General features: G+C 38.1%; 1 protein-coding gene across 1 annotated transcript; it reads right to left on the reverse strand.

Moving 5' to 3' along the window:
* Positions 1 to 1,400: 1,400 nt before the first annotated feature.
* On the reverse strand, positions 1,401 to 58,020 carry GABRA1 (gamma-aminobutyric acid type A receptor subunit alpha1). Its single transcript, XM_010972226.3, has 10 exons — positions 57,678 to 58,020; positions 55,211 to 55,299; positions 51,723 to 51,835; positions 40,388 to 40,455; positions 33,156 to 33,376; positions 30,777 to 30,859; positions 24,280 to 24,423; positions 14,523 to 14,675; positions 9,441 to 9,643; positions 1,401 to 4,243 (listed from the first exon to the last, which is right to left on the reverse strand). Exons 2-10 carry the CDS (start codon positions 55,282 to 55,284, stop codon positions 3,932 to 3,934), a joined length of 1,371 nt encoding a protein of 456 aa, XP_010970528.2. The 5' UTR covers positions 55,285 to 55,299; positions 57,678 to 58,020; the 3' UTR covers positions 1,401 to 3,931.
* Between the last annotated feature and the right edge of the window lie 14,069 nt (positions 58,021 to 72,089).

The following is a 72,089-nucleotide window of genomic DNA, read 5'->3' on the forward strand; positions in this document are numbered from 1 at the left end:
GGTTCGCTTGGGTTCTCTTTGTAATTGTGAGCTTTCCAAGCGCATACTGTGATCTTCATCTCTGTAATCTCAGTGCCTACCATGGTAGCTGAAGGGTTCCAAGACATCTCAACTGTTGTCAGTGGTTAAATGGTTAACAACTCATCAGCTGGCATTAAATCCCAACACCACTTCAGTTCCCCTTGTATTTCCAGCTTCATTTTAGACAGTATTAGTTCTTACAGGTTCAATTATCTCATCATATGAAGAGGGGCTGGGTACCCCTGTTACGTGTCTCATAGTGTCCTCTACTTTTGTCATAATATTTTTATTATTATTTGTGCCTGATTCTGTCTCCCTCCCCCACTAGAACTTTGATTTCTTAAAGAAAAAGGCCATGAAATATTTATCTCTACGTCCTTATTATCTACCACAGTTTTTAACACAGGTAGAGGGAGACTCAGCAAATGTTAGGAAAATTAAATTAAATTAAATTCACATGCAGAGTTAATCTATCTGCCTAAATTGTGGCTATCATGTAATCAAGTCCGATGACTGTTCTTGTTGGTCACAAGAGCTGGATAATGTTAGAAAACTCTTAACAGAAGGTCTTAATGAACAGGTATAATTAAATTCAAACAGATGGTCAGTCATAATGCCAAGTCCATTCTTATTCTGATTTCTTAGATAATTGTTACGGTGAGCCTTGGCATGGATGTAGTTTGATAGCCAAAATAATCACCATCCACTACATTCATTGTCATGAGAGCCAAGAAATCAATGAATGTGATGGTTCAGCTAGTTTACATGGACAGACTAAGTCATTTGGTTGGAGGATTTTAAAAGTATTAATTTTGCTAAGTCCCGAATCTTTTTTTTTTAAGAAGATGCAGGTTTTATTTGTACAAATACAATTTACTTTGTTTTCACCTGGCCACCAGCTGACGTAGAAAGATTTTGCCTCACATGGTCTTGCCTGTAGGAATCAAGTACAGTTTTAGGTCCATCATTGAAATGAGTTTTCCATTGTCTTTCAAATGATGACAAGTATTTTGTACGTTAACTCTGTGATTATAGAAACATGAAGGAATGTGATAGCTCCAGGGGAGCTTTTAAAATCACAATGCTGAGACTCCTTCTGCAAAACCATTAAACCAATCTCCGAGGAGTAGATCAGAAAACAGATTTATTACATTAACAATAGATATGAACAAACTACCATCATATCAGCACTTTGACTCTGCTCTATTTATGTATTCCAAATTTTGAGTTGAAGTGCTCTTGGTAACGCCAGATACCAGGTGTTTAGCAATTCCTTCCTTTGAAAGTGATTAATTAAAAAAATCATAGTTTAAGATCATACTATTGATAGAAAAGAGAGTCAAGCATTCCATTTTGTTATTGAATAATGTTAGCTTTATTATTATAATAGAATACAGTATGACATAAAATTAAGAGCTTCTGCTAAACTCTGTAAAGCAGTACATGCATCTGCCATGAACAACCTCAATTCATGTTGGGTTTTATTGCCACTTCACTGCACTAAGGTGCAATAAACATTCAGTGTCATCTTTTAAAAATTTTTCCTGGGAGTTAACAGGAACTGTCCCCTATAGGAGTGGATCTTTATTTTCAAGGAAGACTTAACTAGGGTTACATGGTTTAGCAAAGCACTGTAGAAAAGCTACATAGAGTAATTTGTCTTTGATAAGTTGTGCAATCAATTTATACAATAGAATTCTGTCCACATGTACTAACAAACTAAGGAATGATAGAAATGCAGTCATTGCATAGCAGAAAGCAGACTAAGAAGAAATATTCACATCTAATAAGCAAAATACAGACCAAATGTGGGCCACGAGGAGTTTGGAAGATAAAATGCTCTTAATAAGCACATTAGGTTAACGCCGAAAAATAACGGGATAAACAGCAACACAGAAGTTAGAGCCATATTTTACTTTATTTTCTATACATGATTATCTACACATGAGACCATAGGATGAGATATCCTTGGTTCAGCCTTTGCTGGCTTAGCTCAGTGAACTTAGGCAGGACCGAATCAAACAATAAAGCACATTTAAAAAGAAAACCAGAGTTTGTTTAGGAAAACACAAACTGTATTTTCCTATGTCATTGGGTAGCAGCTCTTTGAGAAAAACATTGCTCAAAACATGGGTATGGATCCCAAATGTCTTATTTGGTAATTGTGATAACAGGCTTATGTCATGGTATTCTAAATGTGGTTAGACCATAACTCATGGATTCTGGATGCTAACTTTAAAGATCTCTGAAACTCTTACCAGACAAAAGGAGACTTCAAAAATACCTTCCGCATAAATATTTATCTCTAAAACATCTGGGAAGTAATGAAACAGACTAGAATCTTCATAGGGAGTGTTAATTGACCTCTTGTCATTAAAGCCCTTACATAGTATGCCTACAAATATATTGCTACAGTATAAACGAAAAGTAATAATATTACTCAGTAAAAGCTATTTCCTGTACATTCTTTCACGTATTTTTATATTTAATGCTACATATGGTACAACACTTATTGAAATAGTTGGTATCAGCAAAGATAGCAGTAAATATACAGGTGATTTTCTAGCTCCCACTAATGTTTTTCCATTTTCTTTCTATATTACAAGAGCCTAAAATAGGGAGACATGGCATGACTTGAGCAGGTTGCAACCGATTTACTACTGTACACTGGACAACAGTTTGAAATTGCAAGCTGTTCCTACATAAGTGTACTTTATCCCCATATGTTTTAAGTCCCATCAGGCTCCTTCAGGCTGTTCTGGTCTTAAAGGCAGGCTCTAAATGTATTTCCGTAGCATTTAACAACATTCTAACAGCTAAGAGCGGTGAGTCCCACACAATATTTTAAGAACACAGCCTTAAAAAAAGTAAAAAATGTACAATCTCATGCTGGATATTTACATATATAATTTATATATTCTATATTTATTTACTAGTCATAAATTTCAATCTAAAGCTTTTAATGTACTGTTATATAAAATGATACATTCAACAATTCTAGAGCTTGCAAAATATTTTTGCCCCTCTAAAAACATCTTCATAATGAAAATCAGTGATTATTGGACCCATGTGCTATCTGGATATAGACAGGGTGGAAAATAAATCTTTAAATTTTTTTTTTTTTGGTTTTATTGAGTGTATATTTCTGTTAAAATGATTCCCCATCGAGTCTAGTGGTAAAAGTGTGGATGGTAGCAACGTAGCCTGTTTAAAGGCATTTATCTCCACTGGATTAAATGTGCTCTACGGCGAGGAATTGCACCTTAGCCTATGCAATTTCCATCAATTTTAAAATAGCATTTAACAACAAAATAATGCATTAGGCATTTCTTTTTTAAGGAGAAAGAATGGGGATTTTTAGCTTTGGAAACAAAATGTTAAAGCTATACATCAGTTTAAAATAAACAAATACGTAAGAAGCACATTGTCATTTGTGCAATAAAGACATAGACTTTTTAAAAATTTTTCTTCCTTAAACATTATAATTTATTCTTTTAAACACCTTCACATAAAAATATTTTTGACATATACAGTATCTTTTTTTTTCTAGAATATTTGGAAATATATATCTACAAATGACCTGGAGTTACAGAGTTAAGTTTGATTTTTCTTTTACTTTTTCTCCTATCTTTGGATCTCCTTCCCCCTCCTTTTCATCTCTCTTTCCTTCTGTCTCCTTCTGCCACGATTTTGCTCTCTTGCTCCCTCTCTCAGAATCCTGTCTCTCAGCTGTATGGTCTGCTCTTGGGCTGCCAGACAGGGGTCTGTTGTTCTTATATGAATTATGGAAATAAGGAAACCTTCAAATTCTTCAAGACAGAGGCAATAAAGCAGATGGGAATTACCGTGTTGAGAACAGAAGGCAATTCCCAGTGCAGAGGACCCAACAACGGGATGTGAGTGACAGAACCTACTGATGTGGGCTGGGGGCTTTTAGCTGAGGCTCTCTGTTTAAATATGTAGCCCAGTAGACCAAGTTAAAGATTCCGAATAGGAGCGGGAAGGCTATCCTTGACAGTCGATCAATTTTGCTGACACTGTTAAAGGTTTTCTTCGGTTCTGGTGGTTTTGTTTCCGGCTTGACTTCTTTCGGTTCTATGGTTGCACTTTTAGCAATGGTGGCTAAGCCGGGGTCACCCCTGGCCAAGTTAGGAGTGTAGCTGGTTGCTGTCGGAGCGTAAGTGTTGTTTTTCTTAATGAGGGGATCCTTCACTTTCTTTGGCTGTAGAAGGAAAGAGTAAAAATATTTCGTTTAGTAAATTGTGGGAAGCAAATTCATAAGTTGCTGAGCAGAGTGGCCTTTACTTTGGAACTCAAACATGTGCTTTATGTAAAATCTGAGGGATGTATTTATGACTGCATTTTGGGGATAAATGAAAAACGCAGACACAAACATCTAGTTGTAAGATTGACAAGTTTGCTCTAATGTAACAGCACGATGATCTTGCAGGACATTTGGTCCTTTCAAAAACATCCATAAGATATTTGGTCCATGTCAAAGGTCCTTGAAATTTAGTCCTGTCCCATTTGTCCATAAGCAGGTATTTGGTCCATGCCAAGTGGTTTTGGACAGGACCAGATATCAAGGACCTCCAGCATGGACCAAATGTCTAAATGGACGTTTTAGACAGGACCTAATGTCTGCTAATCCATGGTGATTATAGATAATAATACTGAATCATACACCTGAATGTTGCTGAGATGAGATCTTAAATGTTCTCATCAGAAAAAAGAAATGGTAACTATGTGATGGGATAGAGATGATAGTTAATACTCTGGTGGTAATGAATTCACAATCTATAAATGTATCATATCAATCACATTGTACACCTCAAGCTTGCACAATGTTACATGCCAATTATTATCTCAGTAAAGCTAGGGAAAATGCAGACAGGTATCTTCCAGGATTTCCCATCAAGAGGTGGAGTGTATTTCCCCACTTGTTAAATCTAGACTTGTAGCCTTGGCAGAGTGATGCTGGCCAGCTTAGGGACCCTATCATCAAGAGGCTTTGCAGCCTCGGCCTTTACCCTCTGGAAACATGCCCCTGCCACATGGGGGGAGCCTGGACGAGACCACAGAGGGACAGGGGCCATATGCAGCGAGCAGTCCAGCCGGCATCAGGACCCAAACCTGTGAGAGAGACCCTTGTGATCTTCCCACCCTGTTGGAGCCTCCAGTTTACTGCAGCGATGTGAGTGAGCCCAGGTCAGACTAATAGAAATGCCACCAGGTTTTTTTCCCAGCCCCAAATGCTTGGTTGTTATTTCAGGTCACTAAGTTTTTGGGTGGTTTGTTTTGCAGTGATACATTACTGAGCCAATTATTATTCGCTGCCTCTCCCCATGTTTCCAGTAGACAAATGACAAGGCAGGGTTAGTCAGGATATCCTGAACTCCTGCTCCATGTTAGCCGCTCACCAATGTGACCTGTGTAGTAGTTGACAACGCCAGCCTTTCGTAAAGGTACAGACATTTCTGAAAAATGAAGTGGGTCGTTTTTTAGAGGTACATGGTCTGACATAGTTACCACTAGTAACTTATGACTACTGAGCACTCACAATGGGGCTAGCCTAATTTGAGATGTGCTGGAAGTATAAAGTACACCTAGGATTTTGAAGACATAGTATGAAAAAAAAGTATAACGTATCTCCTAAATAATGTTTAGCATTGTTTATATGTAAAGATAATGTTTTTAATGTATTGACTAAAGTGCATTATTAAACTTAATTTCACTGGCTTGCACTTTCTAAATAAGGCTACTAGAAAAATTTTAATTATATATACGGCTCACATTTGTGGCTCACTGACATTCCTGCTGGACAGCACTGGTCTAACAGTGTGAGTCTCACTCTTTCATGCACACTAACTCACCAGTTAAAAACTGTTAAAGTGCGAATGTCTTGGGCACAATCTCACACTTTGAATCAGAATTCCTAGGGATGGGAGCCTGATCATGGACGCTGTGAAAAAGCTACACAGAGAATACTGATGAGCAGCTAAACCTGGCCAGCCAGACTCGGCATACTCTGAATAATTTGTATTTTTATTGTATTTTTATTATCAAATCAGAATAAAATATTACTTCCAGAAGAGCTGATGTTTTTCACAAGGTGCTATAGACAGGGATTTTAAGAGGTTAATTTCCTTATTAACCAACTTCATGACCTCTCCACTACCTTTTTTCCTCTCCAAATCCTTAAGCATACATTGATTGCGACCAAAAAATAAAGGAAAAAAGGAAAAAAACCCAGATTTTTTTTTCTAGGATTAGGTCATTAAAAGGAAGGCCACTAACTCCACATTGATGCCCATTTTTAATGAAGGTAGATTTGTTTAAGCCTTATGGGGAGTGACAAATGCTATAATTATCTGTATAAAGTTAAAGTGGGTAAAGTGATTCCCTCTGAATATAGTCCAAATGACTACAAGTCAAAACTTGATATGACTCATTTCAATATAAACAGCCAGATTAAAGTGGTATTATGTCTATTGCCTAGAAAATAAGAGTTTTAATATATTAAAGGATACATTGAAAAGCGTGTATGTCCTTTAGATAAAATATATATGCACTCTGATGTTGAAGAGGATTCTGATCTAACCAAAATTTGTTGAGTGACAGATACCTTGTTTAATGAACTGAAATGAATAATCTGCAAAAGGAAAAAATCTTGGAGAAGAGTTTATATTATTGGTAGATTTCATCTTTCCCACTGCCAACTATCATAATACCCCAATCCTAAAATTTCTCAAGTTGTTATTTTTTGATTTGTTTTTTTGTTTGTTTTGGGGTTTTTTTTTTTCAACATCATGTTGAAAAGCTATTTAGAAATATCTGGCTGGTTTCTCGGGAAATAATAATAGCTTTTTTCACTTGTGAAAATGTTGAACTACCTGTATTCTTTAAGAAGCTGGTATTTCAGGATTTAACCATGTGGGGGTGAATCTTGAGAAGGCTACTGTACACTCACTTGATAATGTGACGACGTATGAGAATCTTCTTTTTATTTTCAAGCTATACGATGTTAGAGACTGAAATCTTAACTCTCCTGAAAACACTCACCTGGTCACAGAAAAAGGACAATTTTTTTATCCTCTCTGAATGATGAAGTGAGACCTGGATCACACTGTGATCACATCCCCTGTAATAAGCAAATCAAACTGGCAGAGCCCTGGGGAAGGTTTTTACAGAGACATAGATAAAATGCAGAAAATATTCTCTTTCTCATTAGGCTGGCAGGTATAGGTATAAATGTATTATATAAATAAATGTATATATAGCTAGACCTTTACCTTTATTTATACATGTGCACTGAATAACATGAGCTGTAGATCGAGATTAAAATATTTTATCTGAGACAGAACACTTGAAAGACGAATAGCAGGTCAGAAAGAGAGAACTAAACTATGAGCTCACCCATGCCTCAGCCCAAATTCTGCGCTTTCCAGACCAAATTCAGTTCCCCTGACAAGTCACTAACAACTGATACTGCTGAGCCACAATCAGAAAGACACTGGCCTCTTGCAGCATGCAAAGGAGGAAGCTAGAAAAGCAACTTTCATCAATATTTGCATTTCATTTTGCATTTGCATATCCCCGATATTTGTGTGTCATTCGTCCTGAAGACCTTTAGTTGAGTATTTCAGGGATTCTAAGATGTGCACTTTTGTCTCAAATCTTTTTTGTTGTTGTTGTTGGGAGGTAATTAGGTCTATTTATTTATTTTAATGGAGGTACTGAGGATTGAACCCCAGACCTCATGCATGCTAAGCACGCGCTCTACCACTGAGCTATACCCTCCCCCTAAGATGTGCACTTTTAAAGCGTCCACATCTATGACTTTGGGCTCTGTCTTACAATTGGTCATGCCTTATGCTCACTCATCTTCAGGTCTGGTGAGCTCTCTCCTTTGAGGCTGCCTTTTCTGTTCTAGAACAAATGGAGGGCCATCAATGGCAAAGGTAAATATTGGACAAAAACTCTATCTTCGCTCCCTTATCCCTCTCTCCAGCTGGTAAATGCAGTCCCTTTGTCTCTTCTCTTCTCTCTACTGAGCCTGAGCCAATATCCTTGGTTTGAAAATTCAGAGATTTTCTATGGTGTGCAAGGATATTTCAAGGCAAGGTGAATTTTTAGGACCTGGTTCTCATCCATGTTAGCTGTAATAGGGCCTCCTGTACAGAACCATCTTTGTTTTCACTTGTGCTGGAGATCACTGGGGTGGTCCACTGATTCCTCTGTGTCTGAAAGGTCAATCTCAGGGCTTTTACTTGGCAGCATATTTTCTTTCTTACTTATGCATGTATTAGTGGTACATCTTTTTTGGTGGTGGGGGTAACTAGGTTTATTTATTTACTTACTTATTTTTTTTAATGGAGGCACTGGGGATTGAACTCAGGACCTCGTGCATGCTAAGCGTGCACTCTACCACTGAGCCGTACCCTCCCCGCTAGTGGTACATCTTATAACCAGAAACATTTTAGGTTCTACTAAATGTGGTAGATGTTTTCACCACCAAGGATCCTCTTTTCTAGTATATTTGTGAAGCTGTGAGAGGAAAATAATCACTAAATGGGGTTCTTTACTATAGACCTTCTCAGACTTTTTAATATAACGTGACTCTGTGATAAAGTATGCAGAATTATTCAGGTGTATTTAACCACAGAACTGTGTTTTCAGGGACCATCTCAAGAGACTAGTATTCTGTGTTTGCTGTAGAGTGATTCTTCTTAGATTACGTCTAGCTGTCTTCTAGATCTCTCTGACTTTGCCCTTCTTCCCATCGTCCAAGGCTCACTTGTATTTTGACATATTTTCCCTTCAAACTTCAGACGTAGAAATATCCTCCCCAACTGTGCTTTAAAATCCACTCTAAACTAAGATGAGGAATTTTCCTATGATTTCTGTGCATTTTAATCCTTAAAGCAAACTGGAAAAAGACAGTATGTGTCCCAGTCTTTAGTGAAAACTAGAGGTCATGCATTTTGAAAATTCAGTTCAGTTGAGGCACTAACGTAATAACATGTATGACCAAATTTATTAGGCTCAGAAAACAACCCAAAGACTATGATTTTCAAGCTATAAAAATTATAATGGTGTAATTGCTCCTACTGTAAGGTTTGGTAAAACTGTTCACACATCAACGGAGACCACAGGAAAGCATATTTGAGTAGTAGAGTTTACCTCTGTGTTTCTCCTTCATCTCCTTCCCTCTGCTCTGCACATCTGTCCACTGAAACAATCTCTCTCATTAGCAGTAATGAAATTCTCATAGCACTTAATCATGCATGACGCAAGAAAAAAGTAAACTCTTTAACCTCTCTGCATTCTTCATCCATCCCCCCCAAGTCCAAACATTCCATCCTATAGGTTTAAAAAGACATACTAGTGATGTATCACAGGGATGGTAAAGCATTTACCTTTTCTGGAACCACACTTTTGCCATCCCACGCATAACCTCTCTTGGTGAAATAGTTTACTGTGGCAAACTCGATCAGAGCTGAGAATACAAAGGCATAGCACACTGCGATAAACCAGTCCATAGCCGTGGCGTAAGCCACCTTCGGGAGGGAGTTCCTGGCGCTGATACTCAGAGTTGTCATGGTGAGCACAGTTGTTACTCCTGTAAAGAAAGAAAGTGAATTTGTAGCGTTATCAGGGAGGCCAGCCTACTTGTACAAAGGGAAACCAGCAGTACCATGGACAGAGTGTATTTTCCAGTTCATTCCATTTTGGTCTGGGATGGATGAGTTTTAATTTAACCCCACTATAGTTTGCAGTTCATGGCAGGATTGAGGGGGAGCTTTTGGAGGGGAAAAACTGCCCTGCTATTGAGAAGCTGTTAATCAGATAGTAAACTCTTTTAAATAGGCATCTTGAGCATAGTGTCCTGGATAAGAAAGGAAATAATATTCCTTCACTGTCCCCAACTCTCTGAAATATAAAGCAGAGATCTTCACTGTCCTTGATCCACACATAATCTCTGGATCCTCGGCTCTGTTTAATATTATACCTGTGTACTTGGAATGTATAAACCACAAAACCAATAACTTCTTGATAACTGATCACGATAGATAATTAAATTATCTTTGAGTAATATTTTGTTACATTATTAGCTCTTTGGCTTTTGTACAATTTGTTCCTGATTCTTGAAATAGCTACTCTTTCATAAGAAATTCCTGAAATAAGTTGCATGTGACTTGCTTGAGGTCAGTTAGCTAAGAAGTGGCAAAACCAAATCTGAACATATTTATCTGATTCAAATGTTTGCAATCTTTCTCTTTCTGTTAATGCTGCATCATCTTCTCTATTCTGCGAATCTATCCCTACTGATTAAAATCACCTGATTATATTCAAAGCAATTTTCAAGTCAGTTGCTTTTCCTTTATTTAAATAATTGGTTGGTGTAATAGTTGAGTTGGTTTGTGAATGATATATCCACTGATGTTTATTTAACAAATTAATATTATCAACCTAATATACCATTTAGAATATTTTAAGTTCCTTTGAAGCCATTTGAAAATACATGGAAAACAATTCACAGAAACCCAGTGAGAGGGGCTCAGGTTGCCTAGTGTAGAAAAAATCGTAACTACTTCCAATGACTAGTCCCTCCTTACTTATTAGCTCTCGAGTAAGCAAGTTAACTTCCAGGGACTTCAGTCTCCGTATCCGTAAAAGTGGTGATTTAACATTCATTCTCTTGACTGTCTATGTCATGGCTGAAATTCTAAGGGAGGAAAATTTCTGCACCGTCATTCACGAGATTATTTGAGGATTAAATATAGTAAGTGAAATGCATTTTAAAGATGATAAGCAAATTATAGCTGGAGAAGATTTTGTCATCCCATGTGTCTAGAACTAGATCTATGATGCCCCCTTTTTGATTAATTTTTAGAGAATCAGCAGACCACACAGCTGGTAGGTGGCTAACTTTGCTAAGCTGCTTTAAACCATCCAATATTCCCTAGTTTTCCATGAAGCTCAAGGTAGATGATCTTTGTAACTACATTAGGAAGTGATAGAATTAGGAAGAAACACTGAGACTTGTATTAAATCATATTTTTGATACATGGTCACTGTGGTAGGGAACAGACTGACTCTGAACTTTGGAGGTGTTACAGAAAGTCCTGGGGCATTATCCGTGTTACCTATGGTTTAGGAAATATTGGCTGGAAAATAGCCCCCAAATTTACATTTCAGTGATAACTTGAGCAAAGAGCAAGATAATTAACTGTCAGCATTTGGAGACCAGAGCAACCCAGTTTCAAATCCCAGCTTTCTAAACTGCTGAGTGACTTTGGGAAAATTGCCTCACAATTCTGAGCTTCTGAATTTTTTGTAATTATTTCCTTGTAAGTTAATTTTAATAAGCCTAACTCAGAGGGCTATTGTGAATATTAAATAAAACAATGTAATAAAGCATTCAGCACTTAGCCCGATACTAAAGGCATAGTTAATAACTTATTATGGACAGCTTTAATCCTTTTTGATAAATCCTTGCTAAAGTGAGTTTCATTTTTTTTTACCCAAATTTTGGTTTATGTAGGCAGCTGCTAGCTGTTAAAAGTAATTTGGGAATGGGTATTCTTAAACAAAGGGCATTCATAAATTAAAAACAGTGAAGAATAGCATAAAGAGAGAGGTGTGTCGTGTTTGTGTGTGTGTGTGTGTGTGTGAGATCTTACAATTCCTGCCATAAGGAAAGGGAAAAAACCCCAAAATGTGTTAAGAATCTATTGAATTCCAAGTACTGACTCTGGCAATTACATATTTTATTGTATTTTCTCACCTCATCTTTTAAATGGCACTATTTTATTTTAATTGGACTCTCAGTTTATGGGCAGCTGAAACTTAGAAAAATGAAGAATGAACCCAAAACTTGGGTCTTTCCAGGAGCAAAATTGCATGACCACACTGCCTCTAAACGAGAGAGAGCCCAGAAGGTCAAGAAGATGACGTTTAAGACCTAAGATGGCTTCAGCTCTGTTGCATTTCAGATGCCATTTAATAAACTGTTATAAGGTACAACTTTGGGTTTTTTTTTTTTTTCCCCTTTTGGTATTTTTTTCTTTAAATCCCCATGACCTTCTCAGGCATCCCTAACAGCTCAGAGAAGTGTGCTGAATGCAGACTGAAAAGAATAGAAATGTGTACTAAATAAATGTTAAGAGGCTAAAGGTCTTGGAACGTTGTATTTGTGATTTTATTGAACTTAAAACATTAGAAATATATAACTTGATACAGGAAACTACTTCCTGCAGTTGAGTTTACAGATAGGTAGTTATGTTCTCCAAAAGGGCATGAGTCGGCTGAGACAGAAGATTGTCGGAAATGCTAAGAGCAAGGTTTTTGACTTCTAAAACATTCCAAAGTGACCTGGAGAATATCCAAAAAGGAAAGATAGGATTTGTTGGGGACAGAGAAGGGAAAGTCAGCACATATTTATTTATTTTTACTGAAGTATAGTCGATTTACAATGTTGTATTAATTTCTGGTGTATAGCATAGTGAAAAGTAAGCGTTTAAAAAAATCATTTTCACTGTAGGTCTGGGCTCATTCTACAAAAATAAAATATAAAGCATAAAGTAAACATCTTCTGTTTTCTTTTTAAATTTTTTTTCAACTTTGTATTTTGGAGGGAGGCAATTAGGTTTATTTGTTTATTTATTTTATTATTATTTTTTTTAATGGAGGCACTGGGGATTGAACCCAGGACCTTGTGCATGCTAAGCACGCGCTCTACCACTGAGCTATACCCTGCTCCCTTCTTCTATGTTCTTAATTCTTAAAAATTTCTAGTGAATAAAGGGCTCAAACTACACATACGTGAAGAAGTGAACATCTGACAAGAATTGAATCTTCAGTTCTAATAGGTGCCATAAGCACTGGTTAATATTTACAAACTGTGAGGAAGGAAAACAAAAAGTCTGGAAGGAAGTGCTCTCTTGCTCTGCAGCTGGAACCCTTCTTGATTGAGCCGTGTTCTTCGGCTAATGTCACGGCAAAGATTTGGTGGTTTGCAACCCAGAAGCGCCTTGCTAATGAAGTTCAGAAGAAAAGACTTGTTTCTGAGCACTGGCAGCAGAATTGCTTTCCTCTGAGATAACTGATCTTTCATACTTTGCATATTGTTGAAAGGTGATGCCAGAGGGGTCTCTGCCCATGAATAATAACCCTCAGTTTAGATTGCAAGGGTCTTAAGGCTTTTGTTTTGTAGTAAAGAGTTTTAAGGACAGCACGAGCCTAGTAAGATGTTTTCGGAATGACCCTTGATAATTGTACGTTTCACCAATTAAATATGTGGTCGTTATTAACAAATGGATGACGCTGCTGGCAGTCACCCCCTTCCATGCTTTGCCGTGGCCGCAGGGTGGACAGGGGTACATGGTCGTCATTGAACCCACAGATCCAGAGCTGAGAGGCTGAGTCTTACTCCAGACTCCTTCACCTAATAGCTTCTGCCCTCGGGAAGGTTACCCAGTCTCTTGTTCCTTAGCTTTCTTGTCTAAACACAGGGATACTAACAGTACAGAGGCCTTTTTAATATTATATAAGATGATACAGGGTTACTTCCTTCAACAGAGCCTGATACAAACGCCCTTAATAAATGTTCCGCATGATTTTATTGTGATTCAAATCTGAAGCTCCAGAGTATAATCTTCATGAGGGGAGAGGTTTATGCCACATCCCATGCCTGGCACATAGTAGGACCTCACAGTAGATTTCAAAGAAAAAGTCAGCGACTGACTGACTGAATGAATGAATGAATGATGCAGTAAGTGTTTGGTTTTCATCAGTCTGAAGAGTACAGTTAAGTCAGTGTACTACAATACAGGCAGGAAAGACCTCTTTATATGAAATATAAACTTGTAAAATAATAAATTAGGGGGTGAGGTTTCCTAGTAGCAAAAGGTTAGTCCCCTTTAAACAAATTTCCATTAGATTGACTTAAAGTATCTAGGGCATTTAGAGCATTTTAATAGAAAAAAAAATTTGTAACTCTTCAGAAGTGCACACATTCGGTAAAATGAGATACCCTGGTACCAGTATGATGGTCATGGATGAGTTTTTCTACATAAGGAAAAGCCCTGCTTTCATATATGTCAGGAAGTAATTCTGCTGGTATCTTCTCAGATTGTCAAAAAAAAAAAAAAACATACACTGACACATGATTATGCATTCTAAATGTATAATTTAAATATTGATATTTCTGTGTGTGCTTTAATCTATCATGATGCATTTTATGCTTGCTTCATTCCATTTCTCTCCTAAAATATCAAGGCAAATGTTCTTTAATCCTATCTATTAACATGCACTAAAACAGCTTACTATTTGAAGAAAGATTTTTGTTTTTATAATTATGTCGTAATGAGAATAGTAACTCCTTGAACCTATCCATTGGACTAAGTCCAGATGTTAAGGTATAATTATTTTTTTCATTCTACTTGCAATGTCACAGCCCTCCAGACCCTTGCATGCATGTCCTGACTGGCACTTACCAAAGACGGTCCTTGCTGGTACAGACTCTCTGTTGAGCCAGAAGGAAACTTGGGAGAGAATTACCGTCATTATGCAGGGCAGGTATGTTTGAATAACAAAGTAGCCAATCTTTCTCTTCAGGTGGAAATGAGTGGTCATAACAACATACTCTCCTACAGGGGAAAACAGACAGGAAGGTCAGCAATTTGACCTTGAAAAGAAATTGTCTCTGAGTTTTTCCATCAGCAGCAAGAACATGGAGTTTAGACATATCCTTTCTCCATGTGACATCTGGTTCCCGGAGAGAAAAGCTTTTATCCAAGAAAGAAAAGAGATTTAAAGGACACACCAGAATGGCTCTGATGATGACACTGAGGTGCCAGAGATCTCACTGATATTCGTACATCCGAATCCTGGTACCTGATACACTTAAGATACAAAGCTGAGCATCTATTTAGAGATGGGGTTTAATAAGCAATAAGGCATTGCACTAGATCCTGGTGACGTACCCCCAACAGATTGGGAGAGACCGGATCCCCCGTTTGTCCACTGCAGGAAAGATTCAGGCTGTGCAAGTCACAGGAGCTGAGTTCCAGCCCCAGCACTTCCTCTTGGCAGCTGACCTTAGGTAAGTCATTCGGCTTAGCCTGATCTTCCAAATGAAGAGAGTGAGATGGAAGTCTCAAAATTTATTTTGAGGACCACCTTCATCAGAATCACCTGGGAGGTTTCAAAACATGCAATTCTTTGACACACACAAAGTCTTCTTTAAGGTAGGGGCAGGAAAACCCATCTTTGTTGCTAGCTTTTGAACTTGTCTCCATTCCTAGGCCAGTCTGGGACCCAGCGGACTAGCTGGGCACTCTCCATGGTCTTTACATATGCCAAAGTCTGATCTGATTAGGAGGCGCAAAGCAATAAATACACCCAGACTGCAGGAGGTGGCTTTTTTTAAATTGATGTGTATTTTCTCAGTTACAACTCTTAGAAGTTTTTAGCTTTCCTTACTCTGAATATCTACTTAGCTATCTGTGTGTGGGTAGGAAATAGGTGTTTTCTTACTAAGAAGAACCTTGCTTCCTTTGATAACCACATTTCCCTATCTTCCTCCTTCCCTTCCACTCCGAACTTCAACCCTCCTCATCCTGTGGTTTACGTCTCAGCCCATGGCCGTCCAGCTTCAGCCCCTGTAACGTGGTTAAAACTGACCATGGTCTCTTATTTTGCAAAAACTGGAACATCTCAGTCTTAAAGACGATCTCAGTCTTCAAGCTGACTACTCATCTTCTTTGCAGCATTAAAAATTAAGCAATGCTGAGGGCCCCGGCCATCTTGATAGCAGTCTCTTGACTCACATTCTCCTTTTCTCTCTCCTTTTCAGTTCCTTTTGCTAACTCACCGGTTGTTTCCATCAGAGAGTACTGAGTTCTTTCAATCTATAGGGCACTCATCTCCATCCTTCTGCAAAGCCAATGTAGAGGTTCCCGGTACAGCTTTCTTCTCCATTTTTTTTCTTGACCCTAATAAGGACTTTTCCTTCTCATCCCTGCTCCTAGGGTCATTTTTATCCAGATAACTGCAGAATCTACATCTTTAAGTGACACTGCTCTGCAAAATCACTGTATTTCCGAATATTCCATAGATACTGATTTTTCATTGATGTCATCAACTCAGTATGTTCAAAAATGATATCACTTAAACTTTTCCCTAAGAAAATAATGACAAGCATAGAGCAGTCCTTCTTTTCTGCTTAGCATCCATCTCTAAATGAACGGCACTCCCATCTGTCTATTCACCCAGGCTAAAAAATCCAGAATTAATCCTTGAGTGTTAGTGGACTTCCAAAAGAGAGAGAAAGGAATCAGTTGGATCAACACAATTGTAATTTCACCTGTGTGGTATCTCTTAGTCTATCTTATCTTGTGGTCACTGCTCTTAACTTCTCTGTAGTCGTACAAAGTAAATCTACAATCATCTACTGTCTTGTTTGTCTCCAGTCATGTCCTAGCTCCAGTTTTCCCCAAATTTTGAGTTCAGAGGGGTCGTTTCAATGCACATGTAAATAAGCTAAAATACCTTAATGGAGTCACATTATCTACACGAGAGGTTCCCAACCTCAGCACTGCTGACGGGTGTATCAGAACAGGTCATTGTTTGTTGCGGGAGCTGTCTGGTGGAATGTAGGATATTTAGCCACACACCTTGCCTCTTACACACTAGATGCCACTAGCAAACACTCTCCCTTCCCCTCAGTGTGACAGTCAGCAATGTCTCCAGTGTTACATGCTAGCAAGTCAACTCCCTAACCTACATTCAAGACTCTTCACATCAAAGCTCTAATGTGCCTGCCAGTATCATGACTCGTGTCTCACCACACATTTTCACATCTCAGTATCTTGACCAACAGAATTCTCTACTTGACATCTTCTCTAGCTGAATATTTTGTTCATCTATGGATTGGGCTCAGTCCATAGTAGACTAGGAAGACGTGGACTGTAGAGGATGTTTATTAGCTTTGGAAGCAAATGAATTTGGGTTCAAAACCCAGGTATGTTATTTTCCCACTGTGTAGCCTTGAGCAACTCACTTAAACTCTCTGATCTTCAGTTTCCTCATTTATAAAATAGGGACAAGTGTATCATGGGGAGAATAAAGAATAAGGGCTCTACTTGAGATCATGCTACATAAGAGCTTAAAATAAATCTTAGCTCCTTTCTCCATTTTCTTCTTTCATCTCTCCAGTCAGCTGGTAGAAGTATAGGTAGAAGAAATGCCCCTTATACTCTCTACGGTAGGAAATCACCCATACATTAATTTATGCTTTGATGGTTTTTATTGATGATAACACCTGCCATTCACGGATCAATATTAAATAACTTCAAATTTATTTAAAGTTTCTGTTAACATTTATTATAACATCACATGTTTTTTATTTTAGCTTTTTATGTGCTTATATCCCTCCACCAAATCAGCATTAAGAAGAGAGACGCCTCTCTGAGTGTAGCATGGCTTCACATACCCTAAATTTTCAACTCCTGCCTTTGGTGAAAAGGGATGCATGAAGCTTAAGAACACACTCTCCATTTAACACCTGGTAGCGTCTCTTTTTTGAAAAGTAAATAAAATGTCAACTAATTTTTTTTTTGGTTTTTGTATATACCTTGGGCAATGTTTCCAAGGTCATCTGAAAGATGATTCAAATTTGAGAAGAATACAAAAAAAAAAAAACAAACAATTTCCCAGGAGTCTGCCTTAGATAGATATAGCCAGGGTGCATATCACTTCCCATGAGCAGGCATTATTATTCCTAACCATCCACTCAGCTGTGGCCTGCAAAATGTCACCAGCTCAAAGAGAAACCTCATCTCTCATATAATGCCAGAAAGATGAGTGTCTATATATATCCCATTATCATCTTTTGTTGTCCACAATGTGACATTTGGGGAAGATTCCGCAAAGAATATTATTTTGGAGGAGCTATTATTTGACACTGTATTTGTTTTATAAACCACTTCCTCACTAACAAATCAGAGGAAGCAGAGGAAAACTTCAAATCTTTTGAAGTCATCTTTTTAAATTAAATAAAATCTAAGCTTTGTACAAAATGTTGATGGAAAAAATGTTCACATATTGAGGTATAGGAAAGTCCCTCTGGCTCATACATGATGCTCACTAGCACAGCCTGTCTCGTAGCCTATCCAACGTGCCTTGTACACTGACTTTAACCGGTAAAGAAAGTAAGGTACTTAAAAACCAAAATGGAGTAACTCTGGTTCAGGCATCCAAAATGGATATGGGTGGCCATCATGGATGTGGTTTCAGACGCATTCCTGCATCATTGAGAGCTTGATTTTGCTGACCTTTATCAGACTCCAGGACACCACCAGCGATTCTCAAAACAGTTATCTCCTAGCACCTGCCAGCTGCAAACTTATGGTCTCAAGGTCTCCTCAGGGAACTATACAGCCATTTCAGACCCCAGCCAACCCTTGCTTAACAAGCACCCTTACTTCTTGCCAGCTCCAGTTATGATTTTTGACAAGCAAGTTGTGGAATTTTATGGTTTTTGCCAACATAAGCCTCCTGTATTTTGTAGTCTGGCAGAACACAAGCACTTCTCAGGATCAGACTCTAGTCCACAATGATGCTCAAATAAACCTCTTTCCCTGTTAATAGGTTGTTTATTGATTATTTCCATCAACAGTATTTAAATAAGGAAAAGGTGGCAAAATCAGAATCACACTGTAATAGTTTAAAAATGAAAGAAAAATACAACAAAAAAAAAGTCACCTAAACTGGATTGAAAGAGTATCTCCAGACAGCAAGTGCTTATGTACTAAGCGTGTCAAATTCTTCTCCTTTGATTCAACAGTCTAGAAGAACTGTAATTCAGATATCTTTGCACATCATGTAACCCTGAGGGATGCTTGTAAATTCGAGTAAACACCTGGCTTCACTTTATTTGACTTCAGTTTTCCCATTTTGTTCAGTAAATGACAGTGTTTTGCTTAACTATTTCCTGGGATGCTGTGAGGATAGTGTGGAATGAGAAACGTGAAATTTACTTTAAACATTCCGAGTCACGTGCAGATTTACAGTGCACAGGCAGGAAGGACAGAAATGCATTGTCCCTCTAGCTCTAGAAATCAACCACTCATTTCTTCAACAGAATTGTAGTGGATGTCGATTCCATGTAAAGTAACATTTTCCTTTCGAATATTCTAAATTTTTATGTTTTCTAAGACGCTACCTTTTTTTTTTCCCAAAGGAAGAAGGAATCAAAAATACCATATATTTTAACATCTGCTTCAGAGAATACTGAAATAGAAGTAAGGAAACAGTGGTCATAGTTCTAGACCACTTAACTAACTCTTTGGACTTGTCTCCTCCTCTGAAATATGATTAGGTTGACCAGAAGCCTGTATAAATCTCCTCCCCCCACCCCATCTTCCCCTTCACAAACCTGTTTTCACATTTTATGGTTCTGATTATTTCTCTAGAGATCGTGTACTAGGCTGCAGAAATGGGAGCCCCGAGGCTCCTCTGATGAATGTCAGTCACCACTGTTGCTCCCCGGTCAGTGAAAACACTTGCTTTTTGCTCATTCATTTTGACCCTGCCGGTTCATCCTTAAGTCAACTCAACCAGAGAAGACTGTCTCGAGAAACAGAATCCCACAGTTTCTCTTGGTCATTCATTCTAAGGAGAAACAGCAGTCATTCGCAAAGAGGAGACCTTCTTATTCAGCAAAACTCACCTGTATTTCCTTTGATCAAATCTGTGTATTGACTTAGGTTAATATGACGACTTTCCGTTGCAAGCTCTAAAAAGTATTTTGTATTGTTACATTCTTATCATTTTCTAGCCATGGTATTATTCTTACACCTACTGACTAATTTAATAAATTTGCTTCTAAGTCGTATGTTCTCGCCCTTTAATCACTGTTACAATTTTCATGTGGGCTGTCCTTTAAGAACCATTTAGGAAGCACAATGTGGTATAGCAGAATGAGACGGGGGTCATGCCTGGGGGCTAGTTTAAAACTGATCCTGATACTTCAAGCAGAAACGACTTCTTCCTACATGCCATCACGTAGTTCTCTTCCACTAACTGCATCATTATTATGAATAGTAATCTCTCATATTTGTAACATAACTTTTACATGCCAGATACTCTGCTAAGCAGTTTACACACATTTTTCTATTTCAATTTCACAGTAGCTCATGAAGTAGATCCTCTGATTATCTCCAAATAGTACAAGAGAAAAGACAGAGAAAGGTCACCCTGTTAATAAGGGGTAAAACCAGCGTTCAGAACCTCACAGTGTAGCTCCAGAACCCACCCCTTAAGCTCTTGCTTTACCACACTGTTGCATTTTCACACACGTCTAGCTTGCCTGGTACTAGTGTGTCATGTGGTTGTGAGTACACTGTCTCTAGCTAGACTACCCAGGTTCGAATCCCAGCTCTGCCACTGCCTGGCTGTGTAACCTTGGGAAAATTATTAAACTTCTCTGGGCCTCAATTATGTCCCATCTGTAAAATGGAGATAATGATAATATGCACATCCTAGGACTATTGTGAGGATTAAAACAATACAGCGCACGTTAGCTACTTACATCACTCAACCATGAGCTTCCTGAGGGCAGGAATCATGCATCCTTCATCTGTCCTCTTCAGGCCCAATCACAGTGTCAAACACCGTAAATAAGCAAATGGTTGAAGGAATAAGTGAATAAATGAATGAATAACAGAGAATTGCATCCAATTTGAAAACTGAGTAGATTCATTCTTCTGTGTCCCTGTAACAGGTTTGCTTTGCTGGGTAACTAAGTGTCCTTCAAGCTAAGTCTCCAACTCATGTTCTTCCCCCAGAACTGATGGCAGAGTCCAGTGAAGGGACTGTCCCTCTGATGTGTTTGCACATAATTAAAAAACCAAAGTGTTGGACGGGGCCGCCTATTTTCCCTCCCCTGGCACTGACGTGATCTAGAGGCATTTGACCTGAGAGAGGTCATTGGCAGTGTGTGTGAGTGTTGTGTTCACATGTGTGTTGGTTGCAGGCAAGTGGGGAAACACTTTCTAACCTTCTAGTCTGAATTGCTTCTCTCCCCACAGAGAATTTTAAGGAGGTGCTTCGTGTCTGATTATTCTCAATGTGTGTGCTCATCCCTGCCGCCATTCCTCGTCTGGTAGAAACAGGGAGGTAATAGTACTCAGTGTCATTTATCTTAATGTTTTCAGGGCTCCAAAAGGAGATGTGAAATACAGGATTGAAGACTTTGCAAAAGATCTTTGTTTCTTCCCATAGAAACCAAGGTGGATTTTTGATGAGCTAAGGTGGGCCCAGAGGAAGTGTAGTTCAAGTGTTTTATTGTGGAGTTGAAAACATACATCAAATTGAGCTCCCACATTTGAGAATTTGCTCATTATTTCCCTCACCTCTCCCCATATCTTTTATGGGAATGACAAGGAAAAGCTCTTGTTTTGTACAAATTCACTGCTCTGGGCTGGAATGACGACTTTTAATGGACCAGCCAGCTTGGAGGTGGCGGGTTGGACCCCTCTCTTTCACCTTTGCCCTTTTGTGGCTGTGTACGTTTTCTGAGTAACAAGAGTGTAGGTAGGCTGAATCCTTAGGAAACCAGAGGTGGGGAAGGTCTCCAAGTTCATCAGACCAAGTCACTGATTTTGCAGACATGGGAACTGGAACATAAAGAGGAATGCAGGGATATGTCAAGGTCACTAGCGCTGGACGAGAATGGAAGTACTCTTCCCGCCCAGCAGCCTTCGTAGCTTGCATTTCCTTCTGTTACTGCATGCTGCTACCACGCTTGAATTACCGCTTCCCTGACACCCTCCAACGTCCATTCTAATGACAGTGGAGGGAGAACTTCTTGAGGAAAATTTCTATGTCTATTATTCTGAATGCTCTGGGCTTAGAATAGTAAGTATTTGGCTCCCAACAAATACAGATTATCAAAATGAAAGTCAACCCTTGCAGCAATCCTTTTCTTGATTATCATAGGCTGGATTCATTTATTTTTTTATTCATTAATTCCAAGTGTTTATTTAGTGCCTCCTCTGTTTCAGCGACTATAGTAAATCATAGGCATACAGAAGACAGACACGGACTTGCCCTCACAAAAATGTTAATCACAGCACTTACCACCCATTTTGGTAATTATAGTTTATGTGTTTGTCTTCACTTAGACTTTAGATTTTATAAATGCAAGGTATCTCCCTTGTCTATCATTGACGCTAGCGGCTTGGGACAATATCCAGTTAATAGTAGCGTTCAATTTTTAAAAAGTAAACACTGCTCATCTTTGTATCTTTTCCAACATAAATTGTGAGGAGGAAAAATTTTCAGGATTTTCCATGTTCTAGGATATTTTTCAGGACAATAACAGAAACTACTTCATACCATTTTAAGGATCTACTGCATAACACTTTGTTCAGTGTTCTATATGCTCCCATCTTTAATGCAAAATTATGTACTCCCCATTCTTAGAAGAGAACACCGTTTCTAATTGGATAAGTGACTTTCCCAAAGTCATAAGGCTTCTAAGACGCAGGACTAGGACTTGAGTCCACATTGCTTTCTCACTGCAAAGCCTGAGATCTTTCTACCATACCAGGGTGCATTTCTAAAGTAGGCCAAGCTGAGAAACAATCTTTTCCATTTTTCACGATAAGAAATAAAATATTTCAACTTCTAGGGTAGCCATGGATGCTATAAAGTAAGGAAAAGGCAGATCCTGTTAAGCAGCAATTATCCAATAGTCAGAGTAAGATATATTGACCTATGACTTGAATTTAGAATAATCAGATTAGAATGATCATGGTCCTAATTATAAAGTTTGAAATCTAAGGAAGAAATTTTTCTGAGAAGAAGAGGAATTCTGTCCTTATTGATCACTAAATTGCCTTTTTCTTTTTAGAAATTACAAATCATACTGAACAAACTAATTAAAAAATTTAAAGACAGCCATAAAATTCTTGACCCTTGCTAAGCTTTCAGTAACTGAACATAATTAAAAATACTGGGATCGAGAGGCTAAGCTTTCCTAATTGTTAGAATCCAAATTTTACTTATAATTATCTGGCCCTGTGATCACATTTCAGTTAGTCACAACGGGATACTCTCACAACTAAATGTATCTTATTTCTTGAAACAACTTCAAAAGTTTAAAATTTGGGGTCCAGCTGCTTGATAGTATCTAATCTAGTTCTGAGTGTTTCATTGGTAAAACAGTTACAACACCAAGAAGGATGGTGGTCCATCTACTTTTCTTCTGGTATGTGTATATATATACATATATATTTTTTAATTGATGTATAGTCAGTTTGCAATGTTGTGTCAATTTCTGGTGTACAGCATAATGCTTCAGTCATACATGAACATACACATGTTTGTTTTCATATTCTTTTTCACCATAGATTACTACAAGATATTGAACATTGTTCCCTGTGCTATACATTATGAACTTGTTGTTTATCTATTTTATGTGTAATAGTATCTGCAAATCTCGAACTCCTAATTTATCCCTTCCCATCCCCTTCCCCCAGTAACCATAAGATTGTTTACTATGTCTGCCAGTCTGTTTCTGTTTTGTAGATGAGTTCCTAGTGTCCTTATTTTTTTTTTTATTCCACATGTGACTGATATCATATGGTATTTTTCTTTCTCTTTCTGGCTTACTTCACTTAGAATGACAAGGTTGTCATTCCATCTACTTTTAATTCCAAAATAGAGTGATCAGTGTAGGTTTTAGTGGTGGAAGATCCCTGGCTAGAGTTACAAGTGAATTTGTAGGGGGAAAAAAGGCTTTTGGGCATCTTACATGTAACGATTGCTGCTAAAAATTTACCAAGTTTCATTGAATCATGACAATAAATGGGGCCTAGACGATGTTAATAGCTAACATTTATTAAAAGCTCTTTATGTGCCAGGAAGTGCGATAATAACCTACCTCTTCCTCTCCAAGGGTTCATGTAGCTAAATACAGCGCTACCCTGATCACAATAGAATAGAACCTTTATTTTGTAAACAAGCAGACAAGCAAAAACTCAGAGACCAGAAAGCATTAAATGGCAAATTCAAGGTCACAGGTCTACGGAGTTTCCACTAGTTCCCAGCCCAGCTGTGCCCCAGTTCAGTGCAGTTTTGACTCTCTCCACTTGTGTTATGGAAGGACTTAACTGAATTTGCACATTCTTACAAAAACTTTTCCAACTCCTTCTTCCATATCTAAAGTAACCAAACAGCACTTACCTGTGCTAGACTGGACAATTCCAGAGTCTACCGTTTGCCCAAGAAGGTCATACTGGTTTAGGCGCGACCCATCCTCTGCTACGACCACGGAGCGTGCTGGTTCTCGGGTCCACTCGTAAACGACTTCCGCCCTCGTGTAAGCGTCTAGAGGGAAAGAATGGAAAGAAGTCCATGTCTTTTGCCACTTTGCTCTCCCCAGTTAGTTGATGTGTTCTGTCAGCTTCATCCTTCCTGGCACCTGGTCCCGGGGGTCAGCCTAGGAAAGGGCAGCCCACGTCGCTTCATGTAGGAAAGCTACAACACATTTTCCTCACTCATTCAGTTATCTGTTCATGCATAACAAATGGTTATGAAGCAACTGCAAAGGACAGCGTGCCTTGCTGAAGACACAGGCGTGAAGATAACAAGCACCTGATCTTGTGGAACATGCATTTCAGCAGTGGGGACAGAAACAGAGGTGCTAACGCATCCGTAATCCCAGGGAGTGTTAAATGCAGTAAAGCTGTACACAGCAGGTATAGGGACGGAGAATGAAGGGGATGGGACCTAGTCTAGTTAGGGACTCAGAGAGGGTTACCGAGGAACTGCCATTTATACAGATGCATGACTGAAACCTACGAGCGAGCCAGTTAAGTCTTGGGGCAGAGTACGCTGATGGGTGAGCTAACAAGTTCCTTCCTCCGGAGCGGGTAAAAGCTTGATGTGTTTCAGGAAGAACAGGAAGACCCGTGGGGCCAGAATGAAGACTTGAAATGAGGTTAGAGGTGGTAGCTTGGGACCAGCATCTGTCAGGCCAGGGGAAGGTCATTGATAAATGTGATAACACCTGACATTTTTCTGAGCATCCATTTTTAACGGAAGTCTGATTTTACTTCCTTTTTTAACTTAATTATCCTTCTCATAGGAGGAGGTGAGCCACACAGCTCCCTTTACACTTCCCAGTCATTCTCACTTGTCACGTCACATTTTAACCTCGTTGTCCTCCTGACAGGAAGGTTTGGTCATAATCCTGATCTTTAACTCAGGAAGGTTGGAGGAGGAGATGTACAAAGTAAGAGAGGAGAAGAAGGTGAAAGAGAAGGAATTTGATAGCTTGTCTGATTTCCAGTCATGGAACACCCACTCCACTTAGCTTATAATCATGGTCCCATATTCTCCTCCTTTTCGCTGTAGAGAGACATTAAACATTCAAGGAATATCACATTAGGAAAAAAAAAAACTGTTTCCAGGGCTCTTGAGTAGAAGATATGACAGCGAAAGTGGGTTTTACTGTGAAAGCTTTACCCCCACCCCGACCAACTTCCCCATTAGGGACTGTGGGCACAGTGCCGAGGGCCTACACTGCTTTTAGGAGACACAAACATGTACAGCCAAAAGAAAAAAAAAATGAATATGATCCAACTTGGATTCTATTCACCTTTACATTAACATAGTCATAAAGTATAAAAATAGAAAATAAAAATTGAAATACATTTTTAATATATATTTTTGGAGGAACAGCCCACAAAGGCAAAAGTCCCTAGGGTTCATAAAAGTCATAATGTGTCCCTGCTTGACACAACCCCCCCCCCACCTCATAGTAACCTGGCTTGGGTATTTTGTCCAAATCTGTATTTGTCCTTGCTAAAATATTCTTGTGATGTCCAATAATGGTGGACTTTTTACACAAACACAAAGCTGCCTAAAATAAGATGTGAGCCTTGGCCCCTTATTCTCCAAACTAAATTCTTTTCAGCATGACCACTTGTGTCTGGGTGAGTGATGCGGAAAAATGTGGTCAGAATTCCCTAGATTTTTATGTGGGTGTCCAGTCTGCTATGGCATCATTTCTGAACCAACTTACAATCAGATACCTTTTTAAATAATTTTTTCAGAAGTTTGAGAGAATATACTGGGAATTAATTTAGTGGCTACTGCTTCTTTTAGAAACACTTAAGAGTGACAGTGGATAATTCTGGAGTTTATCTTCATTGCCTTTTTTTTTTTAAGATTGTGGTGGTCCTTATTGACTTTTTTTTTAACTCCACTCGTCTTTTATTAATTGATTTATTGTTTATTAGTTTATTTTCAGTTTTATTGAAGTATAATTGGCAAATACAATTGTAAGATATTTAAAGAATACAACGTGAGGGTTTATTATATGTATACGTTGTGAAGGGGTTTCTCCTGTTGAGTTAACACATCTCACTGACTTTAAAAGAAAAAAAGTGAAGCATTTCAGCATTGTATATGGTGGCATGATTGCATTTGTTAGGAAGATCTAAAAGTTTATTTTTTTAACAATCCCTCTGAAGAGGACAGAGCACATGTTTGAAAGATACCATATTGCTTCAAATTTGTAGGTACCTGTATTTGGTAAAATGTTTTTCTGGTCATGAAAACTCTTGTTTGTCGAATGGAAAGAACTTACCAAAGAGGACATATTGAGTTGGAGGTGACCTAGAATAAGTGAATGTCAACGTGGAAGGACTTTGGAGTCACATAGTCTATCTCGTCTTACAAATGGCACCCTAAGGCACAGGAACATTAAATGACTTGTCTCAGGGTGCATAGTAACTTAGGGGGAAAACTGAGATAAGGGCATAGAATGCCATTCATTCTACCCCACTGCTGTTAGCAAGGATTTCCTAGGCAAAAACTGAATGTCATATGCTCAAAAGCCAAGCAAGGATAATTGGTGGTCACGCAACCAATGATGAAGCCAGTTCTAGACCTTCCTTGTGTCATTTCACAACAAATTAAAGCTCTTGCTACTTCATTGCACTGTCATTAGCAGCAGTGCCAGGACCCTATCTTTTTTATACCTTGGCATGTGTTGCCAGTGGGCTGCTAATATAGCCGTAGAGGGAAAAGAAAAATGTGTTATCATCGACTTCTCATTTCATATAATTCAGTGTCTCATTTCTTGCAACTTCTTAGAAACTCCACTGTGTATGAAATCTACTAGAAAAAAGTCATTGTTGTGAAAGTGGAGATTACTCATTGTTTACGTCTCCCAGTAGAAATCTCTCAAAATGTGGAGTAAATTTACGTGATGAAAGTTGGTGTTTTAAACGCAGAAGACAGATACACCTCAAGTCTCAAAGCAGAGCTCCGCCATAGGTGATATATCTTATTATTTCTTGGTTTCAGTATCTGGAAAGTAGGTCCTATGAAAACTTGATTGATTTGACCCTACTCAGCATAAAGAAAAGAAGGTCAAAAAGTGTTTTCAACTACTTCATCAAAAATGTTAAGCTCAGATTTCAAATAAATCAGTAAATTACCTAAGAAAAATTTTTAAAATGAGACAACATAAACTTACTATCAGAAAAGCATCTGCGAATTAAGGCTGTCACTCCACTCTTATGGGACTTCGCTTTTCCATTTGCGTGAGGCAGATACACTAAATAGTTTTTTTAATTATTCATTGTTCAGAATTCATTTAAATTTCTACCTATCCCTCTCTTCTTGCTTCCAACATTGCTTGATAATCAGTCAGGGAACGATCATTTATTAAGTCCTCACCAGATCTAATACTTACCTAGATCTTACTGTCGGAATATAATCTGAATTAAACTCATATATGTGAATCATCCCATGCCACTGGCATATAATCTGAATCTCTTCTCCTAGAATCAAAGCTTTATTTTGTATATGTCTCAGAAAGCAGTTAGGAGCTGGCAGCTGCATTACATACGTTGTCTTCGAGTAATCTGGCCTTCTCGAGAGGGCTTTATCCCCAACAAGCAGAAAGTATGATAGAGCACTGACAGTCAGAACCTAGTGGCGAGTGGTCAGGAAAACACCTGCATTTCCAAGTTTGGTGCTTATCGACATCTGGATGAAGCTGCTTCAGACACTTGCTAAACATTTACTGCATAAGGTTTTACTAAATGATTGCAAAATCATTGTGCTTATCTCTTCCTTATTCTCATCTCTGATATTTGGGCAAGATGGCGGCTTTAAAAATGGGGTTGAAGCATTCGTAGCCCACTTTGGCCTCAGTTTCTTCATCTCTGAAATGCACTCGTTAGGCCAGGTCAGAGAGATGACTAGCCAATGAAGGAACCATGGCTGTTGCTTCTCATGGCCCTGGCAGGCCACAGGAGCGAGCCCTGGCACCCTCCGCCCCGGGCACGTGCCGTCTGAGTCTGTTCTGCCCTGTCAAGAGCTCTCTGTGGAAGTTTTAACTCCTCACAGTTCTTAAACCCTTGTTTCTGAGGCCATTTTTCCTGAGATTTAAACACTGAAGGGCGTTTAAAACCTGATCATTGTTGTCCTTATCCCTTTTATAAGTACTGATTGAGTGCCTGCGTTGTATTAGGCTCTGCGCTAGGAAATGCAGAACAAAATAGACTGTGCTCTCACAGAGTTTTCAGTCTCCAGGTGAGAACAATGTGAACCAATAAACAAAACTAATAATTACTTCTGTGATGAATGGTATAAAATAAATATGTACTGTGATCAAGAGGACCAATGGGACTATATGCAAATTTTGATAAGGTCTTCAGGGAAGGTCCCAGGAGATGATAGTTACGCTGAGATGTAGGAGATAAATAAAACCAGCCCTGCTAAGGACCAAGGAGATGAGTAACACAGGCAGAGGAAAGAGCATATGCAAAGGCTCTGAGATAGAAAAGAGCTTACTTATTTTTTTTTAAATTTCAGTTTTCTTATATGAGATGTTATTTGTTTTCTACTCACTATCCATCACCTCCTTCCTACAGTTCCTCCAATTTTCTTCTGGATGATAATGTGCCTGGTTAAATACACTTTTCCCAAGCTCCTTTGTAGTTAGCCTTGGCCATGTGACACAGCTTTGATTAATGAGATGTGGGAAGATGTCTGTTAGGATTTTAGGGAAAGATTTTACTTTTTTGATACAAGCGCTGCTCCTTCTTTGCCCACTAATCCTCTTCATCTTGAAGGCAGAGGCAATGGCTGGAGTCGCAGCAGCCATTTTGTCATCAGGAAGACCTTCTAAGGATGTCTTAAGACATCATCCTTGTTAAGATGCTGAACTAACCAGCAGTCAGCCAACAATCACTCACCTTCAATATCTGGTATGAAAATATAAACCCCTCTTTTCTTAAGCAAAGCTCACTGCTTAAAGCATTCCTGACTAATACACTAAACATATAATTAACTGTCCAAAGCAAGATATCTTTGAAGGCAAAAGGGGGCACTGTTAGTAGTTATACCATAATATTAGGCATGAATCCGTACTGTTTCAGACAGACCATGATGTGTGATATTCCTAACTATAAAGTTATTTTGTGGATTAGATGAGCTGATGCATATACGAGTATTTAATGCACTACCTGGTGTACAGATATCACATAATACATAATGTTATTGTTAAAAATAGAACTGGTAATCAGGAGAAAGTATAACAGTCCATGACATAGAACGTATATTAAGTTGGGAAAAGACTAGGCAGGAGGGAGTTACCAGCAAAGGCCTGTTTAGCTGACAGTTTTTGAAGGCGTTTATCCTTGGGTCTCAGGATAGAATAGATTTATAAATAGAGAAAGTTGTCTCTCCATGGCCAGTGCTGCTGGGAGCCCAAGGGCCCTTTGCTATATTCTTTGCTAGCTGTCTTCCTACACTACCACTATTTTCCTTCTGTGAATCATATCTCCACCAAAATAGTTGCTCAGATTGCCTGTCTAGTGAGAACTGAGAGCAGGTTAGGTTAGTCCAGAAGGTGACTCAGTCCCTACATGGAACTCCCCTGCAGGAAGCCAGGAATACATCACTCCTCCTCGCCTGATGCATGCAAACTAATCAAAAGAGGAAAAGTAGGGCAAGCCCAGAGAACCTAACTCTGCTGGTCACTGTCTTCTGCTCTCCCCTCACGTGGGCCTGCAAATATTCTAGTAGAAACCCTAAAAGTTATCAGAAAGGGAGTTTAGGGTTTTAACCATTAAAAGCGTTCATACAGACATGAATTTCATGGGATATCCAAACAGATTTAGGACTATTTTTAAGACTTTGACTCCGAAGAGCAAATTCTTTTTTGGCTTTGTCTTTAGGTGTAGGCTTCATTATTAAGGGACCCTCATTCTTGTCCTTTGCCACCTACCAATATTTCCATCAGGTACGCACGTTGAATTATTCTTAAGACCAACCAGATGTCCATAGTGATATAAAAGAAACACAATGATTTCCACTTATCGGAAAAAAGATATTATCTATGAGGTATCTGCATCCATACTCCATTTGATTTTCTATGACCACAGTTTCAACAAAAATAGAATTTTTCCACTAAATAGTTAAATCCATTCTTGCTAGTCCAGGAGGTAGAGAATCGCCCCTTACTGAAATAATTTTAAAAAGTGAAGTCAAAGATGATGGCTTCTGGAGAGCACTTGCAGCAAATCATTTTTTAAACTTTCTTGATGTTCTTTATCTGTCCTTCTAACATTTATAACTGACTGGAGGTCTCTTGCTTCAAGAGGCCTCTCATAAGAACACAAGAAAAGAATTTAACAAATTAAAATGGATTTACTCACAGCTTCCAAATTTCAGTGGGCAGGCATGGGCATCCATAGGGAAGTCTTCCAAATGCATTGGACATTCAGCTCTCACCGTCAGCCTTCTCAGTTAAGGGAAACGGGGGATACAAACAAAAGCCCCATGGATTAGATACTTTCTGATGAATATGATTGGGGTATATTATTAACTACAGCAACCATATCAGCACAGCCGGAGAGACAAGCACAGACAGCAGTGCTATACTGAGCTGTCAGTGGTCCCCAAAGAGCTATTTACAACAATGGCTGGATTCTAGCCACAGTTTTTGTTTGTTTTGAGAAAAAAGGTGGCACCTGATTTCATAGGATGAGCAGGCGTTGCTCGTGTTTCCCAAAACAAGCCTCATCAACGCATCCACCTACCACAGCAAATCCTCTGAGAATAAAACAGGATGTAAACAAATAAACACATGGAAAAATACTGATTCTTGGTCGAGAAGAAGACATGGGTCACAAGGAGGGGAGGAGAATGTCTCCATTCCCCAGTGAAGCTCTCCCTCCTTCCTTCCCTAAAGTAGCACCAAGTGCATACAACAGCAAAGGAAGAAGGGAACAAGGAACTGTCCTCAAGCTTTGAGAAACTGAAATTAATGTGGTCTCCTTGAGAGTTTGTATGTGAGTTCACTCTATTCCAATCATTTAGTTTTATTTACAAATCCACTGCCTAACTGAAGCCAAGATGCTGCAAAGCTTCTTTTTAGTCCCTATGTTCTGGGAATGTGAATACTGTTTATGTTTTAAGAAGGGTAGTTAAGAAAGGGATCACTGAAATACATCTGATCTCATTTGGTGGAACTGTGATGAGATCTATACCCAAATTCCTCATATAATTTTCAGAAAATGCATTTACCTATATTATTACATAACTCAAGAAATGTGGTGAAGTGGCTTTATGGCCATTAAAATCATGAAGTGCTTCTATTTATTAAAGCAAATAAGAAATGTGTACATTAATGATTAAACTCGCATCCTTTAAGTCAGATTATTAAGGAAAGTGATAACACATCAGCAAAGATGGTGAAAAACTGGGGCGAAGGGAGGTATAGGTTAGTTCCTGGTGAGGAATACCACATACACCAGGGACTGTTAATTGAGAAGCTTTTCAGTATATGCAATTCTCTCCCCCAGATAACTGCCAGCTGGCAGGAAAGAATACTAGATTTAGGCTCAAAAGTGTAGGATATTTTACAAGGGGAGAATATTTCAAACTTCAAGTATAAATAGATCTTGCTTGGATGATCTGGGAAGTTCTCAACACATCTGCCCACTGATCCTCTATTTTCTTTCTCTCTTTTTCTGGATTTTTCATGCTTTCAGTCCTTTTATACTTTTACTAGCTAAGTCCAACACCTATCTAAAGTCTCTCTTGAACATTTTTTTTTCTTTCTTTATCATATGGATACTTGGATTAAAACGCTAGAAATTCTGGCAGCTTTCTCCAAAAGCAAAATATCGCTCTATTCCTTCTCTAAACAGACTCTGCCATGTTCTAGGAGTTGCCTTCATTGCCTTTTCATACCAAAGAAATGATTGGATGGTCTGAGTTACCAAGTGGGGACCACATCTACAAAAACAACATCCTAACAAGTCATTTCGATATGAAATAATCTCTTCCCTTAAGAATGAGTCCTGGATAATTCTTAATTTCTCAAAAACTCGGAATATTTTTAAGCATCGTTGTTTTTTTTCCTCTAAAAATGTTGGAAGCTTTATTTGACTCATGTGTCTTTCATTCAACCATAAATGAATGATTGGTATCTAGAGCCCAGGCTTTCCAGTAATCTCAAAACAGGTGAAATGTTTATAAGGCAAAAACATCTGCGTAGCCTTCAATTTAAGCAAAATTAGGAATATTTATATCCTCAATCTAATCAACATCATTGTGAAGTCCTATACTTCAAAATATATATTTCCACATGAATTTATGTTTAAAATTTTGAACTTTTTCTATTTTTTTGTTTTTCCCCTTCTTTTTAAATAGAAATAGTTTCAGACATATCCCTTGGGATAGCTTCTAGAAATTTAATCTAGATCTTACTGGAAAGCAGGAATACATGAGGTTAATAATAGTAGGGAGAGAAAGTTCCTCTATTAAATTAGAGCATGTTGGAGATCTATATTGCATTACTTAGTATACTTTTTTTTTTCATTTTTGTCTAATCAATTTGCTTCACATTTAATCCTTGCATAATATTTCAGCCAGCTTACTTTTCATACTAGAGTAATTATTAACATTGAAAAACAAGGGCAATAAGGAAACCAGATGGTCTACAACAGCCCATCAGCTTGACGCGCCTTGACGGCACATGGGAGAGAAAGTTGAGAAAAATTCGCAAATGGCAGCAAAGCCGTCCTCACCTCATGGTGTACAGCAAGGTCCCGTCCTCTGTGATCCGCAGGAGCTTGTTGGGCATGGTCATGTTGTGGGCCACTGACTTCTTTCCGTTGTGAAAAAAGGTATCCGGCGTCCAGATTTTGCTTGCCATGAGGTTATTTAGCCGGAGTACTGTCATGGGTCCTTTAAATTTTAACCTTTCATCCTTCCAGCTTTGACGGAAAAATACATCTATTGTATATTCCTAGGCAATTTTGGAAAATGGCAGAGTTCACTGTGCTGTATTTTGCATTGCAAATGGCTTGCAAAGACAGTGCATGATTTTTGCAACTTTGGAAGCAAAATATGAGCTAGATGATGTTTCTAGAAGGACATTTGTGATGGCCTGCACCTCCTGGTGTCAGGTGAATCATTGGGTAGCATAATTACTTTTTAAAAAATAGCTAAAGTGCCTGGAATATTTTTTGGTCAGAAAAATTCTGCTGATTGTCCTCTCAGATGCTTGAAAGGACAAAGTACCCTATTCCCACCTCTCCTCCATCACATTAGCTCTTGAAGAGATAGACGGCATTGCAAATAAAAACAAAACTCATGTTACAGGTTATTACATCCAGGAAAACGTTTTAATTAGACAATTCTAGTTATAAAAATGAAGCATAACGTTTTGGGGGTCCCTCCCATGGTCTCCGAAAACCATACACTCAATCCTACGACATCCATGGTTCTAAAGTGGATGTGATAACCCACTTTTCTTTTTGGCTAAGGAAGCATCGTTATGTATGTAGACTTTCAATTCAACACAATGAAGAAGATTATGAAAATAAGAAAATCATTCACTGGTCATTTGGATCTTTTCCAAAGGGAAGAATGCATTGTATGTGGGTGTGTCTGAGTGTGTGTTTGTGAGTATATGTGTGTTAGAGACACATGAGGAATGTGTGAATCTCATCGTCATTCACAGCCAGGGCATCAATTTATCTGAATAAACACAGCATCCCTTATGGCAATACCCAGAGACAAACATCTGCAAATCTGAAAACACGCAGTGTGACTTACCAGCTCCTCAGACTGAAAGGGGTAATCATAGCCATCTTCCTTGCAGTATTTGCTACACTGACACCAAATTTGGAACTCAGTGGTTTGAAATAAAGATTACCGCATTCTCCATTAATCTTAGAATGCTCCAAACTGGAAGGAAGACTGACTCGAAAACATCATGCTACATTTTCTCAATCCCCTAAACCCAGATGCATCAAAAAGCTGCTGCTTTTTTAAAAATTTTGTACATATTGTCTTTAAGATGTGCAAAATAAATAATGTCTGTGTTTAGGCTTTTTTGTGCATATACTTTACTCCGTATCTCTTTCCCAGGGTTTGAGCGAGATTGGGTAAAGATTGAATGAAGGTTTTCATAGCCCAGGCTTGGCACTGCTGAGCTCCTACCAGTCAAGTAACTAACAATTATTATTGGCTCCTCTATAATGCACCAGGCAGAGTGGTAAATGCTGATGGAACAGAAACAGAAATGTGTAACATGATGCCAGTCTATCTTTGCAGGCAAGAGAAGTGACCTTGTTTGTTTTCTCTCTGTCTGGAAGTGTCCGATGAGAGGCATTGGGATACATGACATAGAAATGTACTCAGCAAGAAACGTTTGTTAGCTATCTGTTAAATTCGACTGAGGGAGAAACTGTTTAGACTTGCAGGCTATTGGAAAAACTTGTGGAGGAGTAGGATGGGCATAGAAGGGTATTTTCCACAAGGATTACATCAGGAAGTGGTCCAGAGTAGCCATGCTTGCCCAGGAAGCAGAGTGCACAGATTTGCTCTGGACGGTGCATGTCTCTTCTCTGGTCAACAGAAAAGCTTACGAGATATGATGATGATGATATTTCTATTACTCAGGGATCAGCTACATAAACTCTGTACTTCACCCAGCTGAACGATGTTAGCCTGGTCAGGAGAGGCAACGGTCATTTGTCAATCAAGGTTCCAAAGAAGTCTATGCTGACCATGTTCCCATGAACCTAAAACATTTGTTCACTTGTTTGCCTGCTCCAAGGAGATTTCTGAATATAAAATAAATGTTCAGTATAAAATAAACTTAAAATATATGTATCATCACGTCTTTGACAAGATATATCCCAAAGACAAAGATTCCCCAAAAAAATTATGACAAAGACTTGCCCAGGTCCTAAGGTTTACAAGTTTGTCATATTTATAGCTAGCTTTCTTTTTTTTTTTTTTACCTATGCTAATAACAGATGATGAAAACCCCGAATTCATTTAAGATACTCTCTCTCTGAATATTATCCTGGTCACACAAGCATGCATGTGTGCTCACACACACACACACACACAGAGCAAAATTAACTAGATAAGCTTCCATCTTCATGTTCCCCTCTGTTACAAGTGGAGATGCAAACGGAAATAAAAGCAATTGATAATGATCACCTCCTGCCTATTCAAGAGTGTAAATATTTGGCGTCCCACGTTCTGAGAATGGCCCCTGTGATGTTGCCATGGTAACAGCAGGCGGCTCCCAGTACCCACTTGTATAGCATCACCTCTGCCCCACAGTCGAAATTTATTAGACCAAGATGGGCCAGCGCCCCTGCCTCAGGAAGCTGGAACAAGAAGTCATCTTCTTGAGGCCATAGCGTCATGGTTACAGATGTAAATTCTAAATCTGCTAACTAGAACTGAATTGTTCCCTCTGCCGGATGAATGGTCGTAGGTCATGCTGTTACCTTCTCTAAACCCCCGGTTGACAATCTATAACGGGGGATCATAGCAATACTTGTTTCACTTGCCTGTTATGAGACGTGAGTTAACACAAGTGAACAGCTTACAAGACTGTCCTGTAAGTTCTCAGCAAACATTAAAAGGTTTTATTTGTCTCCCATTTTCTTTTTTTATCAACACAAATTTATATTTGATTTCCAGGTAGCTGGGAATGAAAACCAGTGCTATTGCTTTGGAAGGAAGGGTGGTAGGACAGGAAACCTGAGGAAAGTGAGGCGGTGCTCATAACAAAGCAAAACAAAAGCCGAAGGCAAGAGAGAAGAGTCTACAAAAATGTGTCTGAACAAAGTGTGTCTGCGCTTTGGCGAAGAATGTGCTCAGAGTTCAGTGTTCTAGCCCTCACCACTCGAGTGAAAAGTTGAAAAGTTACCCTGTTCAATAGAGTAGGTCCCTGGAGGACATGCACCTTATTCAGAAGACTGGGACAAAACATCCGCTATGTTTCTAAATAAATATTGTTCCCAAGTGTTCCTGCTTGTACCATTTATTACCATTTCTGTGTGCTTTGATTTAATACATTTTAAGCACGATGGAAAACAGGGTTCTGTGATTGTGCTGCATGGATATTTCTGTCCGAACCTAGTGCCCTGGGAGTGTGTGCTTTGATTGCCAATTAATGGTTTTTAAAATAAAGTTAAGGAGTTGTCCTAATTTTGTTTTCTATTCCAGATGAAGTCAGATGCCTCGGGAGCTGTAGGGTCTCTAAGGATGGACAGCCTGAGTTCAAGTTGCTACCTAGCTGGGCCACTTTCCTCCTCTGGAAAACGTGGGTAAGAATAATGCTTGGCTGAAATATTTGGCATGAGGTTTAGATGAAATATGGTATTAGCATGGTGCCTAACATACTGTAAGCATTCAATAGTGTTCAATGTTGTTATGGTTATTATTATTAATTAGGTATTTTATTAGTTCTCAGTTTAAGACCTGTATTTCCTGTCTTGAAAAATAGCTGTGTAGTTCTGCCTTTTGATTTTGATAGCCTCTAAATCATGCTGCTTATGAATAATTCTCCCATAATGTAGTTTAAAAGATCAATCTTCTCAAAGTGGTCAGGTACAATTTCCACTAGCCACCTAGCAAATCCATTGCAGACCTATGGCTAACTGGAACCTTTGACAGAACAATTCAAATATTGTCCTGTTCAAGAGTTTGAGGCAAAACCGAGTATCACTGGTTTGGACTCTGCCCTTTCTTCCTCCCTGATACTTGACCAAAGGCCATGTATGAAAAGTAATTCTTGATAACCTTAGGGTTAATGCGGATCCAAAAATGAAGTGTGTACCTTTTGTCTAAGACAAGAAAAAAAATCACTTGTTCCTGAGATCATATTTAATCTGAGCCAATAACTCAAAGGCATGCCAAATACATTTTAAAAGTTTGTGATTGCATATGGCTTTATATGGGTGCTGTCCCTTAACAACTTCAACTGAGCATCTATGCTCTATGAGGCATCGTGCTAGGTGCCGGAGATAGAGAATAGTCATTTATGATGATGATGATGATGATGATGATGATGATGATGATGATGATGATGATGATGGGTAATATTATGATCAGTGTGTGCTATTTGTAATGCTTCATCCCCTCTCTTGGTGTTTCCATCTATGAGAAGAGACCTTCACCAGTGTAAAACTTCTGAAAGCTCTCCGTTTCCTCACACTCTTCTATTTGGGGAGGGGAGGAAGGAGGAGTAATTTAATTTGACAGGTGAATTTGGAAGGAGAAATCTATTTTGCCTATCTCAGCTTCTTCCTCTTGTCTTTTCCATTTTGGATACTGGCAGTCCATTAGACTCACAAATTCTGCTGCGTTCCTCCATGCTAGAAGTTCTATATGGACGGTCTACACCCTAGCAGAGGGAGGCCAACACTGCCTGCTGACCGTGTGGGTTAATCTGGCTGATCTTGATGTGTACTCTCTGGAAACCCACTTGTCTGCAGATACAAGCCACCTTCTGTAACACTGCCATTATTAGTAATACAGATGATAGTCTCGTTTTCCACATACCTTACTCTGCTGTCTTTCTCAAAAGGTTCAGAACTCAAGTAGGAAAGAGAGTGTTACTGAGTCCCATAAGATCTTAATTTTTAAAAGATAATATAGACTCCTAAACCTTTCCCCAGATAAATACTAATTCAACATTAACTGTAAAAGAGCAATGCATTTGATACTGCGAGGGATGTGAAACTAGAGTGTATTTCTGGTTTTTTTGGCATCACTTTAGGAAGATAAGACAAATAACTTTAAAAGCAGTGCTATACAGGAGAGCAAAAGCTAAATTGTACTTTGCAGTCAGTAAATGTGATCAGAATGCAGAAAAGGGAAGTTAATCTGTTATGGGATTAATAAAAAAGAGTTTTCATCAAGCATTTGGGTCTGGATTTGGGCTTTTGTGGAAATACAAAATTTAGATGGGTGGAGGAGAGAAGAAATTTCCATGAAGGTTGCACGGCATGATAAGAGATTCAGAGGCAAAAGTAATAATAGCTACTAATTATTGAGCACAAGCGAGAGACCTTTATTTACATATCTCTTTTAAAATTCCTAACAGTCTTACAAGGATAGGTAAATATAATATATCCAGTTTAGAAACTGTACACCTTACGAACTTATCCGATTTGCCCAAGGTCCTGCTGCTGGCTGTCAGTGAGGAATCTGAATTCAGCCAGCCTGAATCCTACAGCCAGCCCCGCCAGCCCCCAGTGGTGCGCCTCACAGAAAGTAGTGTCAGTGCTGGGAATGCTGGGGATGGGTGGTAAAATCATGTATGGCTTGTATAGGCTGCAGGCAGAGGAGTTGAAATTTGACCTCAAGCTTAACTGGGATCTATTGAATGTCCTTAATTAGTAAAGTAGCATCAGAGAATAGTGTCATGGGAAGACTGAGTTCCACTATGAGAGAGCTGCAATAGGTCCTCAGAGAGCAATCAACTTAGCAAAAATTATCGTTATCACACAGTATTTCAATAAAGTGGTCCACAGACTGACCACAGTGACAGAACGAATGGCCAGAGGAGCAAGTCCACAATGATGGCTAACCTTTATATTTCTAGTTCTTACGTCGTAACAATGGCTGACATTTGTTGAGTGCTTATTTTATGTCAAGAATTTTTAAGGACTTTTCATGTATTCATTCATTTCATACTTGTGACAACCCCATGAGGTATTACTATTACTCCCATTTTACACATGAAGAAACTGAGGCAGAGACAGATTAAGTAACTTCCCCAAGGATACACCCTAATAAATGATGAACCCAGGCCTTCTGGTTCTGAAATCTGTATTCTTACTATTGTTCTGCAGTGTCTCCCATGCACTCCACTGACTCTAATCTGTAGAGCTGGTGCATTTCATAATCTGTCTCAGATGCAAAGTATCTTATCCTAAGCCAGCATTTCCCAACGTTTGACTCACAGAGTACCAGTTCTACAGAATATCAACGGGTTGCACTCGAAGAAAAGGGTTCTGGACAAATATGATTGGAAAACACAAGATTAAATGCAGTTTAATTGTTTACCTTACATCATGACTTATCAGAGCTCTTACCCTGCTAAGCTGGGTGAACTGTGAATGTCCACCCTTTGGGAAATGCTGACCTAAGTTGATATTTTCTATAACTGATTCTGAATCATCTGAGCTACAATGAAATCAGAAGACTTTTATGTTAAGATGGTGTCAACAAAAAGACATTTCAAAAATAGTATTTAATCAATATGTCTTCAAAGTATTCCTAATGCTGTGTCATCATGGCCTCCTTATGATTTTTTGCTTATACGGAAGCTTGGCTGTTACGAGCTCAGAAATATTATATAATATCTGCAGAAATCTACTGATTTACCAACTCCCATCAGATAGAAGAGAAATTCATGTAAATTCATTTGGGAAAAGAGAGAACAGATATGTATTCATTTCATTCTCACTCTTAGAATTTAATGATTGCCTTTTGCAGTGAAGCTGAGCCTTTCCCACAGGTGTCATTTCATTCTCTGACTAATTCTGGTCAAGTATGCACTCAGCTTTTATACACGTTTCTCCTTTTTAGCCAAAAATAATTCAGAAATTGCATTGTTTACAGCTATGCCATAACAGGGCTGGCTATCCAGAAACCTACCATTCTTCAATCAATATGTCCTCCTAGCTAAAACACAACGTAATTCACACCATTTGGCTCACAGAATACAAGCCCAGGCAAGGAATAATTTCAGGGGTGAAAAAAAAGAAGGGTGCAGTGTTTGATAACCATAAATAGGCTTGATCTGGAAAGTAAATGGGCATTTTCTATTACGTAAACATTATATACATTGTTTATTACATGCTGTGCACATAGTAAGACCCCCAAATATAGCCAAGCTATTGCAAGTTGCTTCCTAAATGCCTTGTCTATATTTCTTCTTTTGAAAGTTAAATATAGAAACTATCCCCAAGAAACCCCAAAACGCAATGTCACTTACCATATCATGGTCTGAAACGGGTCCGAAGCTGGTGACGAAGATGTCAGTCTTCACTTCAGTTACACGCTCTGATGAAGCAGGAAATTGGGACAGTGAATGTCTATCAACAGCCTTTATTAGATCTCACCACCACATACACCCAAATGGGAAATTTATTGGCTTTGATTAGCTATTTCTAAAACTGGTCCACTGTGTAGTACTGATAATTTACGGCTTACACATGAAATTTCACACTTAATATTTTTCAATGGAGAATGGAGCCTAAATATGCCACTTTGGGAGACAGAGATTTTTATGGAGGGGTCAGATGACGCTTAATGAATTCTTCAAGAATGGCTACACTTTCCTGATGATACCAAGCCATTTCATTTCCTAATAAAAATATGTTAGCATATGGGTTTGGTTTAAGCTTAAATATTCTTCCACAGCTCGCTTGATCCTCTAGGTACTTAGGCTACTCTTGGGAAGTATATAGTGTATTGTAGCAAGCTTTATTAACTCTTTAAGGACTCTAGGGTATGTTTCATAAATGATTGCTTTCTGGCACTAAATCATAACTGAATTATCCAAATTACTCCCTGGAAAAAAGTCTGACAGCCTATGTAAGTTTCTTCAATTTTGAGGATGAGAAGAACACGTTATGGCATAGCACAAGTTTATTTAATAGATTTCATTTTCAACTTCAATGTGATTTTATTTTATTGGTCTCTGAGGCAGGCATATCAACCAATAAAACGCCTATATTGTAGTTGGGTGACATTTTCTGGGAAATATAGTCACTCACTGAAGGAAGAAAGAAAGAAAGTGTTGCTCATATAAAAAGAAACACTTCTTTGAGAGGTGAGAATGAATAAGATGACCTTGTAATTTTCAACTTTGGCTCTGAGAAATAACAATCTGGTAACTTAAGCAATGCATTTCGTTTATCAGGACATTTGTATCTTTGGTGTGTGACATTAAAAATGTGCTCCAATACATGCAATAATAAATTCTTTTGAGATCAAAAAATTTATCCCTTAGTAATTCACTTGTAAACAGTTAATACTTTGAGTATAAATCTGTCTCAAGGAAGTCATGTTGCACACATAATGCGCACCTTGAATGACACATGTTGAGGTGGCCACAATCCCCTCAATAATCAATCCAATATTTTTAGGCTTTTTTTTCCCCCTCAACAATTTCATTGGCTCCAAATGCTTAAATGAGCCCCCCGACGTAATAATTATGTAGGGTTTACTGTTCTAAAATACAGTACATGATTTGAGACAAAATAGAGGTGTGTTTTTAGAAATCATTTCCAACCTCAGCTTTCATGTTCTGAAGCAACTGTGTCCCTTAGGAAGAACAGCTGTCAGCAGTAAGTCTCAGCTGTATTAACTGCTTGCCTCTCATACTGGTCCCCCCTTTACCCTCTTTCCAGCAGTCATTTCCCCAAAATAAACATCTCCCTCTGTTACACATTTTCCATATTTTTTTTACTAGACTGATTCTTTCCTTTGTTTAAATATCTGTCATTTCTTAAGACTCCATCTTAAGACTCCATAAAGTTCATACTTTATTAGAATGTCAGGATTGACTTTCAATTAAAAACAACAATAAACAGAAAATATTCACAATAAAATACTCCAGCTACTCACACAAACTAGAATTTATCTCATTCATTGAGCTCATTTTCTCTTTCAAGGTTTCCCTTTCTAGATTAAGAAAAGAAGTCATCAGTTGGCTTTTCTTTGAAATAATAACATAGCCCCTTACTTTCATGAAAAAATATAAAAAGAGCAGTTAATAAAGAATTGGGCATATTTTCATCCGAAATTCCTTGTGTATCAAGTATGCCCCTTGTTGAAAAATCATTGTATTTCTTATTATTTACAGATTAATTTTGTGCTATTAAAAGCTCCTTCAATTGTGTGATCAAGGGGAATTAATACCCATATTTTCTTTCTGCATAATTCTTAAAATAGTCAGACCCTCCTGTTATTTTTTTTCCCAATTATATGACTCAATCTCATTTTGTTTCCAGGGTTGAATTTTGGTTCTTTCTAGATAACAAACTGTAAGATTTACGATGAATATCTTATGGACTGAATGACATTTATGGAATTAAAATGATGTCCTTTTTTTTTTCATTGGTGCTTGTACGGCAGGGACCTATCATTAAGCACATGCTCCTTTGAGGAATCCATACGAATCCCTGTCTGCGTGCTTGCAAGTGCTTGGTGACGTGGGGCGGTTCTCTTGGACTCCTTTATCACTATGATCTATTTCCTAAGTGTGGGGAGGGCATAATTATTGCACTTCATGGCACCTCCCCAAGAGAGCTGGCTTAACAGACATCGGCTTCCAGTTGTTTTAGGGGCCACCAATCTGTTTTGTCTAGCATAATAAAATGCTCTCAAGAAGCGAGCTATCCACTTGCCAAATATAGGGTCTTATTTCCCTCTGCTGTTTTTAGATTGTTGGTAAATGACTATGCTATTCTGGGAAACTTTGTCATATCTTCCCCCTCACCTCCAATACGAAATCCCCATTGGAGGGGAAGATATATATATATCATTTATAATTTAAGGAACATTAAATCATTGGGATTTAAATGCTATGTTCTAATACTAGATTTTCCTGACTTAGCATTAGGCTCTAAAGTGTTATTAGAAATACCTAGAAAGCACTCAAGGCCTTTCTATGGATCACATGAGGAAAAGTCAAGGTATTTTTATCCTTCAAAAATATTCTATTTTAAGAGCAAACCAGATGAGTCAGGAACTTCTAATGACATTCAGCTAGGAAGATGACACACCTAGCCACGGTTAAACATGAATGGACCTCTTATATAATGAGAAAATTGTCTGCAAATGGAAATCAATTAAAATAACTCAGTTGGAAGAAATGTTCATAGGGCAGACTAAGCAAATTTTTTTCAATCAAATATTTTTGTCACAATAATCCTTCTCTGTCCAATATAAAAAAAGAATCAGCAGATTCTTTGAAATTAGTATAACTGTATACACATGTTCAAATTTTCAAGGGCTCAACATGGAATAGAGATATAAAATGGTATTGTTATGATGATATTTATTATTACAGTGTTTAGGAATATCTTAAGATAGTACATCAATGTAACTGAAGTTTTTGATGATAAATTAAAATCAGTCTTTAAACAAGCACACTCTTCAAAGATAGGTATTAACATATATGCTGTTTATACAGCATAGATGAGCACACACATATATGTACACACAAGCACACACACATATGTGTACATATATACATACATACTATATTATGTACTCCTAACAGATCTAACAGCTAGGCAGCAATAGATCTGTTTTTTACTGGGGATTTCCTACCATGTTGATACCCTGCTGATAAGTATTGAAGTAACAGATGTTTCCAAGTGATAATTCAAAAAGATGATTAGTGCTCGAGGCAGAAAATGAGAAAAGCGGTGTAGTATAGTAAGTAGTAAGCACATTGGATTAAGAGTCAAAACACTTGGGTTTTAACTCTGATTTTCTTGGAGAACAGGTTGCATGATTTCAGGGATCATCTTTTAATCTAAAAGTCTGTTTTGCCACTTTTTCGGTGAAGAAATGATACCTTCACAGTCAACTCCATTGCACTGGAGTGAGGGTCACATAAGACTGTGACACCAAAAACACTTTGAGATATATTTGCTGGGTACGTTAATTCAGTCAATGAATGTTTACTGAGCATTTTCTATGTGTCAGCCAGGCACTGATCTAGGTAATTGTAACAGGTGAACAAAACATGGGTGAACAAAAGTGCAATCATTACTGTTCTTCTATAGCGTACCCCATAGTTTTAGGTAAATAGGATAGATAGATAGGTAGGTAAATAAAAATAGGTACAAACACATATGCACAAATCATACTAATTAATATCAGATCATTATAAATGTTCTGAAAGAGTGTCTTTTGAAGAGATGACATTTGAACTGCGACCTGAAAGAGGAAAAAAATTTGGTGACCCAGGGAAAGACATCTCAAGGAGAGGGAAGAATAATGAAAGATCTGAGTTGAGAATAAATGTGTTATGTTTAAGAAACAAAAAGTCCAGTATATCTGGAGCCTTGTGATGCCCATCATCATGGTACAAGATGACACTCCAGAAGCCAAAGGGGCCACACCTAACAAGCATCTTTTCTTAGAGAAGCGGTTGACCTTTATTCTACTGCAGTAAGAAGCCTGGGTAATGAAGTAAAATAATGCTACTTGTGGTTTAAGAAGATAGCTGTTGCTCTGTGAAGAGTGGGTTGTAAGAGTGACTGTAATTAAAAAAAACAAAGGAAGAAGAAATCAATAGTAAAGAATTGCAGGTAATATTTTATTAGGAATGCCTAAAAGCACAACTTATTTAATATGGCGTTGGCCATATTTTCACTGGAAATGCTGTCTTACTGAGGAACTCAGGGTAATATTCACTAGGCTCAATTCCGTGGACTCATAACTTAGGAAGGAGGTTTATTGCCTCCTCTAAGCTACTTTGCTTCTATTAATTCACAGAGGCAGTTGCTATAGGGGGACTACATGGGCTAACATTAGTCATCGTAAGAAAGTATTTCTTAAAACTCCCCTTTGAAATGGCCTTGTTTGGAAATTGAAAACATCCCGGGCTCCCTACATAACCATCAATTATACTCCTGGATTGGACAATGTTTCAGCTTCCTGCCAGTCTGCCGGGAGTAACATTTTTGCTCCTTGCCCTTCATTTCTATTCCCTTAATTTTTTTTTAGAATAATTGGCACTTGTCTCCTACTCAATAATGTAGAGCAACTTAGTTTTGGCTATGTTCAGCCACTAAATCTCCATATGGGGTAGAAACTCACATTTCAAGGTGTCTAACCTGACCCTTTTGTGCTTTCAGATACCAAGAACTCAAATGATGCAAGCATCTCCTAGGAAAAAAGGTAAAAGTTTATGACAGCAGACATTTGTCTCATCTCCACTGAGAATTTCCCTCCTCCCCTCCTTATATTATGGTACTTTCTATTGGGAGAGGGATTTTAGAGAAGAATGCGATTGTTGTGTTGGAGGAATGGGTTTCTTTTGGCTTATGTATATGTTTATCAAACCTGTATAACCTCGGGGAGGGTATAGCTCAGTGGTAGAGTGCATGTAGCATGTATGAGGTCCTGGGTTCAATCCCCAGTACCTCTATCCTAAACAAACAAACAAACCAACAAACCTAATTACCCGCCCCCCAAAGAAATTTTTTTTAAAAACTGTATAACCTGCAATCACTTGAGGCATCATCTTTCTATTCCCATTATGGCATTTTAGTTATTTAAGAAGAATAATTCAATAATCTTGGAAGGATATGGCATCCTCTCAGGACTTCAAGTTTTTCAAAACAGCAGAGTCCATGACTATTAACAATGAGATTCTTATCTCAGAAACACTACAACACTTTCCAGTATTTTTTTTTCAAATAAAGAATTTAGATTAAAGCTGCAAAAAAAATCATCTGCAGAAAAATATATATTTTTTTAATATTCCACATTGGTTCTAGAATCAAGATAGGAAATGGAAATTAAACAAAAAGGTCAAAAGTAACTACACACACACACACACACACACACATACACAAAACTGCAACATTTACTAATAATTTGACCTTTATAACTTGAGCATGGTCTCAGTGGATACATTTTATCTTAGGAAATCCCTGGCACTGATCAGGGAGATGATTTATACACAACAGGAAAAGATGGGGGCAGAAAGTTTCTAAACATGCTAGAACATTCCTCTGGGCATCTCGGCTGGATTCATTAGACAAGCTGGCTTCCTGAGCTGACTGGATTTCTCAGCCAGCAAAGGTTAAAAGGTGTTCTCTGTTGATTTTAACAGTTCCTCTTGGGGTTTTGGTAACCGCTTTTTCTCTAAAATTCAGCTGAATTATGGAATGTCTAAGTATTTCAGCGGAAATAGATTGCATTATGCCAAAGTCTGAACATCTGTTCCATACCTTGTATTAAAAACACTGGATAAAACTGTAGCAAATTCGAAAAGAAGAATTCCAGAGTAGAATTTCATAAACTAATATGAAAAGCCATTATCTGGTAAGTGAAATAAAGCAACAATCACAATAACAATAACAAATATTGGATAAGTCTAAGCTTTTAAATTGTTTTTGGGTTTTGTCAGTAATTTAGAGTCTTTTCATTTTATTGAAAGTTAACTTGTCCTCTAAAGTTTGGAAATTCTGGCTTTTTAATAAGAACATGAAAATGTGTGTTTTAAGTTAGCTGAACATGAATAAAATGATTGCCTCTGATCTCAACATCACACAGGATGTAAGAACATAATAATAAAAGATCACATGAATATCAGATATAGTCTTGAGGTAGAACAAAGTCTAGTCTCCTAAAGTTTATCAAGTTGCACAACATTTCACAAAAGTTAATCTGTTTCTTTCCCAGAACACACCTATTATTCCACCTTTATTTATTTTGACATTAAAAAAAAACCAAAAAAACCCCTCAAGATGCCAAGCCAGTTCCGCAAGGAGCCAGTACCAATGTGCCAGTAGCTCGCATATCCAACCCAGTCTCCTTGCGTAGTTGGAGATGCTCTTATCTTAAAGCTGAGATCTCTTGCAACAGTTGGGCTAAAGGAAGTCTAAAAGGTCTCATACAGGCATTAAACAAATCCAAAATTGGGAAAATTAAGAATTAAGGCATAGGTTGTTAAATATTATCTTAGTGCTAAAACACCTTGAGAGAAAAATCCTGGCTGCATTCCAGTTACAAATATTCATCTAACTGATAGCTTCAGTGAAGTAGAAGCTAAAACAAACAAAACTCCCCCAAATTCTGTGACACTTACAGGAAAAAGAAGAAAATCTTAACTAAATATCTGTTAAGGGCACAACAGGAATAAATAAAGCCCATTCGCTACCTACATTCCTATCCGCTTATTCATTTCTCCTCTCATCCATCTGGGCTTGTCACGTGATGGGTACACACGTGTACTCTTTCAGAGGAAAGAGAGGTGTGGCCTGTGTATATGGTGGGGCAGAAGGGAAGGGAGAGATGTCGCTGGAAGGGCATCACTTCTACTTAAAAACCTGAAAACTTTGTTCAGAATGAGGTTTTGGATCTATGTTTATGGATCGCTCTTACCGCCCTGCTCCCCGCCTCGCAGAGTGCAGGGGAAACCAATATGACGGTGGCTGAAACTTTACCCAGATAGGTGCCATTCAGGGAGAGCCTCTTTGAATTTTGGAGGAAGCTGGAGAAAATCCAGGCTTCTTTACTTTGTTAAAATCACAGTCAGTAAGGAGAAACCTTGAGGAAATGGATTTTCTCAGCAAGCGTTCTGCTTGGTCTTGATTTAAAATGAAAACAGGAATCTTGATTAATCAGGGAACACCTGAGCCTCCCCATCCTCGTAACTCACATCCCTTTCCTTTACCACTGTCTCTACGTTGGTCTCCTTCGCCTTCTCGCTTTTTTTCTTTATGCTTTCTCCTTGTTTTCAAGGCCCTCTTTTGTTCTCCTGTCTTCTCTCACCTTTTCTTTCTTATTTTGCCCTTTTTCCCCCTGGATTTTATGTCCTCCTCTCCCTCAACCACTTTGTTGTTCTATAGTGACCACGCTTTAAGCAAGAACCTTTCAAAAACATTTTCGGCCCCTGGTTGCCAGAAAGAACCAGCCCTCTACACCTCGTCCTCAAAAAAAGGAGATATTAAATGAGAATGAATGCGGCACTCGCTGACAATGATGCTGTGTATTTTCTGGCTACTATCTCAACTCAAGTCTATTTAAAGGTTTCTTCATTAGCTTTGTACTTAAAATATGCACTAGCCAACATGTTTTTCTCTTTATATCCCTGAGTCGAGTATATTCTTAGAATTCCACTCATTCTGTCCTTTTTAACTTTCATCTCAATTAAAAGAAGTCCCTTCCAGGCTATTTCTCTGTATGTTACCCTCTTCTTTCCACTTTCTCAGGATTGCTCTTGAACTTGAAAAGGTAGCCTTTTTGAATAGTGTTATAATATCTATAAAAGGATTTCTATCATCTGGATGAACCATGTTATATATTCTGTCTCTTAGTTATTAGATCCAGGGTGTGTATCCCCCAAGAGTAATGCTGTACCTTTGGACACAGTAACTGTTTCTCAAAAACAGATCATGATGAATTTGCACACATGAGAGCTTCTTACATTAGTTTCAAGTCTCAGCTTATCACATTTCTATATTTTCTGAGGACATCCAGAACAAAATTTCCCTGCCTTCTGCACAATGTTATTTTTATAAAAACCAGACTTTTATTATAATAAAGGAGAGAGTGGGCTCCTTTCTCTTGCAAGAGATTATCCCAGCTGCAATCACAAATCTACTAAGAAGAAGTTTTTACCCCCTTACAAGCTAATGATAATTTTTCAAGTATTTCCTCTATGCAGTTTTTACATCTGAAAGCAAATGGATTATGTTTAAAAAAAAATCCAGCTTTATGATGGAGAGCTATTAGAATGCATGTCATACTGGAACTTCACTTACCAGCAATCTATGGTAAAGAAATGAAATTAAATAATTCTGCAGAAATATATGTATATTAATAAATATATATAATTAAATATATAATATATGCACACCTATGTATTAGATAATTTCAACTTACAGCATCCAGAAATCATGATGTTAACATTTTTGTCTAATTCTGTAGCAGATTCTGTTTTATAAAACATTTTAAAACCGTGTTTAATATATTAAGTTTCTAAAGAGAGATAAGCATTCCCAAAATGAACTTGAACGTGTTAATGACTCTGGAGATATTTGTAATAAACACATGTCGTTATATCCCTTAATACTGAAAAAGCACTGCAAGAAACATCAAAAATTAAGTTAGCTCGTATTAAAGCTTTTTCATAAATCTCAAGTCCATCAGACTTAATTGCAGTGTGTTCCAGGATGATATATAAAAGAGACATAGAGGAAAATATTTGAGCTACTTTTTAATTTGTTTTAATGTCTATCATAACCTCAAAATTACTGTTGCCCAGAACCATAAATATCAGAAAAATCATCTTTAGCAAAGATTAAAGCACATTCATTCTCTTTAATTTTCCCGAGCCCTTGACTTCTCTATTACTGTAGCATATTATATCCATTTCCATTAAAAAGAATATATCTTGTCTGTCTTTAGACAACTACTATTTCTGTTCTTTAAATACATGTCTGTTTTTGTTATTTTGAGGAGATTAAGTAGATAATAGATTCCACCAAAATTGCAGCCTGAAATAATGTAGTTGTTTCTGTTAATAAATCTACCATCCTCTCCAGTCTTGAAAATTAGCTTTTCAACCCATTCTTAGTCTGCATTATACATCTTCAGGGTCTGTGGCTCTCCAAGACCTAGGTGTGCATGTGAGAATAGGTGAAATGCTTCCTGCTTACACTGTATTTGATTAAAGAGTTAACATACACATTTATTAACGAGTCATTATATATAATTAAGTGTAAATGAGCAGTCTCGGGCTTATTACTTGCACTCCAAATGACAATACATCCACTCAACTGATTATTAAAGAAGGTGTGTGTGTGTGTGTATAATTGTTTATCAAACTGAAAAACTATGCACAGAGCTTGGAGAGGATGCTCATATTCACATATTAAAGTGTTAAATGGGACTTCCTAAACTAGAATGAAGACAAGGTTTCCTAGATGTGTTACAAAATTCTGCTGACCCTCTAAGGATTGATATCATGGAGCAGGAAGAAGAGTAAAGAAATCAGATGCATGCCGTCAGTACTTTAAAAAGTCTTGCTTTTTATTTATTATTATTTTTAAAGCTTAGCTTTTTGAAAGTTATTATCACTCTCCTGACTTTCTTCTTCTCGTACAATCCTCCCCTACCTGCAGTCTTTGTCATTTATTTCAAATGTTCTGAGCCAAGGACGATTTTCCTGAAATCACTTCAGATGTCTAAATGTGCACAGACCTTATATGAATACATCTCTCTCTCTCTCTCTCTCTCTCTCTCTCTCTCACACACACACACACACACACGCACTCCATTTGCGACCAGTGCGTTTTGTTCCTTAAGATTTTTTTCAAAGAACTTAGTAAAGGGAAACTAGGTAGAATAGAAACCTGAAGGAATTTGTATAGCGTGTCCTAGAATGAATGTTTGAGATTGATAAGAAAGGACACCTGGTAAGACCTTTGACATCTCTGAGTTGTGTCTTTGACGAAGGAGTTTCCCTTGAACCTCTGAGACACTGATGGCAGTTGGCAGCCTCAAAACAGACCCTTGATCCCTATCTGTGTGATTACACTACCCGAAATATTTAAAAAAAAAAAAAAAAGACTCTTAATCCATGCTACCATTCAGATTTAAGATCAAACACTGGATCCTTAAACTTCTCATTCTTTGCAGATCTTTGCTGTCTAGATGAAGAAGAGATGCATTTCTCAGAATTGCCGTTGACTCGTAATTTTGACATTGCTATTAAATGGTTTCAACCAATGCAGCATAAGTTACAGTTGGGAGTCACAGATTCCAACCTTGGTTTCCTATGTGACTTTGAGCAATAATTTCCTTCCTTGTTTCACTTGCTTTCCTCTGAGATCAATACTTTGTTTGGGCTTCATTAGTCTTTGTTTAACTAAATAAGATAGGTTGATTATCTTATTCAAGGGTTATTTAAATAAGTGTATAATGCCTTACATTATTTCCTTTTATTGTTATAAATATCATATTAAGTGCTATGTTCTTCCTGAGTAGAAATTCATTAGCCAAACCAATTCATTGCTATATAAAGAAAAATACATACTATAGAAAATTAGGACTTAAGTGGGCAAACAGACAAAACTACTATCATCTATCGCATTCACCTTTTATCCCAGAGGTAACCCCAGAGTAATCTAACACAAAATAGTGGATTGATATGTACTATTCCAAAATAAATGTGTAGAGCAGTAGATTCAGATATTCCACTTGAATTCAGTGCAGACATAGCAAAGCTGAACGAAGTGGAGATGCAGTCTTTGGGCCGGAAGGGAGAACATTACCCTCCTTTTCCCCTTGTAAAATCAAATCATTACATGGGGAAAGATTATGACTGTCAAGTAAATGTAACATTTCTTTCATGTCAGTATGAGAAGTTTGAAATCCGCCTTTTACTACATATGGGTGTGTGCATGGAACTACCATGGTAAATTGAATTAACATTGAGCAGTCTTTTAAAAAATAGGATGAGTCATTACACTGCATGCTGCCATTCCTATTACTTTACCATGTAGAGGGAAGCAGTGCTTCAACAGTAGGGATGGTGTTCCCTTAAATAAAAACATAATAATGCTACCCACCTCCTAAGCCCGGTCTCAGGCGGTTGTCGTAACCATCTAAGAGTCGGTCCAAAATCCTGGTGAAGACAGTGGTGTTGTCTTTAAGTTCATCTTGTAATGATGGTTGTCCATAGCTGGAAAAAAAAAAAAAAAAAGAGAGAAACATTAATAAAGCAATATCTAAATTATACATTTCTCCTAAAACCCTTTTCCAGATACAGCCATCCTCAGATTTTCCTATTTCCTTTCTATTGAGTCTTCATTTGAAAATTTCTTCTGGCAAAGTTAAAAAAAGGTCATATTTTAATTCTTAACCATTTTTTTCCTATTTGCTCTCATAGATGACATGCTTTTAATTCTAATATTTCTAACTATGGAAGGAAAATTACAGGAGATGAGTTGTCTCTTTACATTTATAATTCTCAGTGTTCACACAGTGTTGTAATGCAGGTCTTCTCTGGGCAAGCAAGAACATCAACGCACACTAGTAAAAAAATAAATAAACCTGGGAAACTTCTTCCCAAATTAAAAAAAAAAATGTATTTCTAAGGTACCAAAATAATTAATAGCTTTGTTTTAATTCATCATGTAGTGTAATCCTAAGATTTCTCCTACCAACATCCCTTCTTTTATTCGCTTCATATATATCTATGTTTTGTGTTTTGGGTGTTCTCTTAAGATATTTAGGTGAGAAAAATAGATAAAACTGATTCCTTAGGATAATTATGTGTTCACATCAGTGTGTAATTTCCATTCCTTTTAAGGTTTCTGAACCAATAATTGTCTATTCAAACCTCTAATTAATTGAATTTTTGTCATTTCTGGTCTTAGAAGTAAAGGCTACCTTGAAAAAGATATGATCCAACAGTCTTAATTTATGGTTTATTAAACTGAAATGCAGGGTTAGTGTTTTAAGAAAACAGCCATTTGTCAGCAGAGTTTGAACTAGAATCCAATTTTATTAAACTTTTAGTCTAAAATTTTATTCCATTCTTTCATATCAGTGTAATTGTCCCTATTTAAGTCTTTCTAAGTGAAGGTCTAGTTTTTAATCCCTCACCATTACTAGCCTTTGATTTCCAACCACATAGTGACCACAATGGTTCAAATATTATATAATTCTCACATCAATCACATTATTACCTATGCTCTTTAAAGTCATATTTTATGTAATGGTTAGGATGACACCTCCAAAATCCTTTCAGAGAAGAGTTTTCTATCTTCTGATGGATCACACTTACTGATATATTTCAATGACAGCTCTGACCTTGAGCAAAAGAAAAAAAAACAAATACACAGTATAAACTAAGAAACTGCCTAAAAATATCACTTTCCTGCCTCCTCTTTAATATGCTTTTGGATTCTCTCTTGTGTATTTATACTGCTGATCAATCTAAGAAGAATAGTAACATTTGAAATCAAGATTAATTTATTTGACCAAAGCAAGAAATACAATCAAAGTATCAATTCAAAAACAAACACTATTGTTTAAGTAATTAATTTTATATTGGCAAAATACAGTGGCCATTTTTCTGATAAAATTTTAATTTAATAAGGTATTCTAACAAAAAGCTCTTCATGAGATGAAATACACGAACTGTCTCTCTGTGAAACAATTTTACATTCTCCCAAGTTCAGCATTAATACCATGCAGATTGAGGGTTTACTCTCCTTTGGCAAAATTAAACATCTTAACTAATTTTTGAAATCAAGTTTTCAACGAGCTCTGTGTCTTCCAGGGCATCTCATTACATGACAGCAGTAAAGCAAAAATAGTTTTCTGAATGCAATTATTTATAAAAGCTCATTGTCGCAAAATCAACTGCCATGTCTGCATCTTTCAAGGATACTGGAAGGTCATCTTGATGAAGGTGGAAAAGAAATGCTAGCACACCTGGGGCTGTGAAGAGGGCCTGACCAAGTACTCTAAAGAAAGCAATAAAATAGGAAGAGGGAAAAAGATGAGATGGGGTGACATGACAGAAGACAATTAGATGGTTAATATGATTCCTAGAATATGGGGTGGTCTGTTACCTTTACCTGCATCCCCTTTGTTTTTACAGCTTATGTCAAATGCAGGAAATTCTCCCTCCTTTTAAAAAAAAAATGTTGTTTTCACCAATTATTTGCATTGGAATTCAAAATTCTAGGAGACTTTTCTCTCCCCCCCAGAAAACCAGTTCTGCTATGCCAATTGGAATGGTAATCTTTCTGTTATGTGATTTTCTAATCAGGTTATGCGTCTTCTTTAGTTTTAATTTACCATGGCCAATTGTAATTGTCAGAGAATAACCCTAGGATAAAGATCAAGATTATTTATTTGCTATTAAACACTTGTGCCAATGTAATGTTTCCTAAAGTGAATGTATAATTTGTAGAGGAATGTCGGTTACAGTACCTGATTTTGACTCCAGAGGAGCCACTATGTAATAAAACACTGTGCACTGACTCCATCTACAGGTCATTACGATAGTAACACTTCATGTAATTTTTTCAAAGCAGTGAAGAACATTTAACTCCTCAGATTAAGAGTATCTGGCAATAATGCATTTCCCGCTCATCTGGCAGTCTTGATTTGCCATATACAATAGCAAAAAATGAAAACAGACAACGTCTCAATTTAAAAAATCCTCCTAAATCCTTATCTTTCCACATTATTCCACCTCTCTACCTTAATTCATAAGGGTTCACTTTTCATTGCATTATGAAGACTCTTAGAAGCTTTTTATAATATGTCTAAGGCACACTTTTGGCCCACAGGAGAGACTACACAAAAATATAGAAGTTGATAAAGAGGTATCTGAACTATTTGGTCATTTATATGGTTTCTACTATTAGATGTTTATATGCTTGACTGGATCGTTAGCAAATATTTTGAATATGATTAATCATATTATTAAATTTTTCTCATAATTCATCTCCACAGGACTTACACTTTAATAGAGAAGTTCAGGTTTATCTAATGCACTTAAATACGGGTCTTGTAGATTCTACTTTTATTGTTTATATAAATAACAGTTTCAAAACATACTGCACATGCATTTATAGAAACTTTTAACTTTCAAATTACAGATATTACTTTAAACTTCCCACTTCCACAGAGTCACAAGTTACTCTATGGTCTTTACCAACTGGCTAGAAATTGTCTTACTGAAAAATCACCTCACATCGTACGCAGACATGAATTGGGGTCACTTTTTCTATGAATCAGGAGACCGCGTGTTTTGTTCCGTTAACAACTGAACAGTGAAAAAGTTCAATTTAAGAATTAAATGTTGAATTAGTACATTCTCTAACAAAAGCATGTTAAGTGTATTCTAACCAACACGCAAATAAGATGATTATTTTTTCATCCTGCTCTTTTTTATTCTTAGCTGGAATTTTCTGGCAGTTAAGTTTTTTGAATTCCCTTAGTCATGAATTCGTCCAAGGACAATTTTCTTCCCCCTGAAAGAGTAAATGAAAAGTTACAGAAATTCTCATGCAGCTTTAAAATAAAGGGTCCTCACCTTCTTCCAGTCAGTGTGGTCAGGAGGAGGGTCCAGGCCCAGAGGTAGTCAGAGAGACCCAGGCTTGTCCTCATCGCGGGCTCGTGCAGCTGAAAAGTGGAACAAGTAGAGATCAATGTCTCTTGTGAGAAACATCAGGTTATAACCACTAGGGCTGACTGAGGCCGTGCAGATGAATGCTTTGAAGTCAGGCTATGACCTCACTGGAATATGACACCTCATTGGAAGCAATGGAAACCTGGACCATCCATTCTCCACTTTCCCTTCCATTTCTCCATTCAGAAATATATCAGTGTCTTAATTTCTCCTGTAAAAGAACACAAGTTGAAATGCTCTCAGGTGACAATATTGCTCAACCTCAAAACTGTGAGTTGGTTTTTTTTTTTTTCTCTAGGTTTTATATTTCCAGTATAGTTTGAATTGCTCTCTTCTTGTTGCTTGTCATCTGAAAATGTAGACCTTCCTGATTTGAGCTCCCACAACTAAACTGTGCATTGAAAATTTGAAGCTGGTGTCTACAACAGAGCATGCTTGGGGACCGTGACGGGGTACGTTAATATGCTTTGATGACTGAATTCATCTTTGAATTCCAGATGCACCTTGATTTCAGAAGCAACTGCCATTTATCTTTAAAAAAAATAGGAAACACACTGTTGAATGCCGAAGTCGTGCTTGCATTCTCTGCCTGTGATTGCCTTGTTAAATATGCTCACTAATGCTTCTGTGAAGCTAAAGGACACGCTTTATAGTCAAGCCATGTGCTGATCTCACACACAAACCACACTCACATAAATGCACACAAACATTCCCACACATATCTTTTATGTCCTCTCAAATTCTGCCAGGTTGCTGCTAGAAAATGTTTCATCTCAACCAGATGGAAGCTGGAGGGCTTTGCTTTGCATGAATAAGGGAATCTCTTTTCCCTCTTAGGTGAAGTGCAATCAGTCACCGTCTGATTGTTGAATTTAGACTTGGTAGTGGGATGCCGGAGGAATTGGAGAAGTATGGCAAGCTTAGAGAGAGTTTAAAATTATAATCTGTGTGTGGAGTCAGTTTTTAAAAATCAGTGCACTCCCTGGTTAGGGAGCAGCTATGGTAACACCTTCTTTTAATGTGCTATAATTGATTCCAGTCATAATATGAGAAATGTTCAGGGTAACATGTGTTAGCACTTCCTTGAATCTGCACTCCTTAGACCGGTCAGTGATAAATGGATTGCAAGTCTTTTAAAGCATATTTTTCATTAAGCACTCCATTGTTTGATATGCCTTTAAATACATCTACACAGATGCTTTCCACACTCTCCAGGATCATTTACATCAGTAAAAAAAAAAACCATTCCAAACAGGTATGTAAGCAATGAAACATAATATATTTAGAGTGAAATGGTCTAGATCTAGAGATAAAAACTGTGAGCTTCATAGTTTTTCCTTAATTTAGTGACTGCTTTTGACACAGATGAGTTGAATACGACAAGAAATATTGGATAAATATCCTTATGTTGAAATATTGCTTCTAAATTTCTAAATTGCATAATGATCATTCACCCTGTTACAATCTTCAACATCTTTTATGAAGGAAGACAACTTCTCATACCTTATGAACATTTGTCAGTCTTTATTTTTAAAAAGGGTAATCCCTGAAGGGATAAATGAAACAAAACCAAACCCCAAAGCAAGCTTTTTGTCCTCCTCTGACATTTTAAAAAGAGGAAAACAAACCCATCATGGCACTTGAGTTGTTGAGTAAGAAAGTTTCTTGCAAATACAAACATAATAGTTTAAAAGAAACGCTAAGCTGCCTCCTTACCCCTTTCCACCTTCAACCCCCCCCCCACCAAACACACACTCCAAACACCCATGTCCCATGCCACCCACATCGAATGCTAACTTGAGTTTTTCGCGTTCAGAATGCGAGAGACCCCCTTCGCCAGAAGGCATTTCAGCTGCGTCCACTGGAAAGGAGAAAAGAGGCATTTTTGCAGCCAGAAGGAGGAAGTGCCTTCCCTGGGATGGAGCCTTGAGACAGGTTTTCTATCCCAGCGTCTTAACTTTAGGCGATGCCCCTCAGCGCCCCTCCCCACCTCATCCAGCTCTCTCTTGCAAAAAAGAAAAAGACCAAAACAACATGTCACCACCCAGCCCGCGGAATACATTCAGATCTGCCTGAGAAAGGGGGAAAGAGAAGAGGAAAGAGAAAATAATAATAATGATTAATAATAATAATAATAATAATAATAATAATAATAATAATAATAATAATAATAATAATAATAATAATAATAATAATCCTAGATCGCTGCGGTTTTCACCCTGAATGAAAAACGTTCGTTGCTCCTACCTGCTACCGGATCAGGCTCTGGTCCTGTCCCCTCTTTCTCTTTTTTCCTGTAGCATTCCTGCCTCTCCAGCTAGGGAAAGGCACGTTCAAAGCTGTGTATGTTGCGGTCCGAAGCCGCACTTACCTCGGGCCCCTTCTGGGCGCAGGATCGCTCAAGACCCGGGAAAAGTCTGCGAGGGAAGCTCGCGGAGAGCTCGAAGCCAGCGCGAGTCCGCGCGTCCGGGCGCGCCGGCCGGCAGCCGAGGGGCGTCCTCGCTCCGCCTGGCGCTCACTCGGTCTGAGCCATCATGGACCCTGCGTGCTCCTCTGCTGAAGATTTCACACCCAAATTTGCTTCCCAATATCCAATCTGCAGCTATACAACAAAAGATTTCTCTTTACCAAGACAGTAGTAATACGTCCCAGGGCAAACCGGATGTGAAATAGGCGGTGACTTCATGCCAGAGAGATTTTATTTTAGAAAGGAAGGTGGTACCAGCCTCTGGAGCTGGAGACCAATCCGCCCATTTTTTATATGCTGCACAATTTAACTTGCACCGCTCTGGCCCTAATCCCCTTCCGTCTAGCTGCAGACTCAAATCCTTCTACAATCTGCTGCAAGCTTGCCTTTTTTTTGGGGGGGGGGGGTGAATAGAAATGGGGGAGGGAAGGGTAGAAAGGGTTAGAGACACAGGGACTATCCTCAGAAGCTTTCCCACACTTTCAATTTACGAACCCTCTATTTTAAGGCGTGCCCATTAAAAATACAACTGATCTGTATAACTGTTCCACCTTTGATCAAATATTTAACCACTGCATGCATATGAATGAATGCAAGCTATGAACCGGGGAGATGCAGGGCTGCACATGTGGAGAGCGCTCTCGCCTCTCGCCTGTCTCCCTCGCACGCACTCCCACACACGTCTGAGTCCCTGTGTCTTGCAGAGTCACGAAGGATGAGGGCCGGTTGGGAAGAGTTCTGGCCGGGAGGGAACTGGCCACCGGGTTCAGAGAGTCGCTGGCACTTTCACAGGTTGCGAGCGCTTTGCCCCTCATCTCTGCAGCTTACAGGGCAGCAAGCACGCGCTCCGGAACCGGGTTTTTTAATCTTTGGAGGCAAATGTTTGTCTTTTTATGTCGCGATGGAGAAAACGCAGCCTCTTTTAAACGTGAATTGTGCTGGGTTCCTAGGACGAGGAGTATTTAACTTTACGCAAATCGCCCGGATCATTCATTTCTAGGTTTGAGAGGCATATCTCCATTTCCGGAATCATTCCTTTGCCTATAACTCCATCATTCTCCGGATTAGAAAATGGGAGAGGGGGACGAGAGAAGATTAACAGAAAGGTTTTTAGAAGTCAGGTCAAAACCCGCTTCTACTTTTTTTTTTTCTTTCTCTTTCTCTTCCCTCCTCTATTACTCTCCCTGGTGGCTCTCCACCCACGAATAATTATACACTTAGGGAAGGAGGGTGTGTTTCAACATCAGTCTAACTAAATTTCCAAGGAGTCAGGGAGAACCGTAGTTCTCTTGTCGGATTTTGTGAATGGGGGTTTGTAGCAGAGAAGAGATGGGCGCTGTCTTCCTGGGAGCACTCACTGGAAATGACCTGCCGGGCTGGGAACTGTCCCTTCAGCACTTCCACTTGGCCTGGTAGCAGGTGCTGAAAAGAAAAAGATGGGGCACCTCGAAGCGATGCTTCTGGTGAATAAGGTCTGAACTTCGGTGAGCTCCCTGGCCATTTTCCCCAGGAGGATTTCTAGCAGAGGAGACACTTCACATAGGGTCGGATCTTGGCCAAGGAAAGAAAAAAAAAAATCTAAATGGCCAGTCCATACCATGCATGTGCTTTTGATTCTACAAGTGTTCCTTGACTTTGTGCTGCAATGTGATCGGCTTTACATGATTAAAACTTAAGATAGGTGCTTGAAAGAATACAGAATATATAATTGAAGACCGCATTTAGAGTTAGGCTTGGTTTCTTCTGAGTTTTGAAGGGGAAGTGACATTGGGAAGTTATTTTAGAAATAAGTCTTCAAGGAAGGGAGATTTGAAGATCATTTTATGATACTCCCTGTTTCTAGGCAGTAGTTGCCTAATCCGTTGAGACACAACAAATGTCAATGTATTCTTAAAGATGTCCATTGAAGGACCATCAGAGCTCCCCTGTATGACATTGCCCAATTTTTATTTATTTATTTGCTTATCCATTAATTTACTTATTTATTGAGCAGTTCTGAGAGTAAAATTCATGTTCGTACTGACAATGTATCATGCAGTTCCATAGTTTTGTTTTAATTCAACCAAGACTATTAGTCCTAAAAATATGACTTTTTGTCTTTTTTTTTCCCCTCCTGGTTAAATTGTCACAGTCCTTCTACTTTCCTTTACAAATTGATAATGACTATATATCCTATATTTAATGATGTGCAACCAAATCACTCTACTGGTTGTTTTTTTCAAGCACAATCACTGAAACTTTATCATCTGAACAGTAATCTCTGAAAACAATGGCAATCACACCTTACTTGAGACTAAAAGCATTATGTGACTATCTTAGCCATCAGGATACACCTGCACAGCATTGCCATACATTGAAAAACAAATATTTATAAATAGTTATTGGGTTTGTCTTAAAACTATAGTACAAATATGGAAATGGAAATATCCATATCATGATTCTTTATTTAAGATACTCAGAATACTTCCAAGGTAATTTTTTGCTAGATGGCATATATATAATTTGTTTGGGGACACGTATGTTTTTAATTAATAAATTTAATCAATAAATTGTGGGTGTTTAAAATATTGATAATTTGACTATTCCAAAAGAAGCAATTGCAACTCTGATTCAATAGTGTGTTTATTAAATTTTATCTAAGGTATCATTAACACATGCATGTAATACCAGGGAATAATCCATAAGAAACTCATGGCAAGGTTATCATTTATTTTATATTGTCATGTTACAATGACTTTTTTAGATAATTGTTGACATTCTTGTTGTTTCCTTTACCTAGGAGGGGAAAAAAAATCCTTTCAAAGTGAGTGTGCATCTGATTAAATTAAGTTCCAGAAATCACAATAACCATGATGTTTAATATTCTTAAAGAGTTTATTAGTGCCAGGTAATGTGCTAACCAATTTGCATAAATAATTCAATTTAATTCTCAGAGCAAGTCTGTGAGAGATACTCTTATATCCCTTTTTTTTTACAAATCACTCAATAAATTATGGATTAGAGAGAGCGAGAGATTTGCCCAAGGTCACAAAGCTACTGGGTGTTCATGCTAGAATGCAAACTCAGATCTTCTGACTTCAAAGCTTCTTCTCTTAACCATGTTTCTCCATTACATTATTTCCTTACCATGTACTTATGAGCTCATGTTAAGGCCTGTTTATATCTATGTTTGACCACCTTCATATAAATCACATAAAACATACCTCTGAATATTTAAAAAAATATTTACTGACGGTCAGATTTTTCCTTTTGATGAGCTAGTGCATCCAACTGCAACATGGTGTCAGGCTTACTTTATTATTTTGGAGTTTCCTGCTCTTTTCCTTCTGTCTCATGAGACCAGTTGCAAAGGCCACTCTGAACAGTCACTAGTTCTGGACAGAAGGGATTTTGAGGTCACACCTAGGACCAGGGATCCGGGGAAGGCCTAATAGCTCTATTTCCAGTGTTAAAACCTGGTACATTTTGCTTTTTTTGTCAATTTTAAATGGCAGGAATCCCTGAGCTAACTGAAGAAGTGTATGGATTCTTTTCAACAGACATGTTTTTACTTTATCCAACTAAATGTAAACCGAATGAGAAAAAAATAGCAAGAATGTGCTCATTAATTCAGTGTGGCTTTTTAAAAACATTTACAAAATAATTTGGGATGAGGGAGAAGAAGAGATAAGCAAAATGATAAAGTACCAAATAAGCTTCAGCTGAAGTCCAGGATACAGTGGTCTTTTTAAACATGTTTGCATGGCTCAGATATACACACTGAAAGGAGATTTGAAGGTTAACATTTTAATGGTTATCCATCTGTAACAATAAACATACAGGTGGCAGTTAAACATGATTCCACCCACATACATGTGTATATATTTGGATATTTATATGGAATATTTACACTCACTAAACCAGCTTCCCTTTTCCTAATTTCCCTGTATATTATACAGACCATCTTGTTAATGGTCTCCAGAGGGCTGTCCCTCCTCTTGTAATTGATAATAGTTCAGTTCGGAAAAAAGAAAAGAACTTGGATTTAAGTAATAGAGTACATTTTTTTTTTTTTTTTTTACCTTAACCTTGACATCTTTGTCCTCCAGGTTACTCAGACAAATTCTTTTTCCCGGGGTGGAAGGCCAGTTTGACCTCGTGGCAGAGTGAGAGCCCTGGTGATTACGGTAAGGAGAAAACCATTATTTTCTCATACTTAAGTCACAAATGTCTGACATTCGAAAGGAATGCAGATTCTTTGCCCCAACCACTTCGACAAATCAAAAAAAGATTTTGTAATGTTTTTTCCTGTAATCTTTGCAGAAGTAGAACCCAGTTTAGCAAGGCACAGTGAATGCTCAGATGTGGGCATAGAGCTGAAGTCCCTGACACCTAATCCATGTGTGACCATTGGTATGTTGCTCAACTTTTCTGAACCTCATTTTCTGAAGTTTTAAGACGAGGTAATATTATCTCCTTAGCTGGCTGCGGCATAATACGGGAAAACAAATGCCAGTCACACAGTCCTCTTGCTTAACGCCTAACAGGTACCCAGTGAAACCAGTTTCCTTCTCTCTCTTGTATCTCAGCACAAATCCAGTGTTTTATCAAACATTTTTGTGCATTATCTACAGCACGTCCATATAACTCACAGTACTGATTATTTTACCCACATTTTGCATAAGCTAAACATCAAATTCTCAGTTATCAGACAAGGTACTATGCCAAGCTAGCTTCCACACCGCCTTAAGTCCTGGGCTGATATTCTTATTTCTTGTTTCTAAGGTGTTCTGAGAAAAAGGCTGCTTCTCACTACACCTGCCTGAGGCATAGAGCATTTTACATATTATCCAAACCAGAAAGATTTGTGTTCTTCTGTGTATCTTTGATTGTTTTTGACATTTTCTTACTCTTTGTTAAAAGCTTCCAACTTCTCGCTCTGTGCATCCATTCCCTTCCCGGGTTCTTTGACCACGTTTATGACCATTACTCTGAACTGTCTCAGGTAGATTGCCTATTGCCACACTTAGTTCTTCCAGGGTTTTATTTTGTTCCTTCGTCTGGAACACGTTCCTCTGCTGCCTCATTTTGTCTAAGTTGCTCTTTGTATTTTTATATGTGTGGTAAGCTAGTTACATTTCTCGACTTTGGAGAAGTGGCCTCTGTAGGAGACGTCCTGTGCGTCCCAGCAGTGCAGTCCCCTCTTGTCACCCAAGCTGTGTGCTCTAGGGGTCCCCCCTAAGTTGGGCTGACTGTGCAGGTCGTCTGGTAGGCTTGGTTGGCGCCTAGTCTGGTGGCTGCCAGGCCCTGTCTTGAGCAGGTGGTGCTGGCCGTTTGTCAGGTCCTGGTCACCAGGTGGCTGGTTGAGGACTCTTAGGGGGCCCCCACGGCTAGTGCTGGCTCACTGGTGGGTGGAGTCAGGGTCCCGAAGACTCTGGGAGTTGCCCACCCGCTGGCAGGTGAAGCCAGATCCTGGGGTTGGTGCCAGACTACTGACAGGCAGAGCTGGTTCCTGGAGTCTGGCTGCAGGACCCAGGGATCCCAGAGCTCATTTCAGTTCCAGATCTTTGGGGAGGAAGGTGGGGGTGTGGGGTTCCTGACGCAGTTGGGTGTAGTGTCTGGGGTGCCCCGAAGGTTGCGTTGGCCTGCCGGTGGGGAGGGCCAGGGCCCAGCTGGCCGAGGGGAGGCTCTGGCCTGTGCTGCAGGATTGCTGTTTTCCTTGCTTCTCATCTGTCTCTGGGTGGGCGAGGCTGGTCGGGAGGCCCCTGCCGGCTTCCCGGGGGAGGGGCCGGCGCCCGCCAGCTGGCGGGGGTGGGCGGGGGGGCTGGGCCTGGGCCCCGCGTGGGCAGGGCCCTGCCTGGAGGCAGCTGCGGGCACTTCAGCCTTAAGGCAGCCTGTCCGCTGACGGGTGGGGCTGGGTCCCGCCCGGTCAGCCGTCTGGCCTGAGGGGCCGCCTGCAGGCGGTTGGGTGGGGCCGGGCGTCCACGCAGAGGAGCCGGCGTGGCGGCCACAGGGCCCCGGGGCGGGGTGTCCGCAGGAGGATCGCCACCCCGCCGCTCCAGGAGCCTCTCCGAGGCCAGCAGGTAGGCCGGGCCCAGGCCCCTACGGAGTTACTGCTTTTGCCCCGGGTCAGAGCTTTTGTGAATGCCTTTAAGAGTGAAGCTTCTGCTTCTCCCAGTCCTGTGGGGCGTCCCGTCTGCCTTTAAGCCTTTGAAGCCAAATGTCCTGGGGGCTCGTCCTTCCCGTGTTGCGCCCCCGGGGCTGCAGAACTGCGGCTCCTGTGGGACAGCCGCTGTGTTATAATGATTCTCCGGTTTGTGGGTCGCCCACCCTCGAGTATGGGAATCGAATATGTCCTGAGTCCGCCCCTCTTACCGTCTCTTTGTGGTTCCTTCTTTATGTTGGAGAAGACCTTTCCTGGTAGGTTCCAGCCTTTTTCGTCGATGGTGGTTGTGCAGATAGTTGTGACTTCGGTGTGCTCGCGAGAGGAGGGGAGCTCAGGGTCTTTCTCAGCCATCGTGGCCGCTCTCCTCCAAACCAGAAAGATTTAAGAGTATGTTCCAAGACAGAGCCCAGCACAGCTACACGCCCCAAGCACCGTCAGCCACAGCTTCCCCAAGGCTACAGTTTACAACGTTGTTTTTCCATAAGATCTAAAAAGGACCCGACAAATAACCGCCAGGAATAAAATAGACATGTGAGGGCCGAACTCTATTTAATAGTCCTCTAAGTAGGACACTATCCAGTTCTCTTCTGCGGCAGTTTTCAGTTATCAGCAACTCATGTGTAACCTAGATTCACCCATTTCCTTTCAAAGTCTTTTCACAGATGTCAATCCCATCAACCCAAACAGGAAACTGCAGATTTGTTTGTTTGTTTGTTGGTTCTTTAATTGAAGTATAGTTGATTTACAATGTTGTGTTAGTTTGGAAATGGCAGTTTTACTCAGTGTTAAGAGGAATTATAATACTCTGATCGTTGAAAGAAATTGTTTATTTTCAAATATCGAATAAAATGCCAATAATTTCTAAAACTTTGGAGAAGAGTTTTGGACTCTGTAGATCCCATTTGCCACTTGAAGACTGCAGTGTAAGCCAGGAGGGAGGTAAGAAAACAACAATAGCTCATGAAAATGCCATCACAGCCCTAGATTAGGTATTTGTAAGTGCTGAATCCTCTATGACTTGATTGAGGAAACATGCATTCTCTATTTTTATGGCACAATTAAGGCATTCAGGATGTCTGTGTTTCCTTTGATAAGCTTTGTGTGTGTGCACATAGTCTCTGTGTAAAGTCCTTTAAACCATTAGAATGTTTATTTACTGCCATTTTACTTTCTTAAACATAAGGAATAGATATTCAGTCAGTCTCATTTATTAAGTGTCTAGCATGCAGAATGGAAAAATAAAAATCTGAGTCGGGGAATCAATTTACAGAGATTGGTTATCAGAAATAATAATAATTTTAAAAATTAGGCATGCTGGTACCAAGAAACTGCATTTAGTTTATGCAGAATCTTCTGGTGTGATTAGGACGTGCCTAGTTTAGAGTATTTGAAAATTTTAATGTGGCTTCATTATCTGTTGGGACACCTGCATTTATGTATTTGTTTGAAATTGTAAAACACAGAACGTGACATGAACATTAAAGCGCTTTTAAAAAATCATTCATCATGCCCTGAATGGCCGTAGGATTTGTGGAAAGGATATGAAACGGAAGGATTTACTAGAACAAAGATCCAGAATTAAGACACTAATGCCCCATCTGTTCAATAGCTCCCAGTTCTTGGTGTTTACAATCACTGCGCTCTGTGCACTGAAATGCAAACGAGTTTGTGGATATGGATGCACTTTTACTGGGTTGCTCATAAATATATTGAAATGTAACTAATGTGCTTGTGCTTGATGTGGAAAATAGAACTAATTAGATTTTTTTTTACTGTCATTTACAACTAAAGGATCTCAACTTAACCCATTTCCATTTTGCTTATAATAACATTCACCAAGCTTCCTCTTAGAGAATATTTATATATAATATATAAATAATATATAATATATATTTGCATGTTATATATAATTATATATATTATATTATATATTTTTAAATTATATATATTATATTATATATAATTATATATAGTATATTATATATATAATTATATATAGTATATATACATAAATGAACTTGGGCATGAGTAGGGAGGAACTAAAGAGTTTTAAAGATAAATGATAACCACTTCTGAGTAATTTTATTTATCAAACAATAAACACACACAAATCTCATAAATGTGAACCATTCACCGTGAGAACTGGCGATCTGGCCCAGGAAGCGTTGCTCTGGATGAGTAAAAAGATAAAACATTAGAAACCACATAGTCTGATACCAACTTAACATAAAGAATCAGGATGACAAATGAAGATGTATTTATTTTTCCTATACTTCAACTGCTTATAAAGATGACAGCTCATAATTGTCTTTGAAAGATGTAAAATGAGATTCTGAAAGCAGTTGAGTGGGGTTCCTGTTTGTCACTACTCACTGTCAGTGTTAGAATTTCAACGTAAAGTAGACCATTCATAAATTTCATTTAAGAAGATGAGAGAATAAACTCCAAAATACCATCCCCTCCCCTTATAAAAGAGGTTGTCTCAATTTAATAGCTATGATATACCAGACACTGTACTAGTCTCTCCCCTGCCCCCAACATAATCTGTGCAATTGCATTCTGGCAATAATGCTGTTTACAAATGGAGAACTTAGCTTCAGAAAGAATAAGGGAGTTTCCTAGAGACACTTGGGGTGTAAATCAGAGCCTGGATTTGAATCCGGGCAAAGATTTTGTGGCTTCCAAAAATTCATGTATAAGGCAGTGAAAGTAGGTCCCTTCCATGTATCTTGGGAGTAGAACTGTCAGGAGAGGCTGATGAAAATATTTCTGATCACAAATGTTTGTGACAATGAAATAGAGTTGTTATGAAGTAAAAAAATTTTAAATGTTTGGCATAGGGGAGCAGAAAACATACTGAAAGTCGAATTTGAAGTCAGACGTTTTCATTTTTTGTCAATGACTCATGGTTCGGTCACCTGACTCCTCTAAACTTCTGTTTCTTTATTTGTATTGTATTAGTTGATTAATAACTTCATTTTACATGGAATATTTGTGATCTAATACTTACAGAACACTTTCAATAATTGGCAGTTATGGTTATTAGCACAATCTTTACAATGTACTAAAGTGTGATAACATAGGACTTTTCCAACAACATTTCTTAGCCTTTCAAATATTGAAAATAAGTTTTTGCACATGGCAACAATTAAGTTGAAGCTCTGTAGTCTAACTAACTTAGCCAACGTTTATCAAATACCAGATTGACCATTTGGGTTTTTTCATCATATTGTTATAGCCTGAAGCAAGAAAGCATTGGCCTTTGCAAGGAAAGAGAATTCATTATTTCAGAGAAATTTGACTCAGCAGGTGGTAGGACATAAGACATAAAATGCTTAAGGCTACAGCATCTGCAAGACTTAACCATAACCCCACAACAGGAGGTGAAAATTCTCGACCTAACTTCTGCTCAGCTATTTTGTCAATAAGACAATGTATGTTTAGTGAAAATATATGATGGCTTAATATTGAAGTTAGGTAAAATGGAATGCAAAACAAATGAGATGAACATTACTGAATAAACAGGTTAAAGAAAATTGCCTACTCTTGCTGTATTTTACTGTTTCTAATAATTGGGGTAGATACTGCAGAATTTGGAAGCAGTTCAGAAACTCTAGAAGGGAACATTGAAAGACAAGCCATTTACTGTCGATTCAGCAAATTCTGAAATTGAAAAGCAACCTTTACTAGACAAATAAGGAGCCAGGGAGAACTCTTACGGAGATCCATTTTTATACCACGCATTTTCTTTGATTTATGTGTGTGGGAATCTTTTAGCAGGGAAATTCATTCCATGGTGGATCAAGGAAATCATGTCAATGTTCTGAAATTCAAATGAAATATAAATAGCAATCATTATTGGATTGAAAATCATTCAAAATGTTTTGTTGTGTATTACGGTTTTTAATAGATCAGTTTTAATGAAAATGGTGCTTATATTTCTCCTAAACTCTCAAAGAAGAATAAAGCCAGAACTCAGAAACAGCAAAAAGCAACTTATCTAGACTGACGTTCTGTTCTTAATCCTTCATTATTAGTTCCGTGAACCATGTTAAGATACTACAGTTACTCTTTAGGTGACCTTGAGAGACTCCATACCTCTAGGAAAACTAGCTATTTCAGGAATTGAACTGTCCTAAGTTAGTCTGACAGCCATATGTTTAAATCATGATTTCAGTGCCTGGAGAAATTTTTGTCAGGCTCCCAAGCAAGCCAGTGAATTCAGGAGAACTGCCCCGTGGCTTTGGAAGAGCATGGTTGGGGAAGGTCAGTCAAGGTTCAGAAAGCCTTTGTCAAAGGCTTAAGGAGGACGCAGATACAAGCCCTTTTCTCAGACAGAGCAGCATCTTTCTCCTGTATACATGCTCATGGAAGGGCCCATAAATTATTTTAAAAAAAATCTGTCACAAAATGTGGCCCCCTCTCCTCACATTTCCCAAAATCAATGTGCAGTTTGGCTCTGAGCAATATTTAAGAACAACGGAAAGTAAAAAATTAAAACAGAAGACAAACAGACTGATCCCTTCCTTGAGAAGAGCTTGTAAGGCACCAGGAAAATGGAAGAGGAAAAAAAACGTCAAACATTCTAAGACTAAATTTGTTTAAACTTTACAGTAATTCCTTTACTATAATGCATGGATACAGGTAGAGAAAGCATTTGTAAAATTTGAAATTGCAGTCCCAGATTTTCTTATCATTCTTCCCCTTTCAAACATCATTCTTACGCTAAAGTTGCTAAAATCCCTTGTCTTTTGAAACACTGATTAAGACAAATATAAGTATAGTTTTCAGAGCTCAACACATCACATATCACGGACAAATAAAATTTTATATAAAATCTTAAAAAATAATGCTGGACAATGTTAAGTAGTTGCCTGTTCATGCCACTTTTATTTGAAGAGGCCTCAGTAACCATCCTTTTTACAGATCATAATTTCTATTTAGTTTCCAAATCCAAATTCAAATTGCGATTTCTTTGTTTAACAGCATACTCCACTGAAGGACATACCTGCTTAGGACGAGTAGCTTCACTTTCTTATGCCCATTTGCAGAATTCATATCTATCTCTATATATTTATTACTCTCTATATATTTCAGAATTTATTTCATACAAAGTCTTTATAAAGGAACTAAATAATTCAGAACTGGTAAAGCCAATTTAGAAGTTCTTCTGAAGGAGTAAATGGGAAAAATCATCAAGAATTTTGGGGGAAGAGAAAAAGTCTAGGCAAAGAGATCATCCTACCAGATAGAAAAATAAACATGAAAAAAACTGTAGTAAATAAACTCAAGATTCCTGGCCTAGAAAGACTTCTACAGCTATAAAAACAATGAAAAGCCCAGAAACAGATTCATACACATATGAGGAATTTTATGTGAAAAAGTAGTGTTCCAAATTAGTGATGTGATTTATTATTTAATACATGGAACAAGATTATGAAACATACATTAAAGTAAAACAAAAACAAAACGCTTTAATTTAGATTTGCACCTCCAACTGTAAATAAAAATGGATTCCCGGTGAAGGAAGGAAATTACAAAAATCCTATAAATCAATTAAATCAATAATAAAAGGCAAATGATTCACAGAAAAATGAGTGCCGAGGATGAAATGATACATCAATCAGGAAATTCTGCTAATAGAAACATGAGAGGAGATATTTAACCACAATTGTGATCAAGAAAATCAAAATAAAACAAGAAAATGTCATGGTTATCAGATTAATAAAAATGTTGTAAAGAATTTAATATTCTTATTTAATGTTCATCTGAAAAGTTACTGGTAATAAAATTGGAAGCATTTGGTTAGTTTATAGCAAATGATAAATACATATATATACAAATTTTAAATCAGTAATCCTATTTCTAGAAGTCCATTCTTTAGATATTTAAGTGTAAGTGGGAAAGGGTATATTTACATGGAGGTTTAATGTAGAATCATCTATAAATATCTCTGAAATTAGAAGCATCTTGTTCAAAAATAGGGGAATGGTTGAATAAATTTTGGTGTCTGTACATCATGAAATGATATACAGTGTTTTTTAAAAAACTAAGTAAATCTTTACCCATTGACACAAAAAGATATTCCTAAATCAAAAAGCAAACATATACAGTATGATTTCTGTTTTGCAAAATACGTATAACAAGATAAAATATAGGTCTGAAGTGTCACACATTTCAGATACATAAAAGCACAACAGAGATCAGTTTTTTATTGTGTCCTTTCCATATAGTACAATTTTTAAGAGTGCACCTCTTTTGTAAAATTTTTCATAAAACAATAACAAAAAGAAAACAAGACTATGGTATGAGCTGCTTGATACAGAAGAAATAAATCAAAGACCCTGGAGTTTGCTTAAAATCCCAGAAGTCTGACTCTTAGGTTTACAGAGACAGGTTTGTTATTATAATTATCACCCAGAAAGAGTTGGATTCTCAAAACTGCTGTGATTCCATTCTCTCCTCTTAGAAGTCGGGGAGCAAGTGGCAGCCTAGTGCTAGAAGCTCATGCTCATTTCTCCATCTTCCTAATTACAGTCATCCAGGAGTAACACTTCCCTTCAGAAATAAGATGCTTAGTTCAGAATCTTGGGCACTGTTCCAAATAATGTACTTATATGTTTATTGTAAACTCAGTAACAGATGATTAAAAAAATAGAAGCTGTCAATCAACGGAACAGACATGGTTGAGTGGGAGAGACATGGGGCGTGTGCTATAGATACCAGGTCAGTTTACAGTATCACCAGCATGGAGACTTACAGCCACATTTTTTTTTTTCTTTTGTGGTTTCAGGCAGAATTCATTTTGTGTCTGCTACCTACCCTAGGGAGCATGTGTTTAAGTATGTTAGCATCACATGGATGGGAACCAGAGTTCGCCTAGTTCTCTGTCTGCAGACTTTGGGACTTTTCACGGAATTGTCATAGTCCTAGTATATTAAATCACCTTGTATCCCTTACTTCGAAAGATGCATATGTTTTGCTCTGTGGTTTTGCACCACAGGTATGTAAGTAAATAGCTCCAAATGCCTATCACACTGGCTCTTTTCTGTCATATGAAAATATTTTATTCTTTTTTTTAAAATTTTCATGTAGCTTCAGCAAAAAGAGTAAGCTTTAAAACAGAGAGTAAATTTAAATGTCTCAAGTCTTGTTTTCATACCTAAAAGATGTACCATCATAAATTCATTGTTTATGGAGATTTAAAAAAAAAAAAACTACTTCATGGTCAAGAGAAAAGTAAAACTCTGCCTTTGCATCTTTGTATAAAAGAAATAAAGCAATTATTCCATAGATGAATGTACATTACATTTGGGGCATCTGCTTTCTACCGGTTGAAAGAACAGCTTTCCGTCTAAAGGATGAAAAGATCCAGCTTAATCACTGATAAATATATCTGCAGGATTTGACTGAAACATTTCAAAGTTTAAAACTCTGATGATTGCATTTTGCTATTGCATTGTGGTGGGTGAGATTAGCATTTCTTATTTCCCACCCAGCTTAAACAGGTTTGCATTTCAGACTCAAGGTAAGTAAAGATACCTTGGTAGTCAATGTAGCACCACACAGTGAAGTAAGGCGCCCATCAATCTCCAGACTGGCTATAAAGAGAAGGACTTGTCTTCTGCTCCTGAGATCAGGGGAGAGGAGAGGTTGGAGGGGTGGGCTAGACGTCTAATCTTAGACGGACATAAAGATGGCAGAGAGGATTTGTTCAAGACAAACTTCATGAAATAAGCATCCAAGTAGAGATAGAGCGGCACAGTTTCAGAGAAACATGGGTCATGTTCTAGCTCAACTAACCACTGAGCTGAGTCCAGTCACTTAAGCTTTCTGTGTCTCTGATTATTCACCTGATAATTAGGAATAAGAGCCACCTCAAGTATTTTCTTAAGAGACCTAAATTAGATAAATAAAATGCTTAGCATGATGCCTGGCACATGATAAATGCTCAGTAAACATTTTAAACAGATTACTGACATTATGTCTAATCTTAATAGTATTATTATTATCACTGTTGTAATAAATCTTTCTGAGACTCAGTTTCTAAATCTACAGACTGAGATTAATATGTGTTCCTCACAGTGAAGGGAAATTGCACTGTAGGTATCATTCCTGGAGATACTAACCCTCTAAAATTTTTAATGTAAGGAATATAGCTGTGTTGCCAT

Source organism: Camelus bactrianus, chromosome 22 (assembly GCF_048773025.1).
Source record: "Camelus bactrianus isolate YW-2024 breed Bactrian camel chromosome 22, ASM4877302v1, whole genome shotgun sequence".
NCBI classification, from domain to species: domain Eukaryota; kingdom Metazoa; phylum Chordata; class Mammalia; order Artiodactyla; family Camelidae; genus Camelus; species Camelus bactrianus.

Coding starts and splice junctions, on each gene's coding strand:
- GABRA1 (XM_010972226.3), bottom strand. CDS start 55,284: ATGAGGACAAGCCTGGGTCTCTCTGACTACCTCTGGGCCTGGACCCTC. Junction 24,424..30,776: donor CCCACTGAAATTTGGAAGCT/GTGAGTAAATCC, acceptor CTTTCCCTCTAG/ACGCTTACACGAGGGCGGAA. Junction 14,676..24,279: donor AATTGTCCAGTCTAGCACAG/GTAAGTGCTGTT, acceptor TTTCCCCTGTAG/GAGAGTATGTTGTTATGACC.